Here is a 72,089-nt window from a genome sequence, read left to right on the forward strand (position 1 = left end):
TCTATTGACGTAGAGTGGTATCTCATTATTATTTTGATTTATTTTTCTCCAATATCTAGTGAGGCTAAGAATCTCTGTATATGGAATGTTTATGTTTTCCCTTCTGTGAATTGCCAATTTATACTCTCTATTTTTCTTTTGCATTTCTTGCCTTTTCCTTTGCCTTTGTAGGAGTTCCTTGTATAGTCTGGATACTAATCTCTTGTTCCAGATATTTGCAAATGTTTTCTATTAATCTATAATTTACTAATCATTCACATATTAAAACTTTGTATGTAGTGTCTTTTGTTGAACTGAAAAACATAATTACAATGAATTTGATAAATATCTTTTTTTCAACTTAGAGTTTATGTTTTTGGAGTCTTATTTAAGAAGTTGTTTCACATACGAAGTTTACAAAGATATTCATTTTTTTAAGCTTTATAGATTCATCTTTCACACTTAAGTATTTAATCTACCTTGAATTCATATTTGCAATATGATGTAATGTTAAAATCCAGCTTCTCTTTAGTTTCAAAAAGCAAGATAATTTCCTGACCCTTCAACTGTGCAATCTATTTTCCTCACTGATTTAAAGTATAATTTTTAATATATGGTGTCCATAAATATATGAGCCTATTGGTGAGTATTCTATTCTGTTCTACTGATCTGATCTGTTTATCTATTCCTCTACAGATATCTTATTGTTTTTATTGTTACAGCTTTCTAATGTATCTTAACATCTCACAGGTTGATTTCTCCCTATTTGCTATTCTTGCTCAAGTTGACTCAGCCCTTCTTGGGTAGTTATTCTTACATAAATATTAGTATATATGTCAGGTTCTTCAAAATATTCATCTCAACTTTTGATCGGTATTATGAAGAATTTTTAGATTAATTTGGGGGCAAAGTCATTATCTTTATTGGTTCAAGTCATGCCACCCATGAATATAGTTATTTTTTCTTCATTTATTGAGGCCTTTTTCTATGTCCTAAAATTGAACTGTAAAAATTCTCCATGAAATTCTTGTGCATTCTTTTTAGATTCATTCTTAAATCCTTTCTGTTTGCCCTTGTTACCATTTTGTGTCAGCTTGATCAATTTGGAACTATGATTTATTTAACAGTAGAGAAATCAAATAATTTGTATCTTTCAAGGAATTTGTCCATTTTCTTTAAACTGCCAGACCAGTGGGCATAATTTTGCTTGTAATAATCTGGAGATAGGGAGATTATCCTGGATTATACCTGTGAACCTAATACAATCACAAGGGTCTTTATAAAGGACACAGAGGCAGGAGCGTCCAGAGAAGAGATGTGACTACAGGAACAGAGGTTGAAGGAATGCTGGCTTTAAAGATGGAAGAGAACCATGAGTAGAGGAATGTGGGCAGTCCCTAGAAGCTGGAAAAGACAAAGAATTGATTCTTCTCTAGAGCCTACAGTAGGAATAAAGTCCTGCCAACACCTTAATTTTTGCTCTGTTAGAATTCTGACCTCCAGAACTGTCAGATAATAAATGTGCATTTATGTCTGTGATTTATGATATTATCTAACTTTGTGGTAATTTTTTACAGCAGCACTATGAAACTAATACATATGGGTGATGTGATTGGTTTTTTAGCAAGTTGTAATATTTATTGTCTCTTTCTGAATTACCAAAAACATCTATTTTATAATATAGTCTTGGGAATTAAGGGAAGTAATGAATAGAAAAGAACACAATCCAACTCCTGCTACAAAGTAAATGTTCTGTAAATATTGATCCTCTTTGCTCTTTTCATATATTAGGAAGTACAACATCATTATGGAGTTCTAACCAGGTTGAATGATGTAACTGGGCAATTCTTTACAAAGATAAGCCTCGTAGCTACCACAGAGGATAAGCAACCAGATGCTTCTACAATGATCTGGGAAGCAGATCTAGTTCACTCCTGAACTAGAGTGATGACAATGGGAATATAAAGGAGAAGTCCAAGAGATATTTCAGAGAAGTCAGTGAAATATTGAATGTGGAAGACAAAAGAGAGACAACAGCAAAAGGTAACCCTTAGCAAATATGTCTGTGCCAGGGTTAAATTCAAAAGCACCCTTCAAACCTTTAGGATCTAGGAAGATTAGCATCAGCATTAGTAAAGCCCATTGTCACTGGCCCATTGTCATGTTCAAGTCTGATTCTGAGCTAATGTGCAAAGTCTCTGTTGCTGGTGCTCTTAACAATCCTCCTCTAAGTTGCTCCATTCTTTTCTGATAAACTCTTGACTGTGTCAATGCATATTGGATACGGTCTAGGAGAGTATTTTCCAAGCTGTAGTTCATGACCCATTAGATATCATGAAATCAAGTCGGTGATATGAAAGCAGTATTTTAAAGATGTAATAGAACTGAATAGAAGAATGGAAAAAATATGTATGTGTAGGTCATGTGTAGTAATGGTAAGAAATATTTTCTTGTCTGTGTGTGTTTGTTTATGTGTGTGTGTAAGTGGATTGCAATGTAAAATTAATTTTTTGTGGATCACTGTCAGAAATGTTTGAAAAATCTGGTATAAGAGGCATTAACCTATCCATACCCTTTTTACACCAGGGAGGTCAGACTCCATGGCAATGTGGAGATCAAAATTCCTTTCATCCTTCACTGCCAGAGATTGATCTCAGGCTAAAAGAAGAGTAATAACCACTTAAATTTTCTATTATTTGACTTTTATAACACATATCCACTAAGACTACACGTTTATGAGGTATGCCCTCAGATAACCTCTCATTCACTTTGTAAATAACAACCATTTATTTAATACCCATTGGAGACATGCACACTATCATGGATAAAATCATTGTTCATCTTTGATGGTGTCCTAAACCTTTTCATGTACATCTTTAAATTACTCTAATTCCCATATGATCTAGTTCTATCACCATCCAAACTTCAGACACAGTTTAATGATGGGTATTCTAAACTTCATTTATAATGAGCTTTAATAAAGGCTCCAGTAGCCAAAAAAGTCACATGAATTTTGATAAGGCTTTTAATTCATCAAGGATAGAAAATGTCTTTATGTTATTAGGAATTAACCACAAATAGGCATTTGAAGGTATAAAATATACTAAACTTCAGAGTGCCTAAAACCTTTTCATGAATCTTTGGTTCCTCCCTATAAAAAGATGGAAAGATATTTGAAATCAACAACTTATGATTCTAATTACAATCACTTGAGGAATTAATGACAGTATAAAGATTTCTTTTATAAATTGAGACAAAATAATACAGTAAAATTAAAGTGAAGTGAATACCTGATAAAATACTATTTGAATAAGAATTGGAACACTTTAGGGACTCTCACAAACCAAATGATTGATGAAGTGTTAAATTCAGTTTTTAAAGCAGCAAGATAAATCTTAATGAGATAAAATAAGACTAATTTAAAAATTAGTCACTACTTATTCAAACAAACTGTAAACAATCTTGACAGTAAAACAATGCTAGGTAATCCCTGATCAACTTTTATTTATTTTACATTTATATTCCCCAATATGATGTAGGAGATAATTTGTTGCTTTATAAATTATGTTTTCCTTATACCTAGGGAGAATTTTCCTATGAAAGACATTGGATTCTAGGTCATACACGTTGTGGTATTTTCTCATTTCATAAGATTTAGTGTTACTAGTCTCTAACTTTTCAGTTTGTAACGGATTTCAAAACAAATCAACAGACACATTGGGACATTGGTTATTTTGGGCTAGTGTCGAGTAAGTGAATATTCTAGGAGATTCTGGTGCTGTGCCAATGTCATTAAGGCTAAGTTACAGAGTCAGGTTTTTCAAGAAACTTTGATATTTGGCAAGAGGTCCTTTTTTCATATTGTTACCGTTACTACATTCAAAGGACTTGTCTACAGATAGGTTGATAGAGGGCAGTCAAGTCTTTTGTACTGCATAAATTATATCATTAAGTGTCTGAATATGGATTGACTTGTTCTCAAGACCTAAAAACTAAACACAGCTGAGAGCTAAATCCCATGACAAATGAAAGCTCTGTGCAAAGATCACAGACCGCATATAGCAAATGGAATTTCTAAAAACCACATTATCCTCTAATATACACCTGATAAATGATCATCTACAACTGCAGTTTGAGAGAAAAAAAGAATTTAATGTTGCTGCTTCAGGATAGCAAGAATCAAAGAAAAAATGTAGCATATACATTAGAAACAGAAAAGATTAATGCATTCAATTTAGTGTTCAATGTAAAAAATTTGGGGGGAGGGTAATAAATGATAAAGCTAGATTAAAGTTAATGCATTAGGCTGTTCCTCCTGAGATTCCTGTTGAAAAAAACTTTTGTATTATATGAAGTAGCATATTTAATGCTACTTTCAAGGTTAAACCAAACAGCTATGGGTTAAATATGGAAAAATTCAACTGTAGTACTCTTAGTTTTTTTGCCCCCCCAAAAATTTCTTACAATTGTATTTTAAAAGTAACTTATGATTATTTTGAATAATAATATATATTTATTGAACAATAATAATTTGTATTATATAAATAGTATATTATATAAGATTTATATTTTTGTGTAGTAATTTAAATTAGCCATGCTGGTCAAATTTTAAAGAATCATCATTATAACTAATTTCTAAAAAACTGATATCAAATCAATTAACTAGCTGAAGTGGTATTATTACTAAGCAGTCCATTAATCCATAGTCCATTTGATTCTATTTCTTTCTCAGATTTTTTATTGTTTAGTCATGGCTGCTATTTCTGATAGAGAAAACATATAATTAATTTGGAATAATAATATAAAGTGATTGAACTGAGATAAAAGGCCAAATGGGCACCCAGAATTTGAATTGTATTTCATACCATCAAATGAGATTCAATCTATATGTGTGCAACTTAGTGCTTTTTTATGCTTTCTCATTTTATATTTACATTGATTGATTTGTGCAATAGATATTTACTAATCATTACTGTGTGTCAGACTTCGTACAACCCACTACAGATACAATAAAGAACAAAGTACAAAGAGGTTTCTTCTCTCTTCCTCTTTTCATCTATTTTTTTTTTTTTTTCTTTTCATCTATTTTTGACATTGTCTTATCTTCCCTTCTGGGGTACAAGCTCCATAAGAAACACTATGAATCTTTTTTTTAGAATCTTTCCATACTGCTTAGTACAGGATATGCAATAGTAGATGCTCAATAAAATGTAAGTAAAAGAAAAATTACAATTAGAAGTAGCTTTGAAGTCATATAGTCTAATGGCTTATTTCTACAGATGACAAAGCAGTTAGCCAACTTACTACTCAAGATCCATAGTTAGTGCCACAGGCAAGATTGGAATCTAGGTCTCAACTTCAGACCCCAGGCTTTTTACAGTGTCATGCTCTTCCACTTCTGAGAAGATGATTATCATAGGATATTCAAAGATAAAATGAAACTAGTGTGTTACATCATAAATAATTTTTAAACAGATTAAAATATATACATTCCATATAATTAATTAGAAAAGAATATAGTGAGCAGACTATAGTGGTGGTGAGTCAGGAGGAGTAGGATGATATTGAAGATAATGAACAAGTCTGATTTTGCATAAAATATCTTCAAAGATGTAGGCAATTTTATTATAAATCTTATAGAGAAGCAATGAAAAATCTAGTACAGAAATTTGAGAAAATCATAGAGAAATAAGAGATGGATAATGTATGCATTATATGCCTCAGATAGAAATGGAGTAGTTGAGAAGGGAGAGGGTTTGGAAATAGACTTTCTCAATTCTATATTTACATTATAGGATTTGAAGTAGAAGTTTAAGTATATTGTAAATTTTTGTTATAAACAGAAATCTTCAGTATATCTAAGTCTATAGAATTTTGATCACTATATGATAAATGTAATTGAGTTTTATTAGAGTAATATTACTTCAAAAGGTGCATATTAATTTTATTTGGGAATAGATTGAATTAGGCTAGGATAAACTATAATATTGAAAATGAAGGAAAAAAGAGAGTTATTCTAAACTTATAAATGTGGGAAGTCAGTATGACAACAATTTGAACTTCTAGTCTCCATAACATTTTCCTCAATTTTATTTGATGGTTTTAATCTTCATATCAGCTTAATGAATGCTAAGGAATGAACTGTGTACCCCCCAGATTCATATGTTGAGGTCCTAACCCACTTGTGACTGTATATTGAGATAGGGCTTTTAGGAGGTAATTAAGATTGAATGAGGTCATAAGGGTGGGGTCCTAACCCATTAGGATTGGTGGTCTTATAAGAAGAGGATGAGAAATTTCTCTGTCTCTTTCTATCCCCAATGTGCACACAAAGAAGGAGTCCCATGAGCACACAGCAGGAAAGCAGCAGACTACAAGCCAAGAGGAGAGGCCTCAGAAGAAAACCTACCTTGCTGACATTTTGAACTTCCCAGTCTCCAGAACAATGAGAAATAAATTCTGTTGTCGAAGCCACCCAGCCTATAGCACTTTGTTATGGCAGCCCTAGCAGACAATGAATAAAGTAAGAATGAATAAAGAATAAGACAATGAATAAAGTAAGAATTTTGCTAATAGCTACACCTGGCAGATAATATACCTGATATGAGGAGTGACGTTTTTGAACTAAGCTTATGTGGTTGCAGGTTTGGGACATAAAACCAGGTTGCTTTAAGTCCATTGTTCATTTTCTTGGTTCATCCATAATTAAGAGTCATTTTGAACTAACCTTACTTAGATACTTTATTCAGTATTTTGTCATAGATTAATCAGTAATGCAGACATCAGTTTAAGTTCTGCCAGCAGTAATCAACATATTATAGAGAATTAGTTGCTGAGGAATGCCGTACCATTGGGGAGTGATTTGAAGATTGCCTAAAACCACACAGAACCTTACATTTGCAATCTGCTGAAGCCAATTGTCAAAGGGACAATAATGGCTTTACCTCCTTTCAGCCTGTCACACTCCATGAAAATACCTTTTGTTGGCAGGTCTGCACTGCAATCCTGCTGGCAAGGGGGTCTGGAAGATGCGCTTCTTGGTTCCAGTTCCAGGAATACACAAGACAGAGGGCAATAGGGAAAGCATGCTTTTTACCCCTGAAGAAAATAAATCCATCTCAGTTAAGAAGCATGCTAATTGTCTTCTCTATGCCTATTTGTCACTGTCGTGGACTGAGGAAAATTCGAAGACAACTAAATCAGAGTCAATGACAATGACCTCAGGTCCTCACAATCCAGATGACACACAAGAATAACAACTGCTGATAAATGCTATAATGCTATACTGTAATTCTTTACCAGTTATATCATTTATATTATGTAATATCACGTCCTCAGGAGAAGACCCATTCAAAAAAAGTCTTCTCAAGAAGAAAAATGACTGTAATTTATTAATATCTTTTGAATTCCACTCTGACTAGATTTTCTTTTTCAATTATTATGTTAACTATCTTCAGGAACATCTTTTATGAAAGTGTCTTCAATATTAGTGTAAGCATTATGAATACATTTAAACATAGTCATAACATTTTATTATCTAAAATAGCTGTAGTATAACTCAATAAAAATTAGTCTAGGGGCTTCCCTGGTGGCACAGTGGTTGAGAATCTGCCTGCCAGATGCAGGGGACATGGGTTCGAGCCCTGGTGCAGGAAGATCCCACATGCCGCGGAGCAACTAAGCCCATGCGCCACAACTACTGAGCCTGCGCTCTAGAGCCCACGTGCCACAACTACTGAAGCTCGCGTGCCTACAGCCCGTGCTCCACAACAAAAGAGGCCACTGCAATGAGAAGCCCGCACACCGCAATGAAGAGTAGCCCCCAGTCACTGCAACTAGAGAAAGCCCGCATGCAGCAATGAAGACCCAACAGCAGCCAAAAATAAATAAAACAAAATTAAATTAAAAAAAAAATTAGTCTAGATCAAAGACTAAAATTATAGCTCACTTTAATCTTCAGACATTATCACTGAATTTATATATGACTTGGTTCCGATTTACATTTGGTAGAACAACTACAGTTTTCAAAATTCTCTTTTGACAACATCACAGGATTTATAAAAATGCCTAACTACTTTTTTACCCTGCAGAAATCTTTACAATAATATCTCATATCTATGAGTTATATTTTAATATAATTATCCCATTATTATAATAAATCAAATTAAAAAAAATACCTTTTACAACTTCCCACGAAGTGTGATTTTCTCATCTTTCTTTCATTAGAAAAAAAAACATGAAAAGAAGCATATCATTAAGTTATATTATTTATGCAACTTAATATTATCACTTCGTTGTACAAAATGAAAACTAAAGTTTTCTAGTTGCAACTATTGCTAAAATTAATTTTAAGATCACACATGCCTTTCCTTAGAATCTTATCTAACACTAACTGTTCTCTTCAATATGTGTATATATTTTGGAGATTCTTAAATGATTCTATCTCAAGAATAATAAACTGAGGATTATATTTCACAATGCAGAGCTCAGTAGATCCCCCTTCCCCAATGTAGATCAAGGTCTTTGACGATAATTTTAAATTGAGGGTCTTGCAAATGTTATCTCTTTCTCTTTTCCACTAATACATTGTCTGTCAACATATAGCTTATAAATGCCTTAAGAATAAGCTCTCTGTATTCAAAATTATTGTATTAATTAAATTAATTCTAGGCCTTAAATAGACCTAGAAGTTTCCCAAGGATAGTAGGTACTCTACATGTTTATTGCTGCTGCTAATAAAAACATCAAAGTGGTTTTCTGCAACTTGCTTCAGTGTCATATTGCTCTGATACACTCTTAGGAAAATGATCAAACCTGCTCTACATATACTTTTAAAAATACCTTTGATTACATCATCAACAATGACAAAGAATTCGTAATAATGGTAATAAAAGTAATATACAAACATTTACTGAGTGCATACTATAATTCTAGTAATGTGCTTAGGTTCTTTACATCTCTTATTTCAAATGAACCACAATCTTGCTAGGGCGGTATTGTGAACGTTAGTTTACAAACTAAAACTACTATTTGAAAAAAGAAAATGTTATAGAATGTAAAATTACATTTCATAGAAATACAATTCTCACATTTTAAGGACACTCATAGTGTCAATTACAGAACTAATATCTCCTAAAATCTTATTTTCCAGCAAAACAATAAAATCCAGAAAGGATCTTTTGTTTTCCTTCAGTTCTTTGTTTCAGAAAGAGTGACAGGGAGAAATGGCCAGAGGACTGTCGCTGATCTCTTTTCCAATTTTCTTCTTTCTCAAAATGAAATCTTTTGTAGCCCGCCCAAGTTATTAGGCAACCACTTCCACCACTGTCACTGTAGGCTTTCCTGAATATTCCTTCCAGACGTTCCTCAGTTAAATTGCATCAATGACCTTCACTTTATTCTGAGAAAATATCAACAGGTGCAGCTGAACTCTGATGCTTAAAATTATGAATTATGAAATAAACCCAGAGCAGAACTAGAAAATTAATAGTGGTTTGGCCATGATGACATAATGGTGACAGAAGGGCTCAACTTGAGCACTTTAGAAGGATCATTTTCCTAGAAATTTGAAAAACAAAATACTTTCCTCTAATTTTTAAGCTGGGAAATAATTTCCAGCTAATTTATCAGAGCCACTCATCATCCAATTAACCACCAAGTTAATTCTGTTCTCCTTACAGAAACAATTATTTCAGAAAGATTAAAGATAATTCTTATTATTTAAATTAAAAAACACAAATTATGATCTTTCCCCAAACCTCTATCCTATGACTCTAGTGAATGACACCATGGTCCCTCCAAGTTGCGCAAACAAGAAAAGTTGTCATTGTGTATGACATGTTCCTCTCCTTCACCACCTCTGCCCTGTATCCACTCATCAGCAAATCCTATGGATCTTATCTCTGAAACTTTTACCAAATCCATGTAGTTTTTTCCATTTCCCCTCAACCCTAGTCTAAAGCTACCATTGTTTCTCATCTGGACTACTTCTAGAAACTTCTCAGGGACTTATCTATACTTACTGTTATATCATACTCAAATCACCACTGCTCTAGAAGTGATCTTTACAATGTAAAAGACACAGTCACATGTACTCATTTCTCACCAGTTGGTTTCCCATAGCTCTAAAATATTGATTCTTGACAGGGCCCTTCATAGAATATTTTGGAAATATAGATGGAAATGTTTTATTTCTAGTCCATGGCAGACTACATTTTCAAACAATGACACTATCCTTAATTCCATATACTTTTCCTACAACATGACTTTGGCACTTATCCCATCAAGAAGTGCAAAAAGTTTCCCTCTCTTTCAATCTAAGTGGCTTGGTGACCACAGAGTAAGTGATATTATGAGACTTCAAAAGTTAATTCATGAAAGGTGATACAGCATCCACTTAGCTCTCTTTCAATGCTCTTGGTACCTAGCTACCATGTTTTGAGGAAGCCACAACCACATAGAGAGGTCACTTGTCCATGTTCTGCTCAATAGTTCCAGCTGAAGTCTCACCTTTCAGTCAAAATCAAGCACTACATGTGTGTAAATGAACTTTCAGATTATTCAAGTCCCCAGCTATTGAGTCACTCTTAGCTCTCAAGTCTTTCTAATTGAGACCTCAGATATTGTGGCTCTGAGATATGCTGTCACTGTTTTGCTCTTTCTGAATTCTTAATACCCAGAATTTGTGAGTGTAATAAAGTGGTTATTTTACACTCCCAAATTTGGGGTTGTTTGTTATGCAGCAGTAGTAACTGGGACACTGCTTGAATTTATATGTTGAATTCCACATAATTTTATTATAAATTGTTTTTCTTTTATTTACTTTTCTTTTATATTACTGTAAGGGCATTATTGATTTTTTAAGAATTATATGTCTAGGTAGCTGTATTAGTCAGGGTTCTCCAGAGAAACAGAACCAATAGGATGTATTTATATCAATATCTGTATCTTTCTGTCTAGATTTATTTTAAGGAATTGGCTTATGTCACCGTGGGAGTTGGAAGACCACAATCTGCAGGGCAGACCCAGGGAAGAGTTGATGTTTAGTCTTGAGTCCAATGGCAGTTTAGAGGCAGAAATCCTTCCTCTTCTGGGGACCTCACTTTTTTGTCTTAAGGCTTTCAGCTGACTGGATGAGACCACCCACACTATGGAGGGTGATCTGCTTTACTCAGAATCTACTGATTTAAATGTTAATCACATCTAAAAAGGAATAAAAACCCTGCAAGCTGGAGAGTGTCAGGAGAATCTCCACTTTTCTCTCTTTTTCTCTCTTGGTCCTGCCCTGAGGCCAGCCCCAGGTGTGGAACTGTACAGTCATGGCAGCTGTGGCAGCAGGCATGTGAATCCCCAATGGAAAATCCTTCTCTGGATAAAAGAAACTGAGAAAAAAAGTCCCTATTCTGATTCTAAAATTTACATGGAAAGGGAAAAGAGCTAGAATTGCCAAAACCATTTTGAAAAACAAGAAAAAAATGAGAGAACTCAGAATTCTTGATTTTAAAATGTACTGTTAATCAACAGTAAGCAAGGCAGTGTGGTATTTGTGAAAGGATACATATTTTTACTGTGTGTAAGCTAAAAATAAATGGTAAAAAAGACAAAATGGTTATATGACAGCAATTTTATATGATGCAATCTAATATACCAAATATTGATTTAGCCAAATATTGTGACATCACTAGATTGGAAGACTAGCAGGAGGAGATATGTCTGTGTTGTAGGTGGTGAAGCTAAAGAGTTAAATCCTGACATTGAATTGTAGATAGTCAATAGATAATTTCCCATATTAAAATATTAGGAAACATCATTTTAAAGTATGTTATTTGGAAATACTGAGACATACAACAGAAGAAATAGTGGAGAATTGAAAGTGGTTGTTTCTGTGCAGTGGGATTCTGGGCTAGGGAGACAGGCAAGAATCGTTGTTTGATAATATATTACATGTATGATTTAGGGCGTAGTTTTATGTAATTGTTCTCTACTATACCATATAAAATAAGTAGGATTTAAAAGGGTAGAAACCATTCTGGACTAGGGAAAGATTGAGTGCAAAGACCAGCTCTATCTAAACAGGAGTTCTTCACTTGGAGGTAATGGTGGGTCTAGTGGGTTCAGGAGAAAGTAAAGGAAATGAGCTGTTTCCAGCAGGAGACTGTGTTAGGAACAGTAGGACAAGTAGTTGGGTCGACCCTGAATGCCAGGCTGAGAGCTTTGGACTTAGAAGTCTGGAGGTTTTGAGTCCAGATGAGAAGTAATTGCCTCAACCTGTGTGACCTGGGACAAATTGTTTATCTTCCTGGATCTCAGTTTCATCACTGTAAAAATTAAATTATCTTTCAGGGTCACTTCAGATTCTATGATAAAACTAAGGTTCCAGGATGGTTAATTTGTGACAATGAGAAAGGGGGAGACACAAGCAGGCAGTCCAAATTGGAGGCATTACAGTTACTTGTTTTAGAGACCCAGGAGAAAAAACAAGGTATTTATTTTGTGAAAGAAATGAAAGATAGCAGTAATGTATAAGACAAAGTTTCTCAAACTCTTTGATCTCAGGACTGTTAAAAAATTTTTTTTTTGAATTATTAAAGATCTCAAAGAACTTTTGTTTATTTGAGTTATATTGATCAATATTTACTGTATTAGAATAAAGCACAAATATGTACACTCCCACACAATTTTGCATGCCATTTCAGAAGGCCCCAGGTCTCCCTTGTGGGCCATCCATAGATTACAGGTTGAAAACCTCTAGTATATGAGTTTGAGGTTAGAATAAATGTGCAAGGCAAATCTGATTTTGCCAGAAATTTTTGGATTGGTTCTAGAAAACAAACTACCCAACATTGGTTTTATGTTGCTGAGCCAAAATAGTCTTTGGTGTAAATCATGTTGCTGGACTAGTTGACCTTTAAAATCTCTTCAAACCTAAGATTATATTATTCTGTGATTCATCCTTATTGGCTAGTTAGACTGTTCTGATTTCATTGCTTTGTTACACCACCCTTACTTCACTAGGGTTATATCCAACTGGCCTCATGTTTATTCCCCAGAAACTGTAGTCATAAATTTATCTTCCAATTTCCTTTGCTTAATTTGGAAAATGTCTAGTGAATTAAAAAGTCTATTTCCAGAGAATAAAAAGCAATGGCAAGTAGCTTATTTATTATACACATACATACTTCTAATGACAAGGAACAAGAGAGGAAGTGTTTTTTGGCCAAAGCATTGCATTTTTACAATTCAGAATCATTTTTAGCTAGTAAATTCCATTATTCTTTCCTACACCACTTTTCCAATAGAAGAAGAGTTCCATTAAAAATGAATAAAACATCTTTATCCAAGCGTGTATACCAAAGGAACAAGGTCTTCTCTGCTTGGGAAAGGCTACAGTACCATAAATCAGCATGCACAGATATTTTCAAAAATTCCAAGAGCAAATTGTGACCTTGAATATATCATGTATTTTCCAGGACTTCAGAAAAACATTGGAGGCAGAGAGCTCACCAAACTTCAAATTTGTGGTTAAGTAACTTGAAACAGCCAGCTGATCATTAGAAAATGCAGCCCTAAATAAGGATTCTCCAAATACAGAAATGTTTCCAGAGAAAAAGTGCAGACTTTATTTTAAAATTTCAAGTTTATTATAGAGACAGAATCCAAATCTCTGAAGAGGCTGAGAGGCAGAGTTTGTAGGCTTGCTGGGAAGAAAATTAAATTCATATAAATGAATAGCAAACCTGATTCTCTGCCTAAATTTTCTCAAAGTGAGATTTGGTTTAGCTTCAAGATTAAGTCAACTAATTGGTGTGTTATTGTTTCCAACTGCCTTTCTGCCTTGTCCTCCTTCCTACCTAGCTTGAAATTCCCGCCACGGGATAGTCCTGGTGAAACACCCCTTTGCCACCTAGACGGGAATGCTAGGCCTCTCCCATCAGGGCAGTGCAGGTCAGAGCTTTAGTGAGTGATTCCTTGTTTCTGAGGGTAACACACATACTCTAATGTTAGTAAGAAGAGAGAGTCGCTGGCCTATATCCCTGAATCTCCCCTTCCACACACACCCCACCCCCTTCCCACAAAAAGCAAGCCTGAATGCTCCCAGGGACAGGAACAGGTCTAGACGCATCCAGCACAGAGCCATCATCAATACCTGAGCAGTGGGGATGCCCAGGACAAATATCACCTGCCTTATATTTTTTCTATCACCACGGCAAGGGTGTAGGGGTGAGGGAACCCAAGAATTAGTCTTTTTCCGCAAGATAGGGAGCCCTGGGATGGTACATGAGAGAAGGAGATGTTTTCTCTCTGACCCGGTATCTGTGCTTTCTTCCGGAAGGGTGTTGCCAGGCCCCACTCCTAAGCAACGGCTGAATTGACAGGGTTGAATAAAGTATATTAAAAGCAAAAGAAGTGATGTACTCAAAAGTGCAAGCATGGTATCTAGGAGTACCTTTCTCAGCCTGATTAGCATTAATTAGCTCATCCTCTCAAATTAGGGACAACTCCTTCTCCCTCGCAAAATAAGTCTTCTGTGAAATCAAATATACCAAATGTTGAGAGAAGGTGGATCAAGGGGAACTCATGGATTGCTTGTAAAGTAGAATAATCGTTTTGGACAATTTGACCCTATCACGTGAGATGAAACATGCAAACAACCAGCAAGTCTATTCTAGAGGACGTGTAGCAGGAGTGCTCCAAGGGCCACGGGCAAGAATGTTCAGACACCTAAAAAACTGGAAACAACCCAAATGTCAGCAGGAATACATATAAACACGCTCTGGTCTAGTCATACAAAAACCTAATATATAGCAGGAAATGTCGACAATCTCTATTCCACAGAACCACATGGATGAACCTTAGAAACATACTGGTAACTGATAAAAAGGTAAGTTCCAGAACACTGTACAGTGGGCTTTGCCTATCTGCAGGTTTTGCATCCATAGATTCAACCAATCCTGGGTGGAAATTTTGGTTGAATCAGCAGATGCCAAACCTGCAGCTATGGAGGGCTGACTGTATACAGTATGATATCATTTTTATAAAACCCAGAAACTAAACACTATGTTGGTTAAGCATACAGACATATGTGAAAGAATTATTTTAAAAAGCAAGTAAATGGAAAACAGATAATGTTGGATACTGGTTGACTTGTGGGGGTCTTGGGGAGGCAGAAGTGTAAGACTAGGAAAAAGCATCAGAGTAGAGGCCAATTATCAGTAGTGTTGCAATACTTGGATTGCAGATGCTTTATAAATTAGAAGGAGATAAAGGAGAAAGAATTGAAGAGTTATCTTCTTTCATTTTTTCCTGCCCCTAATCAAGGAAAAATCAGTAAATAGCTGAGAGTCCCAGAGAGAGACTGATGGTTGGAGAAGTTGTGCTCGTGGCTCTCTTGAACCTCTTTCTGTCTTCAACACAATGGTTTCTTCACAGGAAGTGTCCACAGTAAAGCTCACTATCAACTCCAAAAATGAAGCTCTCATCCAACAGCACATGGGAGGCTTTTTGGCTGCCATAAGCTGCCCCCAGAGAATCCACTCATTCTGTGTGCTTGTCGACTGTGTCATAGCTCAGCTTGAGTCTCCACAAGATAAGCTCTTCAAGGCAGAACATTTCCAGCTGTTGTGGTCAGACAGCAGCAGGTTCTTATCTGAGGACAGCAGGGCCATGTGGCACACCGCAGCCGGGGCAGTGTCGGAGAAGCATGTGGTCTCTGTACACAGTAGCAAGGTCCAATAGACAGCAATTAGCACCAGAAGAATGAAGATGAACGGGACATATACATAACCTTCATAAAAATGTCACAGGGAAAAAGACTCACAAACCATATGGATCCATGCCGGGTCTCTCCCAGGGATGGCCTTTTATATCACACTAGTCCAAGTGATGGCTTTTAAAAAGAGATGATTTTTCACTCCCATGTCTTTCTGACCAGCCCTACCAAAAGAAGTAAAGAAATAGGCTGTCTATGTGATGTTGGATGAAACAATCTTGACATTTTGTGGCTTTCTCCACTCCGAGTTTCTGGACCAGCATTCTCATCTGCATATGTTGGTAGTTAATTAAGTGGACAGCCTCCTCTGGTACTATTTTCCCTTTTATTTTTAGTGATGTTGTTCTGAACCTGTGGGTATTTCAGATATGTCCTCATCCATTTTCAGAAGGCCAATACTTAAAAGTTCGTTGTTCTTAGCAAAGAAACAAGCCCTCACCAGCTGATTTAAGCAGAAAAAAATTTATTCAAAAGGATTTTGTGTCACCTGCAAGATCACAGAGATGGCTGCAGAATCAGTCCCAAGAAACAGGCAGGCACTAACAAGAAGACTGAGCAAAACTGTAGCCAAAATTCAGGCACAGTGATGGTCCAGAGGTCAGTACTGACACTGCTGGTGACCACAATATCATGGGGTGCTGGACACACTGGCTTTACTGTTGCTGCTGCCCTACATGCCCCATCCTGGGAAAGTGAGTGTGGGGCGGCTGACATTACAACTAGGAAGAAAAGTCATTTTGATTTTATCTATTTGAGACATCAACTTCTGATTCAAAATCTGGAGTACCTAAAATGCGCCTCATGCCACTCGGGATGTTCGGGATATATCACTGAAAGAACAAACAAATGCCTCCATCCTCTTAGAAATTATATTCAAGCAGGGGAGAGTGGGGTATCTTGAGCCAGACCATAAACAATAAAGTAAAGGATCATGTAAATTGATGTTAGATGATAAAGTGCTTTAGGAAAACAAGTGGAGAGTAAGGGGGATAAAGAGGGTGGGCTGGGTGGGTGCTTGTAGGTGACAATTTTAAATGGAGTGTTTTGGGAGCCCTCATAAAAGAGTGATATTCCAGCGAAGATTGCAGGAGCAGAGGGTTGAGAGATCTTGTGGCCACTATAGAAAATACAGTCTGGCATGTGGACCATGAATTTCAGAGGGCACAGTGAAATGATCTGTGGGACTGGAGAGGTGGGAGAGGGAGACAGTACAGAGGGTTACAGGGAATAAAAGCAGAAGAAAAAACGTTAACCGTGAGCCCAGGTGAGAGATAAAAACAGGAATAAAGGGTTAAATGAGAGTATTTCCTGGGTGAATTCAAGACAGAGAATGTGCATTAGGGGATTGGGAGCAGGGTGAGTACCTGCAGCTCCTTATCGATAGAGGTAAGGAAATTTGGGGTAGCTGGGTCATAGTCTCAGGTTGTAGGTCTTTTCAGCTCCTGAAAATGATGGTAGAAGATTTGGGTACAGAAGTGGTCACAGATTCAGTGCACTTATTGGAGGAGACAGAGCCTTATACTAGATGTTTGGACTTTGCCTTGATATCTGTTAATGGAATGCTATAAACTGAATGTTTGTGTCCATCCAATATTTGTATTTTGAATCCTAATGCCCAATGTGATGGTGTTTGGAGGTGAGGCTTTGGGGAGTGGTTAGGTCATGAGGGTGCAGCTCTCATGAATGGGATTAGTGCCCTTATAAAAGAGGCCTCAGAGAGATGGCCATCTATGAACCAGGAAGCAGGCTCTCATCAGACACCTAATATGCCGGCACCAAGATCTGGCACTTCCCAGCATCCAGAACTGTGAGAAATAAATTTTTGTTTTTTGTAATCCACCCAGTTTATATCATAACAGTAGTTTATAGTTTATAACAATAGTATTTTGTTATAGCAGCCTAAATGGACTGGGACAGGAGTAGAGATTTTTGGAGAAGCTGATGGTTACTCCCAGTGTGTGGGCCCTCTCTTGACTCTTGATGATGGGATAGAAAGTCTAGGTGATTTCTGTGGAGTTATCTGATTGACCACACTTAGGTTGGGTGCCTAGCCCTATCCACAAAGGAGCCTGGCAAATAAAATATCTGACCTATATGATGGGAGGAAAAGTGTCAGTTCCACCTTATAATATAAACCCAGTTAATAAATGTAGAAAGAAACAAGGGAATAAAAACTCACCATTTGGCAATCACCACAGTAATAATTGTTGCAGGAAGATGCACTGATTGACCACTGGAAAACTTGAGGAGAAACAGGATATTTACATAGACTCAAAGTGTCTCTCCCAAGATATTTATCAATTGAAAAAGGGAAAATAGTAACTACAGTGGAGAATCCCAGTAGACATCACTTAAGCAAGTGTTCAAAGGTTGATATCACCAGTAGTAGGACATATTAAAAACATATACCCCCTGTTTCCAAGATGCATTGAGGACAAAATATTATTTCTGAAGTATTCTTGCCCAAAACTGCATAAATTCAATCTAATGGTTGGAAACCATCGGACAAACCACAAAATAACTGACCAGTACTCATCAAAATTGTCAGGGCCATGAAAAAAACAGAAAGAATGAGGAACTGTCATAGATTGCAGGAGACTAAGGAGACATAACTAAATGCAATGTGATATCCAGAATAAGATCTTGAAACAAACAAAAAATGACATTAGAAGAAAAACTGATGAAATTAGAATAAAGTTTGTAGGTTAGTTTGGTAGTATTGTACCAATGTTCATTTCCTTGCATTGATAATAGTACTATAGTTATGTAAGTTGCTAACATAAGGAGAAGGTGAATTATCTGTACTATTCTTGCAACTTTTCTGTAAGTCTAAAGTTATTTATTTATTTATTTTTTTTTTCGGAAACCAATTGAACTTGTATTGACACCAACTACACGACTCTTCTTAGTAGCCTTACGGGAATGGATAAAGTGGCTTGACCCAAGACAACACTGATTAGACTTAGCAATGTTACTTTTAAATAAAACCAACCCTATTTTCCCCAAGGTGGCTTAGATTTCATAATGGGTCACAAACTAATACTACAAATAAAACATTTAAAATTTTGATCCAAGCCCCTTCTATCCTCCCACACTTGAAAGGGACCTGATGAACACCAATTTCCCAATCCTAGCATCCCTAGCTTACAAACCTTAGGGTTAAAAACTCCCTCCTCATTTACCCAATGTTCAATTTCCATCAGTTTCAATATACACTAGTGTAAATACCATGACTATTTTGCATGAAGTTAAGTATTCTACAGATCAGAGTCACGGGATTGAACCAGGAGCTCCCACATTTTATGTGAACTTCAGTGGTACCATCAAGGCCAAGGCAATTTAATTTAGGTTAACCAGGATTTGTTTCAATTTGTAAGAGAAACATCTTGCAACAGGTTTATTCAGTTCTCTTAAAAAATGGTGGCATTCCTTTACTTTCCGCCTTTTGGCAGCAGCAGTTACATATATGGAATAGCAGATTAAGTCTAAAAACGTGGGCCCTAGTCGACTTTATTTTTCGGCATTATGATCATGATAAAGGATCACGACATCCTTCACATTTCCAAGGAAAACCCAATTTAAAGTTTGTCCTCGCCAAACTCCATAAAACAGCCACTCTAGAGTAAACCAGCAGAGCATTGCATCACCCCAGTAAAGCTGTAGGTTTCATCACATGCACCAACGAATCTACACGGCTAGTTTCTGCACTCCTCTTTTACAGAATTTTACACCTATTGTTACCAGACGGCATTTTAAACACGGACATATCAACTGCCTAATAAAGCAAAAACAAAGACATTTCCCTTATTAGAAACAAGATACACCATCACTTAAAATCTTCAAACATTATTGCACTTTAACTTTCAGAATTTGACAATGCATTCAATGAAGCAATCTGCAGACAACTAGTTTTAACAGACAGATCTAAAAACACTTTTAAGCAGACGTGGATGTCCTAAACTGTTTATTAGGTAAGAATTTTTACAAACATTACTTATATTAGCGGTAGCGGTGGAGCTGCAGAGTATTGCGCCTTCTCCAGGCTGCGCGGCGAGAACCACCGATCGTGTGGTGGAACTTGTGGCCCTTGCCGGGGCCGCGGCTCTTCCTGCCTGCAGACGTCAGGCCCCGCATCTCCCTGTGCTTGTGGACTGGTTTGGTGATCCACCGGGTGTCAGGGTTTCTTCTGATAGCTTTATGGAAGGGATCGATGAGGATAACCTCAAAATCTTGTACGTAGAATCTTCACCCACCCAGTAAGAATTCAGGACCCTCAGGGCCCCACAGTGGCGTCCCGCTCGCTCCTCGGCAACAGACTGCAGGCTCCGGGCAAACTTGAGCTGGTTGACGCCATGGTGGACGGGCTTGCCGTAGGTGGCGCCCTTCGGGACCGGGCGTTTGCGGCCACCGCGGCGCGCGCGAACCCGGTATATCACATAACCTTGCTTGGCCTTGTAGCCCAGCCTGCGCGCCTTGTCGGGCCGGGTGGGGCGCGGGGCCCGGTGCAGCGCCGAGAGCTGGCGGTACTGCCAGCAGCGCAACCTGAGCAGAAAGCGCATCACGTCCGACTGCTTCTTCCTCCGCAGCTCCTGGATGTACTTGTAAGCGCCCATCCCGGCTCACCTGCTGGCTGCCGCCAAACGGAAAGGGTCTAAAGTTATTTACAAATAAAAAGTTGGAAAAAAGAAAATATGTAATTAAAGGACATGCCACAGTGTGAGAGAAAATAGTTCAACATATATAATGATCGAAAGACTCATCTCCAGAGTAAATTACGAGTCAATCACAAAAAAAATAAATAAAAAACAACAGACAACCCAATAGAAAAATAGGCAAGAGACTTCAACACATACTTTACAAAAGAGGATGTCAAAAATTCCAATGAACACGTAAAAAGGTGTTCAACTTCATGAATCACCAAAGCAATGTAAATTAATAACACAATGAATACGATATTAACCTACCAGAATTATATATATATATATACATATATATATATATATATATATATATATGTATATATATATATATATATATATATATATATATCTCCTTTGACCTAGCAATTTTACTTCTAGGTATATATCCATTAGAAATGAGACAATGTGTTCACCAAAAGATATGTCATAGCCTACAAGTAAAATCTATTCAAAAGTTCATCAACAGTAGAATGGATAAAGTATGGTAATCATACAATGAATATTATATAGCTGTGATAATGAATGAGAAGTGAAACAACATGAATGAATCTCACAAGCATAAAATTGAACAAGAGAACCCAGACTCACAAAACCATGTACTATGATGTCATTCATATGAAAGTCAAAACAAGTGAACCTAGTCTATGATTTTAAAACTTACAATAGTGATTTTATTTGGAGAGGAGAATGGGAGTAGTAAGTGGAATGTGCAGGATGGGGATTTCTGGGAATTTGATAAGGTTCTATTTCTTGATCTGGGTGGTCTCATGGGTATGTTCAATTGGTGATCAATAATCAAGCTGTACTCTTAGAATTTTTGCACTTTGATGTATGTATGGTAGATTTCAATTAAAAAAAAATTTTTTTTTACAGTAATTTTAAAACAATTTTATTAGTATCACCAGAAACTAAAAACAACACTAATGTCCCTGAACTGGAGAATAGATAAATTGTGGTACATCCATACAGTGAAATACCATTCAGCAACAAAAAGAATGAACTACTGATACATGTGAGAAATTGATGAATCTGAAATGTATTATGCTAAGAGAAAAAAAGCCTTTTTCCACAGGCTATATACTGTATAATTCCATATATATTACCCTCTAGAATAGACAAAGCGATAGGGATAGAGAATCAGTCAGTGATTGTCAGATATTAATGGTGGGGGAAGTGTTTGACTACAGAGTGTAGCATGAGATAATTTCTGATGGAGTGATAGAACTGTTCTGTATCTTGATTGTGGTGGTGTTTGTGCTACAGTGTGCATATGTCAAAATTCATAGAACTCTACACTAAAAAGGACAAATTTTCTGTATGTAAATTTTTTTAATTTAAAAATATTCCATGGATGTTGGAAAAGAATTTGTTTCCCTATTTGTTGAATGTAATGTTTTATATGCATCCTAATTTTGGATGTATGCCATCTATCGTTTTCTGGAAAAGTTATAATAAAATCTCCTATTACAATTGATAATTTGTCAATTTCAACCTTAATACTATTAATATTTGCTTTATGCATTTTTGAAGCATTATATGTTTTTCAATATATATACATTCAGGGTTGTTGTATCTAGAGAATTATGACATCCTTTCATCATAAGTCCTTTTTTGGTTCAAAGTTTATTTTGCCTTTTATTAATATAGCAAAAATGAATTTAGTTGGGTTCATCTTTGCCTGCATATGTTTTTCCATTTCAGTATTTTCTATATCATCATGTTTAGGTACTATTTATGAGAAGTATACCTAAAAAAAATTTTAAACCTTTTTTCTTTGATAGAAAAAATTGTGTTATTTAGAAATGGAGATATGGTTATTTGCAGATATCCTCTCCCCCTTTTCGTGCAGGATGGGATTATAAGCATTCTTTCCAATATCGATACACTTCTGTCTCTAATTTCTTATTTATGAGAAATTCTCTGTCTCTTTTATTTCCTTTCGTTTATTGTTTTCTTTCGTATGTCTCAGGTTGATACTAATGTGGAGCACAGGGTCTTTTCTTTGATTTCTTTCCAAAACACTCCCAGAAAGCCAATGTAGGTCATAGACTTTTACTTATTTTAGGGGGCAAATAAGGCAAGGCAGGAGGCTTATGCAGAAGATCATATGGTTTAAATATAAAGTTCTTAACCTTAAAAGTCATTGCCATTATCCTTATCTTTTCCTCCCCCTCCACAATCTCCTGCTGGAAAAGTTTAACTGCTTACGTCCTCTTCCTGGATTCCCATCCCCATCATGTTTCTTCTCTTCCCCAATCTAATGTTTGTTATTGGTGGTTTTTTTTTCCTTTCTATCTAGCTTATTGAAATCTCCCATATAATTTTCTTAAAAATCACTTTATTTCATGCATAGATTTTACTGGCAATATGCTGAAAGCTAATTTCCCATATCAAAGATGTCTCATCAGATTAGCCAAGCCAAAATAGTCCTCCCCACTAGGATACGAGTTTGTTACTATTCTCTAGGCAGAGTCCTGCTGCTGGTCCTTAAACTGATAATCATTCTTCACTTTTCTTGATCCCTACACTGTATTTATTCACACTTATTTTCCTAACCATGTAGGTCCCGGTGCACTGCCCACATTAATGCCATATCTTTTTTTTCATTGAGATATAATTGACATATAACTTTATATTAGCTTCAAGTGTTGTTGTACAACACTTTATCTTTTAATTTAAGAATAGAGACAGCACAGGGCCATACAGCAGCTCAAAACAACAGAACTGGTTTACTGCTCTTTTGTGTCATTTTTCTCTGAGGACTAATTTATTTCTGGAAGACCTTGTCATCCTCTTATAATTTATTGCCAAACCAATATTTTCATGCATATTCATTTATTTTTTACCTTGCTACACAACCATTACATTTGTAGTTGCTTGATGGACATTATTACTTGGAAGTCTGATTATTACAACAATTTTATTATATCTAAAACCCAATTAATATATTCTGTCTATCCATGGGCACTGGACCACAATATTGATTATGTCATGCTAACTGCAGAGGATGAACAGGTAGTGGCAAGTGCATTGAATGCCCATTAAGACTGATGAATGGCACAGGAGAGAGAATAAACTCTCAAAAGTTTTAGAGGGCCTATCATATTGATGAAGTTTTAATGGGTCCAATGATCTGGGCTATCCTGAAACAAGGACACATTGTTATTTACAACACGTTGTAAGGACACGTTGTTATTTATTCTAAGGACACGTTCTAAGGACACATTGTTATTTATTGCAGCCCTCTTCATTAAGAAAGAAGCTCAATCACTTTGCTGTACACCTGAAACTAGCACAATATTGTAAATCAACTATACTCCAATAAAATTAAAATTAAAACAAAAAAAAAAAGGAAGAAGCTCAATGCTTTGTGGGCCTTTGGATTCTAAAGCAATATATACTACTCTTGGGAATAATGCTCTGACTCACTTATTAGATGGCTCAGAAGGCTCCCAGTTTTGAGTGGTACCCAGAATAAGGGAAAACTTTACACCAGATCCATACTCAGTGAGAGATGCCTGGCGCTTGGGCCATTTGCCTGAAGAGCTTAGAGTGCTAGAGGTATCCATGGTGGTTAAGTATGCAAGGTAGAATCTCTATCAAGCTCTACCAGAAAAGTCACAATTCAGACTTCCAGAATTCTAGAGCAAAGTCATGGCTGCTTTAGCAGAGAACTAAGTATCTGCTATTATAAAATAGTTTCTCGTGTGCTCTTGTACTCTGTTTGACACTGAGAGTCTGACTTTGGAACTTCAGTGACTATGATCCAGGGAAGAGCTGGTTGAAACCCTAGATGTAGCACAATCCCTTGAGATACCAGATTTCTGGTAGTATATCTGCTACATCAGATCCCTTTCATTCTGGAGGAAGAAGTGAGGTACCCCAGTCAGAACTGACACTTATATTAGATATGGGTTTGCTGTATGTATAACCCGTGTCTCAGCTAGCACCACCATCTGAGGAATTCCAAAATACCAATCCATTGTTATGGTATCCCATATAACAGTGACTCAGATGAAGGTACACATTTTATGACATGAGACAAGTGGCTCCAGACTATAAACTTTATTGCTTAGAAGCAGCTCAGCTGATGCACCAGCAAGGTGGGTAGCCATAGTCTGGGATGTGGTATATTTGCTTATCCGATACGTGATATTTGGTGCTGAGTTGTCAGAAAAATTGGGTCCAGGAACCAAAGACAGGTTGTACAGAACCATCTCTCCATTAGTGACTGTCTTTTGGAATTTGAGTTTCCTATTCCTGCTCTGCCAGATCAAAAGTCTCAGTTCCCAATAAGGAAACATTTACACCAGAAGACATAGTAAAGATTCCTCTGAACTTATAGCTCCAACTACCACTTGGTCATTTAGGGTTTTTCATGTCAGCAAAGGAAGGAATAACTTAAAGTAACTGACTCTAATTTTCCTGAAGATCTAGGGTTGCTGCTACATGATGGGAACTTAGGGAAGTCTGTCTAGACTACAGGGTATTTGGGAATGTCTTTTGGTGATCCTGTGGTTAGTGATAATGGTAAATGGATACATAGCAACCACAGCTTGAAAAGGGAAATGCATTAAGAGCTCAGAGTCTTTGGGAAAGACAGTCTAGGTCACCACACTAGACAAGCAACCTAGACAAGCTGAGGCACAGGCAAAGGATGAAAGAATTCTAGAATGGGTAGGAGAGAAGTGAGATGGTAAGTATCGATTTCAGTCTCAGCACCAATTGTAGCAGCAGGGAACGCAACTTGTTGCACTAAACCTCTTAGTATTGAGTATTGAGTCTTTATAAATATTGCAAGTGGTCATGACCTAGAAAACTCTGATGAACTTGACTTAATGGTATTAGTTAATGGGGGACACAAGAAGATCTAAAAGGTACAAAGTTGCAAAGACTACATCAGACACTTCTTGAGTACTGCTTCATATCTTCTCTGCGGATTTCTACCAGCTTTGCTCAGGTGCTTCTTAACAACACTTGTGCCAAATAGCCCTCACTACCTGCCCCAGGACACCTCTGATACTGCAACATGGGATTGCATGACCCACTTGGCCTTCATGAATGCACAAACCAGGACTGCAAAGGAGTGAGCCCACCATTGACTAATGAGGTAAATGGAGGCAATTAATAAATATTTCTCTTGTTTTGTCCCCTGGTTTTTCAATCTGAGACATATTCCATGAAGTGCTTGAGAATTCTTGACAGGATGGCGCACTGGCCCCCATAGCAATATGTACCTTTGGATTAGCTTTCCCTTCCTCCTGGTCTCACTCCCCATGTCCTCCTTCTTTTTGCCCTGAGATCAACTATCTGCATGCAAGACTTTGTCTTAGAGTCTCATTTTTGAGAAATATAGGCCAAATAATTTAGAGAAGAGATCAAAGCTGATGAATGAAGTTGATCAAAATTTTATTTCACTTCACCACAAAGAGATTGTAAGTAAGAAATTTTGTAGGCTTGGCTATCATGCATTTCTTTTGTGAACCCCTAGATATGAAGCTAGAAACTTTCAGCTGCCAGAAAGAGATGGGGTCATTATTAGCCTCCAGTTTACTAAGAATACAGTGAAGTTCTAGTGGTCCACCTCAACCCAGTTTACTCCTCAGAGAACCCTCAAGAAATTGTTTTTGTAGTTGCATTACATAAGAAATTATATCTATAGCCAAAACTAAATTCTATGCTCACTTTATCAACATTATAAAACCATTTCTCCTGTGTTTGACAAGCATAATATCAATAAATCAATCTTAGTGTTTTAACATTAAAACCTTGTCTCTTTTTTTGTTGGGTCTGAAAGTGATAGCACATCATCTATAATGTACTCTGAACCAAGAATGCCCTCTTATAAAAGTCCTCAGTTTGTTTTTCCTCTGTAGAACAATATCCCTATAAACTGTAGAGAATCCATTGTTAAAACATGAAATCTGTCTTTGATAATTTTAGCTATACTAAGTAATAAAGTAACTTTGGTTCAAATGTAAGAAAAACCTCTCTACCCTCCTTTTATTTCTGTCTGTCTTGTTAAAGAAGGGTCTAAGAATTAACTTAGGAATTCATCAACTTTAAATAATGAAGGAGATGAGTGTTTAGGTACCAATAATTTCCAAATCTGTCTTGAATATGTCAGCATTTGATAAGAAGAAAGAATGATGAAGTTATTAATAATTCTGCTTTACTCTTACCCCAAATTGTTTTAAGCCAAGGCAATATATCTGGATTTAAATAATGTTGGTCTAAGAGAAAGATAGCGCCTCAAGAATAATTGGAAAATCCAGTGGAAAAATCTTTTTTTTTTTTTTTTTTTTGTCCAGTGGAAAAATCTTGACTCTATAATCTCTGTACACCACACCTGAGCCTGTCCTTCAAAAAAAAAAAAAAAACTATCAAAGATCTCTCCTCAAGTTCCCATTCTTTCCCCCAGCCCCATCTAGAAAAGATGTGAAGAAATTGCTTCACTTAAAAATTCAATCTAGCCTAAATGTGATGAAGTCTGTTGTTATTTTTGTTTAGTCACAAAAATGTAAATCAAATTTTCGCTTGGAAATGAAACTGATAATTTAAAATGGTAGACCAATTTGAATTAGTCTGAAAGATTTTTAGATGCAAAGGAAAGAACTTTTGACAGTATAGGAGGATGCGAAATAGAAAATTACATCATTTATATGAAAGAAAAATGGTTTCTCTCTTACACGATTAATGTAAAAATTAGATATGAAATTTGAATCCTAAGTCAACTGAGTAAGCCACCACATCTAGGCCAACTATATTTCTAGATAAAAAATCAAGATAATGATTTTTATATGAATTCTATGTGTGAGAGGTAGTCCAAAAGGGATTGGTATTCCTAGAATATATTGATAGTTTACAGAGATTATAAACAGCAATTTATATCTAAACTATCCCCAATAAATCTACACCATATGGTCAATGCATTTAAAAAAGAAAATTTAGACACCACTTGTAAATTTTTAAAACACACAAAAACCAGAAATTAAAATAATGAGCGTATAAAACTAAATATTTGTTAACATTTTGCCATATTTAATAGATTTGTGAACATTATTCCCACACATATGCTGTGCTTTTACTGCACACTTAGTCATAAACAATACATATTTTTTAATTTTAAAATATTATGCAACTGACATCATATTGTCTGTATTCTTTCTATAACTTCTTTCCTTTCAGTATTATGTTCTGTAGATTTTTTCATATTGAACGCTAATTTTAATGGCTGAGAAGTTTCCATTGCATGTCGTTTTTAGTTTAGTTTAGCTTGTTTGTTTTTTATTTTAACAATCAGTGTTGCAATGAACATCCCAGTACATGTGTCTTTATGCACGTGTGCTAGAACAGCTGGGTTACAGGGTATACAACTTTAATTTTATTAGCTGTAGAGAGGCAGCGCATCATACGGTAGGTAGGTTGTTTGTGTGAGTTCAAGTCTTGACTCTGTCGTTTACTCTGTGTGTACCCTTACCATATTTGACTCTGTTTCTTGATCTCTAAAATCATGATAGTAGTAGTAACTGCCTATGACAGACTGCCTGTTGTACTCCAATATCCATTATCCTCTTTGTCCATAGAAGAGTTTCAGGTGCCCAGATAAAGGCTACATTTCTTAGCATTCTTCCAGCTAGATGTGGACACGCGACTACATTCTGGTTAATGGGATGTGAGTGAAAGTGATGTACACTCCTGCGTGTGTTTGTCTGCCTTTCCCCACTTCCTGCTATCTAGAAATGGTGAGAGAGAGAGAATGGTATGTGTGTGTGTGTGTGTGTGTGTGTGTGAGAGAGAGAAAGAGAGAGAGAGAGAAGCCTTATTCCTAGAGATGGAATCTCCATCTTGAAATCTTGAACTGGCAGAGTTGCCCTGTTAGCCATCTACTGCTGGACTGTTATAAGGAGGATAAATGGATGTCTTATTTAACCACTGGGTTTTTATTAGTCTCTTTTTTACAGCAGTCCAGTTCAGACTCTAAAAATACATAATTTATGGCATTGTCATAGTAAATACAACAGTGCTTAGAACAGTGCTCAATGAGTATATCAATTATTTTGTTGTCATTCCAACAATTGCCGAATTGCTCTCTAAGGTGTTTCACTAATTGATAAACTTACCAGCAGTGCATAAGTCTTCACACTTCATTGCATTTTTTATATGTCTGCAATTTGATGGATGTAAATTACTTTTTATTAATTCATATTTTCTTATTAAGATTTTTAAAAATGAAGAACAACAAACATTTAGAAAAGTGCACAAATCATCAGTATACAGCTTAATGAGCATTTATAAAGTAAGAATACATGTATTATCAGAATCAAGAATATCAGACCTCCTCTTTCCTCCTCCCAGTTACTACCACCATCCTCCTCAAAGGTAAACACTATCCTAAATTTTAATCACATAAATGTTATGGGCAAAATTGTACACCCCCTCCCAACTCATTTGCTGAAGTTCTAACCCCCAGTACCTCAAATGTGACTATATTTGGAAATAGAGTCTTTAAAGAGTAATTAGGTTAAAAAGAGGTCATCGGGGTAGGCCCTAATCCAACATGACTGATGTTCTTATAAGGAGAGGAGATTAGGACACAGATGGATACAAAGGGAAAACAATGTGAAAATACAAGGAGAAGATGTTCTTCTACAAACCAAAAGAGAAAGGTCTCAAAAGAAACCAACCCTGCCAATCTTGAATTTCTAGCCTCCAGTGCTGTGAGAAAATAAATGTCTTGTTTTAGACATCCAGTTTGCAGTGCTTCGTCATGGAAGCCCCCCCCCCCCCAACAACTAGTACAGTAGATTAGTTTCATTCAGAATGATTTAGTATCAGAATCACTATCGGATTCAGAATCTTTTGTGTTAGATCTGTTCACTAAAGATATTTTCTTGAGATTTACTGCATTGTTGAACATGGTGGTGGTTTGTCCATCTTGTTGGTCTATGGCATTCCATTATGTGTATGTAAAAATTTATTTCTCCATTTATGTTGATAAGCATTTGAGTCATTTCCAGTGTTTGGCTGCTATAAAGAGTGTTGCTTTGAAGATTCTTGTACAACTTGTTCATATTGGTGAGCACATGTTCATTTTCTAGGAATGGAATTGTTGCATCATGGTAAGTGCATTTGTTCAATTCTAGTTGTTTCAGCCAAAAACTTTTCTAAAGTAGTTTCACCAATCTCCACTCTCAACAGCAGTACATTCCAGTTGTTCCACATTCTTTTGGCACGAGGTATTTTCTGTATTTTTTATTTTGGTTACTCTGATGTGTAATAATTTCATTGTGAATTTAATATGTATTTCCTTAACTACTAATGAGATTGAGCACTTGCTTTATGGACTAGCATATGGCCAACTTTATACTTGAAAAGAATGTGTATTCCATGTTTTTGCAGTGTCCTCTATTATTTCAAGTCAGTTGAACTGGTTACTCATGCTGCTGAAATCTTCCATATCCCCATCAATCTTTGTAATAAAATGTCCCAATGACGGTGGATTTGTCAATTTCTTCTCTACATTCTGTCAATTATTGATTTATGTATTTTGAGCCTTTATGAATTGTTATATACGCCTAGTAGATTGGATCTTTTATCATTTTGAAATTTTCCTCTTTATCTCTAATAGTGATTTTTGCAGTAAAGCCTACTTCTTCTAATATTAGTACAGTTATATAAATTTTATTTTGGCTAATATTTGCATATGTATCTTTTTTCATTCTTTTTAGAAAAAATTTACTTTCAACATTTCTACAGTCTTACATTTAAGATGCATCTTTTGTGTGTCATAAATGACTGACTTTAAAAAACATCCAATTCGACAAACTTTGTCTTTTAATCACAGTATTCAGACTACTTACATTTAATTAAATAGCTGTTATATTTGGGTTTAAATCTACCATCTTATTATTTATTTTCTATATGTTTTTCTTTTGCCCTTTCTTGTTTTCTTTTAGATTAATCAAGTATTTTTTATTATTCCATACTTACCCTCTATTACTTTGTTATTCATTATTATACTATTCTTTAGCTGATTAGCCTAAAGACTAATACATGAGTCCTTGATTTGTTACATTTTAATACAAACTGTTACTTTACCACTTCCCCAGTAATGCATATATTCTTTTCCCATCTTTTGTTGTTATGTATTTTACATCTTCAAATATTTAAACCACACAATGTATTAGACAATATTTTAGACATTCATTCAGATGTATTCAAATAATTATCCTTTTTTTGTTCTTTACTTTTTCCTGCTTTTCTATGCAGGTTTTCTACCAAAAGAACTTAATAAAATTTTTAGTATATATATTTTTTTATTGTGGGTCTGCAGGTGACTAACCCTCAGTTTTTGTATATCTGAATATATACTTATTTTACCTTAAATTTTGATGGATATTTTTGCTGTGTATACAATTCTAGATTAGCAGGTAGTTTCTTCCAGTATTTAAAAACTATTACTTTCTTCTAGTTTCTAATGTTTGCGTTGCATATTTAGCCATTAGTCTGTTTCTTGATTTTTCGAGGGTAACATTTTCTCTCTGGATGCATCTGATATTTTCTCTGTATTTGTATTTGTATGTTTGAATCTTTGGTGTGTCAGTAGTTTTACTGTGATGTGTATCTGTGTGGACTTGCTTTGTATTTATCTCTTTTGTGGTTCATAAAATTTATTGAGTCTGTAGCTTGATATTTTCTACACATTTATGGAAATTCTTAGTCATATTCTTCAAATATTGTTTTGTCCCACTTTATCTCTTCTCTCCTTTTACACATATTATATATTTATTACATGCTAGACTTTTCATCATGTCCAGTATGTTTCTTGTAGTATATTCTATACTTTTCCTCTTTTTTTGTCACAGTGTTTCATTCAAGCTATTACCTGCCAACCTATCTTCCAGCGCACTAATTCTCTCGTTAACAGTGCCCAGCCTTCTGTTAAACCAATCCACTGAGTTCTTAATTTGGGTTTTTATATTTTTCCATGCTAGAATTTTTATTTGATTCTTTTCTCTGGACTCTAGTTCTCTGCTGAAAGTCTCTATCTTGTCCTGTACTTTTTTTTTTGTGATCATATTAACCATAATTATTTTTAATTCTGTGTCTGATAACTCTAATATTTGGATCTCCTATGGATCTGTTTTTATTTTACCAAATTTTTTCCTTTTTGTTCTAAGTAATTTGATTCTGTTTCTGGTGTGACTGGTTGTTTTAAATGGATGTTGTCATTGTATATGAAAACGTTTAAAGATAATTTGACACTCATGATAATATTACTTTCCTACAGAGAGTACTAAATTTTGCTTCTGGTAGACAGACAATTAGAATAGAAGGAGGTCATCCTAATCTATTTTGGGTTGAACTAATTCCAGATATTTTTCACTAGTAGTCTATTTCCAGTTTCCTTAGTCCAAAGCGTAGCCTTTCTGGAGTTTCAGCTGAATGTCTGGGGCATTTTACCATGATTTTCTATGGTAAGCCCTGTATTTCAGTTTTTGCCTCCCCAGCCTTTGTGACTGTTGGAAATTCTGAAGTTTCTTAATCTCTTAGGCACCAGTTTTTGTTTGGCTTTTGGCATCTTGGCTGAAAGTTACAGATTGGCAAATATTGACAAATATTTCAATGGGGCAGGCAACAACGAATATTGAGCTTACTTCTCTGTTATTCCTTTCTCTTTGGAATTTTGGCTCCTCAAGTCCTAACTATTTTGATTGCTCTCTGAAGTCCTAAAACAGATTTTAAAAATTTTCCAGACTTTTTTTGTTGTTTTATATTAAAAGATTTAGTCTTATGCAAGTTAGGCAGCTATAGCCAGATGCACACACCCTCTGACTGTTATTTTAATTTGCATATCCATTTATTATAGTGGGGTTGGGGAGGTCTTTATATATATACTGATCACTGTGTTTTCTTCTCTGTGAATCCTTTGTCCACTTTTTATTAGGTTGTTTTTTGGTTGCTAACACATGAAGAACTCCAGATACTATTTGGGGGAAAGGAGGCTATAATATGTCTGCAAATATCTTCCTCTAGTCTGTGACATGTCTCAATTTTTTTATGTTACCTTTTGTCACACAGAAATTTTCAATGTTAATAGATAAATTTCAAACATGTTTTCCTTTATAGTTTGTGGGTTTTGTGTCTGGTTTAATAAATTTTTCTGAGTCCTGATGTTATAAAGATATCCTCTTAAGACTTCTCCTAAAAGTTTTTCAGTTTTATTTTCATATTGAGGCCTTTAATTTACCAGGCATTTACTTTTTCTGTGTTGTATTATGTAGGAATAGCCACATGTTCTAGCACCATGTATCAAATGCCAACCACTTCCCAACTGTCTGGTAATGTCACTGTCAGTGTTTTTTGTAAGATTAATTTTAGTATTTTTAATGTATTAATGTCATTAGTTTCTTTTTTATGTTCACATAACTACTTAAGGACAGTAATCACATCTTATGGCTCTTTGACTGTCCCAAACTTTTTAACTTTTATAAAAATTAAGTACAATGAAACATTGTTAATAGATATATTGATCTAAACTGATTCATGCTATATGTTGATAAACAACATAGCACTTTCTACCTAGCACAAAATGTACACCCATGATTTCTGTTGGATATTGCAACATGTACAACAAAATATTTACTTGTGGTGACTCTAAAATAGAGCTCTAGAAAAATATTATTAGTACTAGCTGAAATTTATTGGTTACTGATTATGTGCTTGGAAATGTTCTAAAAACTATGTTAACTCTGTATGTGTTAACTTTATATATTTAACTCATTTCTAAGAAAACTGTGACTTAGGAACTACTATTATCAGCATTTTTCAGATGAGAAAACTGAAGCACACTGTAGCGAATTTTTACTCAAGTTTATAAAGATAGGCAATGCAGAATCATTTTATTTAATCCACTTCATTTTAACTTGAAAAATAAATGAAGTCTTGCTATTGTATAACTTTCAGGTAAACGATAAATTGTGACGATATTTCTAAATAAATATATACATTTTTCTGTGATATATGTCCACATTTATATTTCATTTTATGAATACAGTTATCATAATCATCAATAATAATTTATTGGAAAAGTACCAATTTGTGGCATTGTACAAGGTGTTAAAATTAACTGTAATTTTCTTGAATCTACATAAAATGTTTGGTATGTTTGGCTTTCACTGCTCTTTACTTGATAGTGGCTGCATTTCAAGGGATAATGCACTTTATGTGCTGCTCTGGTGGTTAAAAACACATTTCACATAAATGGAATAAAGAACATTTAACGAACTAAGCTCTATGCATGTAAAAGCCAACAGCAATATTAGAAATGGTGTTTATTTTATAGCCCAGAAACTGTATTTTAAATGCTAGTATATGTTTATATGACAGTTCTATTAAATATAAAAGAGTCCCATTACAAGGGAAGTCCTTTACATAGACTTTTTATGTGGTCTAAATAACATACCCAGCCCTGCAACTCCTCATGTGAGACATTTTTAGAACCTTATTTATGTTAAAACCATAACAAACTAGCAACTAGAAAACTATAATGGGCACAAACGGCTAATAAAAAGAGATTGTTGAAAATACTTCTTAATAGCAACTTAGGAAGAATCCTGATGAAACAAAGTCAAGGCTCAGTGTCTCTGGAAGCCTGCCACCCCAGTAATCACAGACCACAGGTACTCCCCCTTTTCCATCTTCATTGCTTTCTTGGCTGGAAATTAAACAGCAAATGAACTTTAAGACTGGTATTTGCCCTACTTTTCATCCGAGTGCCTACTGAGCCAGAGGTGTTCTGGAAAAAATCCTAGGATCATTCTTCCTCCCTGTGCTGATTATTTACTAGATGATTCCTCTGAGAAGTAGGGCAGATACTCCAAAACTGGTCAAAGGGGGAAGAATGCCAGCCTGTGTGCACACGTGAATCTGTATGTGTGTGCAAATGTGTGCATGTGTTTTATATATGTAAGGCCCAGACACTTGAAATCTGGATCACTTCTCAGCTGAACTGCTGTGTTTAGACAAGCTAGCTAAAATGAACAGGTCAAACCCTTTATTTATAGAGTAAAAACTATTTGATCTGGGGTAGATATCAGCTCTACAGTCAAACATGTGGGCCAAAGTCATTTTTATTGCTACTTTGTGCAAAATTCTGAAATGGTTCCTGTGGTCATCCATGTGAGCAAAGGAAAAGTTCCCACAGAAAAGTGGGCCAATCAAGTGTGAAATGCTGCTTGGATCACTAAAAAGCCAGTATGTGTTTATATAATTGAAAGTGTAAAGCAATGGAAGGAGAATGACTTTAATTTCTGAACTGCAGGAATCTCCTCATGAATTTTGCTCATCCAGGCCCTGGAGGTACACTGCTAGGGCAGTAGCTGAGGTAGGCACCAAAGCAACGCTCTCTCTATGAAATATAGAGAGATGCTGTACTCTGGAATATAGTTTGAAAACTACTCACCTACTGTAGTTATCTACGCCATAGGATGAATTGTTCAAAAACCATCAATTTTTGGAGCTGGCTGCCTCCTTCAAGGTCAGTGACATTTGTCTCTCACCCAGTGAGGAAATTTGCTCCCCAACACCCCTGATGGAGGGCCTCCAGTCTGTTTCTGAACTCACAGTGTTGGGAAGCTCAAGACCTCAAAATCTTTCCAGATTTACTTGTAAGGAAATTTTTTTACAAGACATTTCCCAACCCATGCGTACTTAATTTATGTAATCATGTCACTTAAATGAAAATGGCTACCCAAGAACAGCTGGCTTATCTTAGAAGTTTCCCACTGCCATTCTTGGAGTTTCCCTTTGTGATAGGGAAAAATTATACATATATACATACATATATATATATTGAATATATATATAGCTCTATATATCTCACATATATAAAAATGTGTTTTTAGCCTGTGTCATCCTGCTCAGCTTCTGAGCCTTTGTTGTGCTGAGTGGAGGAACGTGCCTTAAAGAGAATATCTTGAAGTTATTCTAGGGCCCTAAATAAAGTATGTTTGGACTTGGAATATGAGTCAAGTTAAAGAAATTAAAGTGCTTTCTGATTTTCTTATTCTCCACTCACATTTTCATTCTCTTTTAATCAAGTTGATTCTTCCTATTTGCAGACTGTTCTCCTTGATAGGGCTCTTCTAATAATACAGCTTCTGGATATGATATAACAAGATATTGATATATGAATAACATCAATTTGTATGTGTCCAGTTTTTCTTAATTTTATTTCTGATTAAGTGTACTAGCACCATAACTTTGGAGGGAAATATTAGGACTTTTGAAGGTTTTAAGATATCTGATTCTACTGGAATATTTAAAACAACTTTAAAAACAAAAAATAAAGTTAGAGGGAGGACTAACACTATATGTTATTAAGACTTATTATAAAGTTATAGAAATTAAAACAGTGTGGCATTGGTAATAAGACAGAGAAATAAAAGAGTAAAATAAAATAGTTTACAAAATGACCTACACATAATAGACAACTGATTTTCAATACAAGTTCAAAGGTAATTCAATGGTGAAAAAATAGTGTTTTCAACAAAAGTGCTTAGACAATTGGATATCCATATGGAAAAAAATGGATGAATAAACAAAAATTTGATTCATACATCACATTATATGCACAGGTTAACTCAAAATAGGTTACAAACCAAATGTAAGATGTAAGACTATACATCTTCTAGAAGAAAACATAGGAGAAAACCTTTATGATCTTGGGTTAGGTAAAGATTTCTTAGATGCAACACCAAAAGCATAATTCATAAGAGAACAAATTAATAAATGAACTTAATAAAAATTGTTGTTCTTTGAAAACCCAAGACTAGGAGAAAATCTTTGCCAAGTACCACTCTGATAGAAAACTAGTATCTCACACATGTAAAAAAACTCTCATAACTCAACAATATGAAAACAAATAATCCATTTTTTTAAAAAGTGGGCAACAGTTTTGAACAGACACTTCATCTAAGAAGATATAAGAATGGCAAGTAAGCACAAGAAAAGATGTTCAATATTATTAGAGAAATGCAAATTAAAGCTACAATGAAATAGGGCAGAGGTTCTTTGCAGAAAGTCACTGTGGCTTCCTGTTTCAGTATTCCTTCTATGGAACCTAGCTGGCCTGCCACTTAGGGCCAGCCCTCTGACACCTCCTCACAGATCCCACAGACCACCTCCAGGAGCCCACTGCCTGCCGTGGTGGCCAGTTCCCCCTTGCAGGTTTACCAGAATGACTGCCAGGACTCAGAGGTCACCATCAACTGCCAAATCAAGCAGGAGCATCTCCTACATCTCCTATATCTACCTGTCCATGCACCTCTTACTACTTTGACTGTGATGATGTGGCTGCAAAGAACTTTGCCAAATGTTTTCTTCACCAATCTCATAAGGAGAGAGAACATGCTGGAAACTGATGAAGCTACAAGAACCAAGTAGATACCCAAAACTTCCATCAGGATATCAAGAAACCAAACTGAGACCACTGGGAGAGTGAGTTGAATGCAATGGAGTGTATGTTACATTTGAAAAAAAAGTGTGACTCAGTCAGTACTGGAACTGCACAGACTGGCATTGACAAAAACAGACCTACTTGGGTGATTTCATTGAGACATATGACCTGAATGAGCAGGTGAAATCCATTAAAGAACTGGGTGACCACTGTAATCAACTTGCATAAGATGGGGGCCCTGGAACCTGGCACTACAGAACCTGTCTTTGACAAGCACACTCTGGAAGACAGTGACCCTGATGGCTAAGCCTTAAGTTGGCTTTTCCATAGCCATGAGAGTGACTTCTTTGGTCACCAAGGCAGTGCATGCATTTGGGTTTACCTTTACCTTTTCTATAAGTTGCACCAAAGCACCAACTTAAGTTCTTCCATTTGTAGCATTCTTTCAAATAAAATAATTAGGTACAGCACCCCCCCAAAAAAACTACAACAAAATAACACTGCATTGCATACTTATTAAATGGCTAAAATTTTAAAAGCTGACCATGCTAAGTGTTGATGAGGAAGTGGAACTCTTAATGGTAGAGATGTAAAATGGTGAAAGAGCTTTGGAAAACCAGCAATTTCTTAAAATGTTAAACATACACCTATCTTCTGGCCCAGCACTTCCACTAGATCCTACCTAAGAGAAATGAAAGCACAGGTCCATATAGAGACTTGTACACAAATGCTCATAGGAGCTTTATTTATAATAGCCAAAAAGTGAAAACAATTCAAATTTCCATTAATAGGTATGCATAAACTAAGTGATGTGGTTCACCCATTCAATGGAATGCTACTCAATAATAAAAATGGATGAAATACTCATCCATGTTACAGCAGAAAAGAGTTTCAGAATAATTATGCTGAGTGAAGAAGGCAGAAAAAAGGTCCTGTATGATTCCATTTTTATAAACTTCTGAAAAATGCAAACTAATGTATTCTGACAACAAACAGATCAGAGGTTGCGGGGAGAAAGAAGGTTAGGAGGTCCTGAAGGAAGGCATTATGAAGAAGTGCAAGGAAACTTCTGAGAGTGGTAAATATGTTCATTACGTTGCAGGGGTAGTTCAAATTTTATACTTTAAATATGTGCAGTTTATGTACATCAACTATGCCTCAATAAAGCTGTTCAAAAAATCTCTGAATGGCATAAACTTAGCACAGGTTTATCTTTAAATAAATCTTTTATTATTTTTCTTTTTTTATCTGTTTTCTTTTTATTAAATTAATTTTTATTGGCGTACAGTTGATTTACAATGTTGTGTTAGTTTCTGCTGTACAGCAAAATGAATCCGTTATACTTATACATATATCCACTCTTCTTAAGATTCTTTTCCCATATAGGTCATTACAGAGTATTGAGTAGAGTTCCTAGCTATACAGTAAGTTCTTTTTTTTTTTTTTAACTTTTTATGTTCTATTGGAGTATAGCTGATTAACAATGTTGTGTTAATTTCAGGTGTACTGCAAAGTGATTCAGTTACATATATATATATACGTATCTATTCTTTTCCAAATTTTTTTCCCATTTAGGCTGTTACATAATATTGAGCAGCGTTCCCATGCTATACAGTAGATCCTTGTTGGTTATTAGTTGACATATAAATACATCTTTTAAATGAGGCTTTAAAATGTTAGCCTAGCACAGGGTGAGGACACTGTAAGTAGCAGTGACTGCTTCCCTTGTTTTCCTGGGCTCTTGCCCTCATCCCTTTGGGCATCTTGCTGCTCTCTAGCTCCTAGGTCCAAGGTCATGCAGGGTTGCTACTGCTATTGGCTTGCTCTTTCACTGCTCATCTTTTTCTCTCTAACATATATTTCTCAGACTTAGATTCTCATAAGATCCTTTAAGAAAAGATACGTGTAAAACTGGTAAACACCCTTCTTTCATTTCCTCCTTTAAAAAAAACCACATCAGCTCCTAAAGTAAATAACATTGTTTTTTGTCTTTTGGTTATGTTTTGGGTTTTTTTTGGGGGGGGGCGGTGGGAATAAAAGTATTAACTTTAGCTTTCCGTTTGACATTTTAGAAGTGAGAGAATTAGTTTCTAATGAAAATTGGTGCAAGCAGATAGATTTTATTAATTTAGTCAAGAAGATTGGAAAGTGAGAGCTGGCCCATGGAGCCCATCTGGTTCTTGACTAAATTTCAGCCCACACTCAAACAGCCCCAAGTGACAAGGGTGCTTGCTGCACTAACTTCATGGGTTTGAAGGACCCAAAATGCAAAGTCCACAAGATGAAGGTACTTCTCTGTGGAAATTGGCCCTGCTTCTCTGTTTCTGTGTTAATGACTGTACATCTCTTCCTTCATAGGGCCCCTTTCTTTATCTCTTTCTGTGTGACTGTGTGTGGTCTCCTTTTGTGTCTATTTCTCTTCCCTCTTCTTTGACTCTATTAACTATATCATGAAGTTAAACTTTGTTTTTATTATTTTATTTATTGAATGGAATGTTTGAATCTTCTTCCTTAAAAGCAGATGGATGGCATATTTTTACTCCTCTCCAAAAACCACTCCAATTACAATGCAACTAATAAAATCTAGTTGTTTTTGCTTTTTAGTTATATGTACTTCAATTTGCTTTTTTCTGTGCTAGTGGCTCTGCTCTCCCCCGTCTTTCCTTGACAGCAATAATGCTGTTGTAAGGTCATAATTTGGTGAATTATTGTAGTTTATAGCCTTATTTGTAGGTGGTGTCAAGTGCATTACAATATAGTTGACAGTATATGTATTTGCTATTTTTCCCTTTAATTTGTTTTGCCTATTTTGATTGCTAAGAAATATTTTATCAGTAAAATAAAACTAATTAAGTATATGCATTTTTTAAAAACTTGCTTATTTAACAAAATTGTTATAATCTTCAAAAATGACTTGACAAAATAAATTTTGATTATGAAATCAGTAGGGGTCAATAAGAAACATCAGTTTTCTTATATTGCTTTGGCCAGTTTTCTCATCTTTGTTTTTTCATTTTTATTTATTTATTCATTTATTTAATTTTTGGCTGCATTAGGTCTTTGCTGCTGCACGCCAGTTTTCTATAGTTGCTGAGAGCAGGGGCTACTCTTTGTTGTGGTGCACGGGCTTCTCATTGCGGTGGCTTCTTGTTGCGGAGCACGGGTTCTAGAGTGCAGGCTTCAGTAGTTGTGGCGCACGGGCTTAGTTGCTCCGTGGCATGTGGGATCTTCCCGGACCAGGGCTTGAACCCGTGTCCCCTGCATTGGCAGGCGGATTCTTAACCACTGAGCCACCAGGGAAGCCCCGAGTTTTCTCATCTTTGGATGAGCGGGTGATTGTGACCACACCATTTGCGCTGAGAGGGCACCAAAGACTAGTTTTAGATATTCAGTTTCACACAATAGAAGACCCCTGAACTTCTAAGAAAGTTTACTTCATAAACTATGGCTAATCATCTATGAGTCTGGTATTATACCAAATAAAACATGAAGCCATGGATAATGGACCTTATCAACAATTAAAGTGCAGTGTGAAATACAGAGTGAGGCAAATGAGAGAAAGATTACAAAAGAGTTTTGAAAACATTAAGCAAAAATATTCTAAATTGACTTAGTCAATGCTGTAAGGAGATTAGAAAAAAAAGACTGCTTGAAATCCTGAGCCTCTGATTCTATATTATTTTAATCGTAGAAAATAAACAGTACAAGACAGGGGAATTTCCTTTGAAATACAAGTTGGAGAGAACTTCTTTTGCAGTTCCTTTATTGTATCATCATCTCTTTCCAATTCTGCTCTTACTTTGTGACTTCCTGATAAAGAGCAGTTATAAAATTTCCAGAATTACGCCCACCTGCAGCAGCAAGATTTTAAAATGTGAGTATTTCCAGAAGGAGAGTTCAGCCACATTCACACTGACCTCTGGGGATATAAAACAGCCTCTAGTAACAAAGAGAGGCAAGGCTTCTTCAACAATAGACAACCGTTAGAGGGAGCTCTCACCTGTATCCCTCTCTAACCCATGGGTTTCCTGTCCCTGTGAAAAAACAAGGCTGTTTGAGCAATGAATACTCCTCTATGAATAGACCAAGTGGCTGATAGAGTTTACACCAGATTTGGAAGAAGAAATGGCCACCAGTGGTACAAGGAGGAATCACCAGAGCAGCTCAAGTTAGAGCAGATGTTGGCCTTGGTTGTTTCCATATTGCAGTGAACACACACTGTGCAGTGAGGAGTAGCCAGCAGGCAAGGCACACTTTACCTGCAGTAGCTGTACAATCTCCCAGTGAAACTCTAATTCCTCACACTTGCCTGGGAAGAGGACCTAGAGCCTGGAGCCTTCCCTAGGATTCTTAAAATACAACCTCTAGGCAGCAAGTGTGCATCTTCTCTTTTGCTGCCAAAAGTCAGCACTAGGCCGAGAAGGCCAGGGCAGAGGCATTCAGGCCTTGGACTCTGAGTAGAGACTCAGCCAGAATTCTTTACTGTGTAGTCTCGTTTGCCTTTATAAGGTCAAGCAAACAGCCTCCCCTCCTGCTACTGCCATCTAAGCTGCCCCCTTGATGCTAGTGGAGTCACAATGTAAATAAAACCAGAGTGGAATTTTTTTAGGTAGCAATATGGATCAGTCAGGTTTTGGTAAAAGAGCAAGAAATCAGTGTAGGCAGTTCAAAATGTGGGGTTTAATACAAAGAATTTGGTGTTTATAAATTAGTGGAAAAGGCAAGAGGGACAGAAGTCGGGGTTGCAACTGGACATCTGCATTCAAGGTCACACCACTGCAGCTGCAATTTATAGGTTAGGAGACAGCTGTCACTCCACTCCACACCCAGAAATCTGGGGATGAACAGGCTAATCTGGCTTCCTCACACCCCGGTCTATCAGAGCTCATGGTTGGCCAGTAAGGCCACAGAAAGATGGCCTGTCCCACCCCTACACCTTCCAAATCTCATGGGGGCACTTCACATTGGTAGAAACTACATCACATCCAGGATGCAAAATCAGCAAGTTGGTTGCAAGAGAGTTTCAGAAATGTGGAGGTAGGGATGGATGTGGAGGGTCTGTAGACACTGTCTAGTATTATCTGTTGCTGTTATACTAAAACCAAATAAAATGTGACTGTAAGTGTTATTCTCCATGAGCATAGTACTCCTGGCAAAGTTAGTACATTATCTATAAATAAAAGAATTCAACAGCCAAAAACTATAGTCAACACTTAGCAAACTAACAATGTTAGATAAAAATATATTACTTTTTTTCTGGTGAATTCAAGTCGGCTCTTCATAAGAAATGGTATGATTTCATCATTTAAAATTCTCACCTCTATGATGCTTATGGATAAAATATTTATGCATGTCTTCGCATATAAGTAACTTGAAAGTTTTAAGCAAAATGGACCACTAATTGAAGTAAATAATTTCAATTTCCATGAACAAACAGTCTTAGACTTAGTTTTATAATCAGTTTAATATAGGTCATGTGGATTAATCATGCTCATGGTGATTTTTGTTTTTTATGACTAAAATGTACAATTGCCAATAAAGCTGATAAGTTGAGAGAATTAAATTTTCTTGTGGTTCAATTTTCTTTTCCTTCTTCTGTGACTAGACTTGGTATCTAATATACACCAGAATGTTATTTTCTAATATAAAGCACAAAAAAGTCTAGAGTGTTGAATACTATTATTCAAATAATGTTTAAAAAATTGCTGTGGCTTCCATCTTTCCCAGGAAACAGACTCTAAGACAGAAATTTGTGTGCGAGTGATTAATTGATGAGCGCTCTTGGGAGAAACATCTGTGAGTGTTGAGAGACACTGGGAAGAGGGGAGGAGTTGAACCATGATTCTGTTGTTAATGGAGGCCTCAGCAGATCCTCTGGAGTGGAGATGACCCTTCAGAGTTGTCCTGAATCAGGTTGGACACCTATCTTGATTACCTTGGATGTGGGTTACCCCCAGGGAACAGGTGTTACCTTGGGTGAGGCAACTTCCTTGTACAAAGGGCAGTGTCCACTAGAGATTATCATATTGAGTGAAGTAAGTCAGACAGAGAAAGACAAATATCATATGATATCACTTATATGTGGAATCTAAAAAATGATACAAATGAACTTATTTACAAAACAGAAACAGACTTACAGACTTCAAAAACAAATTCTTGGTTACCAAAGGGGAAAGGTGAGGGGGTAGGGATAAATTAGGAGGTTGGGATTAACATACACACACTATTATATATAAAATAGATAATCAACAAGGACCTATTGTATAGCACAGGGAACTCTACTCAAAACTCTGTAATAACCTATATGGGAAAAGAATCTGAAAAAGAATCTATATATGTATATGTATAACTGAACCACTTTGCTGTACATCTGAAACTAGTGCAGCATTGTAAATCAATTATACTCCAATATAAAATAAAAAATTAAAAAACAAAATAGATAAACGAGGATCTACTGTATATTCAATATCTTATAATAACCTCTAGAAGGTTCTTTTCAGATTTGCTGTACACCTGAAACTAACACCACATTGTAAACATTTAATACTTCAATTTAAAAAATAGTTTAAGAAAGGTGAATTAATAAAAAAGTTATCATAAAAAAGGGCAATGTTCAGAGAGGAACTCACTAAGAACCTTCAGCAGTCAACACCCCAGCATCTGGAAGGATGAGTGCCTCAGCCCTTGAGGGGGATCTGGACTGACAGACCATAACATTCACTATACCTCTCACAGACACCATGTTGAAGACACCCTAAGACAGATCTAGATCCCAGCCTCACCTTATTTAAGGAAAACATTTGTTTGGACACACTGATATATTCTATATCAAACCACAGTATATTATCTTGTTGAGTCTTAAATACTGGAAAACTTTCTGGTTAGATTGTACCTATAGTGAAAACATAAGTATTTTGGAGTATACATGTGATACAGTGTTTTTCTATGTCAGAAGGCAGTTTTAGTTTATTTTTCTATCTTACAACTATCTTTTGGAAGTTTAATTTTGATTCTGTGTTGTATGAATTACAATTATTGTGAACATTCTCTTATTATTCTAGCATTGTACATAGTAGCCTATTTTCCAGGCAACTTGAGATATCTTGTGTGAGAAAAGATTTTATTTTCAATCTGAAGTGTCACATTGTTATAAAAAAATGAGTATTGAATCTTTGAAGAGCAGTCTAGTTTTATTTGTATTATTACTTCAACACGTCAGAACCTTCAGTGAATATTTCAATTTTTGTGAAATTAAATTACAATACTGTCTGAAAAGTTAAAATTAAAGGAAAGGATATGTCATTTTGAATGATATTTGTTTAAGATAACTTATATTAGAAGTCAATTAGTATATAAAGCAGTGCAAACAAGAAGATCAGCATAAAACAGAGGCATAATGTTGATTTTGCGGAACATCAAACAGAAATCGTGAAGCACGATCATTAAAAGAAGTTACGTCAGAATGATAATATATGTGACCTATACAATTATAGAAACAAGTGCACTTAAAAGTTACTATATTTGGTGCAGGATCCAGGTGATGAACATAAATCAATCTGTGTTACAGAAAAAGAAAATTTTACTATTAATTAACAGCAATCAGTGAAAAATAAAGCCAAAGGGAGTTTTGAATACATATAGACAAGTAAGGAGAACATTTCAGGTGAAGAAATTAGCAGTAGAACCTGGGAAATAGAATCCATCTAGAAAAGTCAGTCATGACTGAAGATAAATTATGATTAATATATTCACCACCATAGGAATATTAATATATTAGTGTTTTCTGGTGTTCACTAGACGTTGCTTTTTTTGCCAACTTTATTTTCTTAAAATATATCTTTTTTTTTCTCCAGAGAGATTGCTATTACTGATCCTTGAAAAAACTCATGGGAAGTGGTTTTCTCCTTTCTTAGGGTTGCATTTAAATCATCCTGAGATTTTTCTAATTGGACGCACGTTTTGCTGCTGAACAAAGAACAGGATAACCCATCACCTGAGGCTATAACAATGATTCATTTGCACTAAGATGAGTAAGGAATGCTTATATTTTAGCTAAAAGTCAAGAATCCAATGTTGAATATCAATGATTTTTCATGGATCTGGAAGATACTTTACCCACAATTTTCCCCATCAACAACAAGTAAAGGTTTGGAACACTGGAATTGCCTTGCAAAATTAGTTTTGGGGGTTGGGAGAATATCCATGAGAGAGATCAAATGTATGCATCATGGGCTTTTTATTGACTGTCAGTGTTCTTTCAGTGACCCAATGAGACTCACTGCATAAAATCAGGCTATACAAGAGATAACAATGAAGAAAGAGCATCATCACTAAAGCAACTTACCTCCCAAAAGCCCTTACCCACAATTTCTCTAGGCTGAACTTCAGTCCAGGTGAACTGATACACCCAGGGTTTCCCAGCACATCTGGTTTCCCACATCAGCATCCCCATGACTGACTTCTGATTTTAGCCACATCTGCACTGCACAGTTCCAGGTGACCTCAGGCTCACCTCAGCTAACACTGTCCTATCCAGGGTACATGCTCTCTACTTATGGGCTTCCTGCACTCAAGTGCAACATAGGGGTTGGAGGGGTAGTTTTAATGCCCAGAGGCAATCTTCAACTGAGGAGGGATAGGAACTGTTGGGTAAATGCCCCATCTTCCTCCAGTTCTTCACAGGGGACAATTCTGGGAGGCATTCTGTGCATTTCTCAGGCAGTCCCTGAGGAACTAAGCCCATTGCCCAAAGCAGCAACCTTAATCATACACATTTAGGTCGAATATTCCTCCTTTCCTGCCTCATTTCCCTCTTTTTCACTTCTCCCAGGGACCAGATTCCAAATAAACTAACAGAAGCCAAGTTCTTGTCTCTGCTTTCCTTTTGGGGGAACCCTGATTAATATACTCCTGATTATTATTATTGTCACCATTATGTTATTTATCTCATCTCAAAAATGAGTCATCTCAAAATCCTTCCTGCTTAAATTTGACAAATATTAAGTTTTTATGTGTACTTTTGTCTATTTTGTTCTACTGACGAATTTATATATTGTTTGGAATTGTGTTTGTTTTATAATACATTAATATATATTAAAGCATATTTTCCTTCCATTTTTCCTCCTTGTAGAGATATTTGTGGCTTTTAGTAATTTATTTTTCATAAGAATTCTAAATTAATTTTATCCAATTCCAAGATAAATCACATTGTGATTGCAGTAAATGATTTCAGAATTTGCATTAAATTTACATATTAATTTGGAAAGAATTGCATTTTAAATATTATGTTGTTTCATTCAGAAATAAAATATATTTTCTCAAGAGTCTCAGTTCATTTGGGATGCTATAACAAAATACTACAGACTGGGTGGCAACAGAAATTCATTTCTCACTGTTCTAGAGTTTGGGAAGTCCAAGATCAAGACACCAGCAGATTCAGTGTCTAGTGAGGGCCCTCTTCCTGGTTCATGGACCATCTTCTCTCTGTAACTTCACATGGTTACTGGTGGGTCAAAAGGCTAGGAAGTTCTCTGGGGTCTCTTTTAGAAGGACACTAATCCCATTCATGAGGACTCTACCCTCATGACCTAATCACCTCCCAAAAGTCTCCCCTACTAATACCATCATACTGCAGGTTAGGTTTCAACACATGAATTTTGGGGGAACACAAATATTCAGTCTATAGCACCAAGTGTTCAGGTATCACTATTATATAATTTTCTTTAAATTCCTTACTTTTCTTATATAATATATTCCTAGGTATTATTTTTTCATTTGGGTTGCTATTATTAATTGATATTTGTTTTTCAATTTGGATTTTTAACTGGTTGCTAATATAGAGAAAGTCTGTTTTGTAAATTTTTTCTTCTTTTACCTGGCTACTTTACTAAATTCCTTATACAGTCTTCTATGTACTCCGAGCATATAACCCTATCATATGTATGTACAGGTAACTTCGCCTTCTCTTCTTTAATATTGATTATTTCTATTTATTTTCTCATTGCATTTGTTAGAACCTCTCAAATGATATTGAATTATAGTAGTAATAGCAGGTGTCACTTACATAGCTTTTATTTTTAGTAGAAATTATCTCAGTATTTAATTATTTTCTACATTGGAGTTTTGGTAGCAAGCTTTTTATTATATTTAAGTAGTTATCTTCTATTTCCATTTTATGTAGAGTTTTTATTATGAGGTTTAACAAAATTCCAGGAATTGAGGGAGTGAGGTGGGGAGAATTCCTCATGCTTGTACACAGAGGGGAAGGAGGCAGTAAAATGGGGGAGTTTGATGGAAATAAAATTACTTAGCAAGGTTGCAGATGGGAAGTGTTATATATGATGTTTACATGTGGAAAGAGACTGGCCTGAGGAAGAGGTAGAATCTCTCTCTGGCCAAGCTGAAAGGAGGGAAGGCAAGGTGCCTGAAGACCCAGAGAATCTCTGACTTGAAGAAAGAAGATGTTTTCTTTCCTTGTAAACTACCTTGTCTCCTTTTAAGAAAAATTTGGGTATAAACTAACATGGGCAGACAAATAGGGCTTATTTTAGGTTTGAGACTGGTGGGTATGAATGACGCTGTATGACTCAGAACAGTGATCACAGACTGGCAGACTGGGAAGCTCGAAGGAATAAAGCAAAAAGGCAGATTAGCGAGAGGGCTTACAAGGGGGCTGATGGGAGTAAAGATGCTATGGTGAGAGAGGGTGATGTCAAGATGCTACATGAAGCTGGGTGTCAATGATTTAGCAGGGTGATGGTGAGTGAAATTAAAATCAGAGGACTCCAAGGCAAGGGTTTTTAAAGAGCTGTTAACATGGAGGTTGAAGTAAATCTAAGTTGAGGGTAGAGACTTCAAAAAGAAAGAACAAAGATAAACCAGGTGCTGAGTCACTGAGGAAACTAAGATGACAGAGATGAGTGTGGGCACAGGTAGTAATACTAGATGATAAACTTAAGTAAATATCAAGCACAGGTAGTAATACTAGATGATAAACTTACGTAAATATCAATAGTGGTCTTCGCTAAGGCAGTGGGGAGCTACTGGGGGGTTAGAATGAGAATCCAACAGGCTAATAAATGCACAGGTAGATAGTAGGGAATTGCAGAGCAAGAGAGGAACAAGCGTTCAGGAGGAGCCTGCAGGTGGGCAAGGCAAGTGAGGATAAGAAAAAAAGGAAGGAGACAATTTCGAGTTAGTTTGGAGTCACACGTTAATTGTATCAGAGAGTTTAATGATTATGCTGTATGTTACCCTCCAGTCCCAAAGATTTAAATAAAACTTTGTCGTGTGTGGCTTCTAAAACTTTGTTTTACAGTAGGCATAGGGGTTTAAAGATTATTTTACTGGCTCAGTGGTTAAGAATCCGCCTGCCAATGTAGGGGACACGGGTTCGAGCCCTGGTCTGGGAAGATCCCACATGCCGCAGAGCAACTAAGCCCGTGCACCACAACGACTAAGCCTGCGCTCTAGAGCCCGTGAGCCACAACTACTGAGCCCACGTGCCACAACTACTGAAGCCCGTGCTCTGCAACAAGAGAAGCCACTGCAATGAGCACTCCCACCGCAACTAGTCTCCGTTCACCGCAACTAGAGAAAGTCCGCGCGCAGCAACAAAGACCCAACGTAGCCAAAAAAATAAATTAATTAATTAAATTAAAAATAAAAAGAAATTTAAAGATTCTTTTACTGGTCTTGTGTGTGTGTGTATGTGTGTGCATATGTCTAGGTGTGTTAGGGTTGCCAGATTTAGCAAATTAAATACAGACTATGCAGCTAAATTTAAATTTCAGAAAACAAAGAATAATTTTTTAGTATATGTATGTCCCATGCAATTGAGCATATTTCACAGGCCATATTTGTACTAATTTTTTGTTATTTATCTGAAATTCAAATGTAACTGCTGTGTGTCTGTGTGCATATGTAGGCAGGTATTGGGGATATGAGCTGAGATATCCTTTCAAATTTAATATCTTAAAAGAACAGCTCAGAATAAGTCATGAGAAATCTTATTGCTGTATGTTTGCCTACTCATTATAAATTTAACAGGCAATGGAATGTACATACATGGAATTTGTTTCCGATTTTTTAAAAAAGGTTTCCAAGGTTCAAGCATAAACAGAGGAATTTGTTCTTTAATAATAGCTTCTATAGTTAAACTTTTCATGTACTTCCTCACACCAACCCCTCTCGAAGACCAACCTAAAAAGAATTTTTTTTCAAAGGAAAATGTCATATTAGGATTTTGAGAAATTTATGACTTTTTAATATTTAGAAACTCACATTGGAATTCTTGCAATTTTCAATGACTATATTGTTGTTATCAACCTATAAAATTCAAATATAATTGAAGAACTACACACATGATTTCCTCATGTGAATGGAAAGGTTATACTTGCAATTCAACCCATTCATTAAAATCATAGGCAAATTTTTGTGAGATTAAAAAAATTCTGTAAATATAATGGAATTATTTACTTAGATTCTACTTTTTAAAAAATTGAAGGCGCCAAAAATTATGTGAGTTGGGACAAAACAGAAGCCTGGAGTTTGTTTTCTAACCATGGCTTGTGGTCCCTTCACATGATACTCAGCATCTCTACTCAGAGAAGAATGTGGTTCTGATGGGCACATGGACTGCGGTATCATCTGGGGCTAGTTTTTAGCACTCCAAACATGTGAGTGGCTGAAGTTAAATCCAGAAGTCCTTAGAATTGTGTTTTGTGTGTTTACAAAGCAGTTCTCAGTGACATCCATCTTCCTTACACCGGATGGTCCAACCCACTGAAGTAGCATCTCTGTGACATTAGATTTAATAGTTTTTACTGGAGATTGTCTCTGTTTCAAGGTCCTGCCTGGTGTCTGCAGCCCTCTTTGCCTCGCAGATGAGCCACTTGGTATCTATATGCCATCACCTCCACTCCTCCTCTTTACTCCCCCTTCCCTGTGGGTTGAGAGCTGTGTCCTGACTCCAGATGGCAGGCAGGGGAACTGCAGGCAGTCGAGCTTGGTACTCTGTGATTTGGAAACAAAGCACCTTGCAGCTTATGTATCTTCAACGTCTACCATGTGAATCCATGGTTCTTTATGGTTTCACATCCATTGTGAAATGACACAAAACCTCCCACGGTAAATTATATTATTCACAGATTACAGATAAGGGGACTGAGATCAAAATGGAAAAGACAAAGAAACTAACATTTGCTGAGCATTTGCTTTGTGCCTAGCACTGTGTCAAGCATTTTACAAACATCGTCTCATTTAATTCTCACCACAAACCCAAGAATTATGTGTTGTAAGAGGCAGGAGTTACAACATATATTTTACAGATGAAGAAAGGTGCTCAGAAGAGTTAAGAAACCTGTCCAAGAACATATAGCTAACAAGTGGTGGAAGAAGAATTCAAATGAAGCCTTGTAATTCTAAAGCTCATGCTTGTCCCATTTCACAATGGTTCTCCATGGAAGTCAGTTAGCTTGTCTAAGTTTACTCACCTAGGAAATGGGGGATATAGGATTCAAACTTAGGTAGGTCTGACTCCAAAGCCCATAAAAAATAGCATTTAAAACAAACTTGTGGTTACCAAAGGGGAAAGGGGGGGAGGGAGGAATAAATTAGAAATTTGGATTAACAGATACACATATATACATAGAACTGAATCTCTTTGCAGTACACCTGAAACATTGTAAATCAAGTATACTTCAATAAATAAATAAATAGCGTTTAATGGGGCTGATTAGACCATTCAAAAATTGTTGCTGTCTGTAGTAGATCCAAAAAAGAGCACTACAGCTCTTGTCATTAGTAAGTTCTAAAAATTGTGTGTGTGTGTGTGTGTGTGTGTGTGTGTGTGTGTGTGGTTTTGGGAATACACTGAGCACGTTGCCTTAAAAAAGATGCTAAGAGGTCTTGAACTATGGTCTACCACTAACTTGCTCCTTCCCCAAGCATTAGTGCTTAAAGTCCATTGAGTGAACACTGGTGTTTGAATATAACTACTTCATTCACACAGCAATGGGGTTAGGCTGATGCCATCCCTCTAATGAGTCATGCAGCTCAAGCACAGGCTTAAGATCCTAATGGATTTCTTAAGCAGCAGAACTCAGTGTCCAGAGATAACACCAGATATGCTTCTTAAAGGATGGAGTATGGGGTAGGTGGGAGTCATTTCATGGGAGTAAAAGATTGGAACTTGGCTTCTAGTTTTAGCTTTGAGACTAATATACTGTGGGATCTTGGGCAGACTGCTTAACCTGTCTGGGCCTTTAGTTTCTTTATGTAGATGGGGGCTGGGTGGGCCATGTTTTATGTTCACCTATCTTTAGCATTCATGATATTATGACTTAGTGATATTTTCTGCATTTTGCTTTTACTTGGTAAGAAGCAAAATCATCTGCAGTGGCTCTACAGCTATGATGGGATTTCTTTAGAAAGCAGAGTCAGGGAATTCATGGGGAAAATGGTATGGCAGACAGAATTGACCTTTGAGTCAATCCCCTATCTTTTCCTGGCCTCAAGTACCCAGCAACAGCAGATGTCTTGCCTGCTTTTAGCATATCCCCCAGATCTGCTTCTTTGCAGGCAGCTTTCCATTCACAGACTTTCCTAGTGGGCCCTTGCTTGCTTCTTATACTCCCTCCAAACCAGTCTGTTCTGGGCCTCATCCTGGGTCTCACACAGAGGTAATATTCATAGTGATTCTAGCCCTAGGGGAAAACTATTTGGGTTTTAATCTTGGCCTGATCATCTCTCAGCTGTGTGGCATCTGGAAGATTACGTCACATTTCTGTGCTCCAGTTTTCTTACCTGTAAAACAGGGGAGATGATGGTGCTTACCTCACTAGCATGTCATGTGCATTAAATGTGTTGAAAAATGTAGAAAAATTCAGCAGAATGCCTGACATATAGTAAATGAAAAATATATATTATATAACAAATAAGATTAGAAGCTTCTGGGTGACTGATATAACATGTTAACTAGAACTAATGTAATCATGGATGGCTATGACTATACATTTTTCCTATCCCTGAAGATGAATGTGCATTTTCCCATTTTTGTATATTAATGAAATGAATGGCTTCATGGGGATTCCTGGCATTATGGCGTACTATTAAGGCAGACATATTGGGTAAATACCCTTTCAGCAATCCTCAGATCACACCCCATAAGCTCCCTTTGAATCATGGAGCTGGCTCTGAGTGTATAGTTGACAGTACTGGGCAGAAGGCTGCCCACACTTGCCAGCACTCCTGACAAGAGTGATCAAGAGTTACTACAAGAACCACCAGAGATACATTTCTTACCGCTCCTTTGAAAAGTTGTTAGAGTAGCACTAGATGTGTTTACACACACACACATACACACACACTAAATATTAGAGTCCTCTCTAGGGCACTGTCTAAAAGAACTATGAAAGCATCATAGGGCATTAAGACTCCCTCTTGCGAGAGATCCAGAATCACAACTAACTGATGAACAATCATCAACAGGAAGACACTGGAACTCACCAAAAAAGATACCCCACATCCAAAGACAAAGGAGAAGCCACAATGAGATGGTAGGAGGGGCGCAATCACAATAAAATCAAATCTCATAAATACTGGGTGGCTGACTCACAAACTGGAGAACAATTATATCACAGAAGTCCACCCACTGGAGTGAAGGATCTGAGCCCCACGTCAGGCTTCCCAATCTGGGGGTCCAGCAACGGGAGGAGGAATTCCCAAAGAATCAGACTTTGAAGGTTGGTGGGATTTGATTGCAGGACTTTGACAGGACTGGGGGAAGCAGAGACTTCACTCTTGGAGGGCACACACAAAGTGGTGTGGGCATAAGGACCCAGGGGGAAGAAGGAGTGACCCCATAGGAGACTGAACCAGATGTACCTGCTAGTGTTGGAGGGTCTTCTGCAGAGGTGGGGGGTGGCTGTGGCTCACCAATGGGACAAGGACACTGGCAGCAGAAGTTCTGGGAAGTACTCCTTGGCATGAGTCCTCCCGGAGTCCGCCATTAGCCCCACCAAAGAGCCTGTAGCCCCCAGTGCTGGATCACCTCAGGCCAAACAACCAACAGGGAGAGAACTCAGCCCCACTCATCAATAGACAAGCAGATTAAAGTTTGACTGAGCTCTGCCCACCAGAGCAACACCCAGCTCTACCCACCACCAGTCCCTCCCATCAGGAAGCATGCACAAGCCACTTAGATAGCCTCATCCACCAGAGGGCAGACAGCAGAAGCAAGAACTACAATCCTGCAGCCTGTGGAATGAAAACCACATTCACAGAAAGGTAGACAAAATAAAAAGGCAGAGGACAATGTACCAGATGAAGGAACAAGATAAAACCCCAGAAAAACAACTAAATGAAGTAAGGATAGGCAACCTTCCAGAAAAATAATTCAGAATAATGATAGTGAAGATGATCCGGGACCTCAGAAAAAGAATGGAGGCAAAGATCGAGAAGATGCAAGAAATGTTTAACAAAGATCTAGAAGAAATAAAGAACAAACAAACAGAGATGAACAATACAATAACTGAAATGAAAAATACACTAGAAGGAATCAATAGACGAATAACTGAGGCAGAAGAATGAATAAGTGACCTGGAAGACAGAATGGTGGAATTCACTGCAGTGGAACAGAATAAAAAAAAAAAAAAAGAATGAAAAGAAAAGAAGACAGGTTAAGAGAACTCTAGGAAAACATTAAATGCACCAACATTTGCATTATAGGGGTCCCAGAAGGAGAAGAGAGAGAGAAGCAACCTGAGAAAATAGTTGAAGAGATTATAGTTGAAAACTTCCCTAACATGGGAAAGGAAAGAGCCACCCAAATCCAGGAAGTGCAGAGAGTCCCAGGCAGGACAAACCCAAGGAGGAACACTCTGAGACACATAGTAATCAACCTAACAAAAATTAAAGACAAAGAAAAATTATTAAAAGGAACAAGGGAAAAATGACAAATAATATACAAGGGAACTCCCATAAGATTAAGAGCTGATTTCTCAGCAGAAACTCTATAAGCCAGAAGGGAGTGGCACGATATATTGAAAATAATGAAAGGGAAAAACCTACAACAAAGATTACTCTACCTGGCAAGGATATCATTCAGGTTCAATGGAGAAATCAAAAGCTTTACAGACAAGCAAAAGCTAAGAGAATGCAGCACCACCAAACCAGCTCTACAACAAATGCTAAAGGAACTTCTCTAAGTGAGAAACACAAGAAAAGGACCTACAAAAACACACCCAGAACAATTAAGAAAATGGTAATAGGAACATACATATTGATAATTACCTTAAATGTGAATGGATTAAATGCTCCAACCAAAAGACACAGGCTTGCTGAATGCATACAAAAACAAGACCCATATATATGCTGTCTACAAGAGACACACATCAGACCTAGGGACACATTCAGACTGAAAGTGAAGGGATGGAAAAAGATATTCCATGCAAATGGAAATCAAAAGAAAGCTGGAGTAGTAATACTCATATCAGATAAAATAGACTTTAAAATAAAGAATGTTACAAGAGACAAGGAAGGACACTACATAATGATCAAGGGATCAATCCAAGAAGATATAACAATTATAAATAAATATGCACCCAAAATACGAGCACCTCAATACATAAAGCAACTGCTAACAGCTATAAAAGAGGAAATCAACAGTAACACAAAAATAGTGGGGGACTTTAACACCTCACTTACACCAATGGACAGATCATCCAGACAGAAAATTAATAAGGAAACACAAGCTTTAAATGGCACAATAGACCAGATAGATTTAATTGGTATTTATAGGACATTCCATCCAAAACCAGCAGATTACACTTTCTTTTCAAGTGCACGCAGAACATTCTTCAGGACACATCACATCTTGGGTCACAAATCAAGCCTCAGTAAATTTAAGAAAGTTGAAATCATATCAGGCATCTTTTCTGACCACGCTATGAGATTAGAAATAAATTACAGGGAAAAAATTGTAAAAAACACAAACACATGGAGGATAATCAATACACAATGAAATAACCAAGAAATCACTGAAGAAATCAGAGAAGGAAATCAAAAAATACCTAGAGACAAATGACAATGAAAACATGACAATCCAAAACCTAGGGGATGCAGCAAAAGCAGTTCTAAGAGGGAAGTTTACAGCAATACAATCCTACCTCAAGAAACAAGAAAAATCTCAAATAAACAATCTAACCTTACAAAAGAACTAGAGAAAGAAGAACAAACAAAACCCAAAGTCAGTAGAAGGAAAGAAATCATAAAGATCAGAGCAGAAATAAATGAAATAGAAACAAAGAAAACAATAGCAAAGGTCAATAAAACTAAAAGCTGGTTCTTTGAGAGGATAAACAAAATTGATAAACCATTAGCCAGACTCATCAAGAAGAAGACAGAGAGGACTCAAATCAATACAATTAGAAAGGAAAAAGGAGAAGTTACAACGGACACTGCAGAAATACAAAGCATCACACGACACTACTACAAGCAACTCTATGCCAATAAAGTGGACAACCTGGAAGAAATGGACAGATTTTTAGAAAGGTATAACCTTCCAAGAAGGAACCAGGAAGAAAGAGAAAATATGAACAGACAAATCACAAGTAATGAAATTGAAACTGTGATTAAAAATCTTCCAACAAACAGAATTCCAGGATCAGATGGCTTCACAGGTGAATTCTATCAAACATTTAGAGAAGAGCTAACACCTATCCTTCTCAAACTCTTCCAAAAATTGCAGAGGAAGGAACACTTCCAAACTCATTCTATGAGGCCACCATCACCCTGATACCAAAACCAGACAAAAATGCTACAAAAAAGAAAATTACAAACCAATATCACTGATGAATGCAAAAAACCTCAACAAAATGCTAGCAAACAGAATCCAACAACATATTAAGAGGATCATACACCATGATCAAGTGGGATTTATCCCAGGGATGCAAGAACTATTCAGTATATGCAAATCAATCAATGTGATACACCATATTAACAAATTAAAGGATAAAAACCATGTGCTCATCTCAGTAGATGCAAAAAAAGCTTTTGAGAAAATTCAGCACCCGTTTATGATAAAAACTCTCCAGAAAGTGGGCATAGAGGGAACTTACCTCAACATAATAAAGGCCATATAGGACAAACCCACAGCAAACATCATTCTCAATGGTGAAAAACTGAAAGCATTTCCTCTAAGATCAGGAACAAGACAACAATGTCCACTCTCACCACTATTATTCAACATAGTTTTGGAAGTCCTAGACATGGCAAACAGAGAAGAAAAATAAATAAAAGGAATACAAATTGGAAAAGAAGAAGTAAAACTGTCACTCTTTGCAGATGACATGATATTATACATAGAAAATCCTAAAGATGCCACCAGAAAATTACTAGCGGTAATCAATGAATTTGGTAAAGTAACAGGATACAAAATTAATGCACAGAAATCTCTTGCATTCCTATTCAGTAACAATGAAAGATCAGAAAGAGAAATTAAGGAAACAATCCCAGTCATCATTACAACAAAAAGAATAAATACTTAGGAATAAACCTACCTAAGGAAGTAAAAGACCTGTACTCAGAAAACTATGACACTAATGAAAGAAATTAAAGATGATACAAACAGATGGAGAGATATCCCATGTTCTTGGATTGGAGGAATCAATATTGTGAAAATGACTATTCTACCCAAAGCAATCTAAAAATTCAATGCAATCTCTTTCAAACTACCAATGGCATTTTTCACAGAACTAGAACAAAAAAAATCTTAAAACTTGTATGGAGACACAAAAGACCCCGAATAGCCAAAGCAGTCTTGAGGGACAAAAATGGAACTGGAGGAATCAGACTCCCTGACTTCAGACTATACTATAAAGCTACAGTAATCAAGACAATATGGTACTGGCACAAAAACAGAAATATAGATCAATGGAACAGTATAGAAAGCCCAGAGATAAACCCACACACCTATGGTCAACTAATCTATGACAAAGGAGGCAAGGATATACAATGGAGAAAAGACAGTCTCTTCAATAAGTGGTGCTGGGATAATTGGTCAGCTACATGTAAAAGAATGAAATTAGAACACTCCCTAACATCATACATAAAAATAAACTCAAAGTGGATTAAAGACCTAAATGTAAAACCAGACAATATAAAACTCTTAGCGGATAAATAGGAAGAACACTCTTTGACATAAATCACAGCAAGATCTTTTTTGACCCACCTCCTAGAGTAATGGAAATAAAAACAAAAATAAACAAATGGGACCTAATGAAACTTAAAAGCTTTTGCACAGCAAAGGAAACTATAAACAAGACAAAAAGACAACCCTCAGAATGGGGGGAAATATTTGCAAATGAATCAACGGGCAAAGGATTAATCTCCAAAATATATAAACAGCTCATGCAGCTCAATATTAAAAAACAAACAACCCAATCAAAAAATGGGCAGAAGACCTAAATAGACCTTTCTCCAAAGAAGACATGCAAATGGCCAAGAGGCACATGAAAACCTGCTCAACATCACTAATTATTAGAGAAATGCAAATCAAAACTACAATGAGTTATCACCTCACACCGGTTAGAATGGGCATCATCAGAAGATCTACAGACAACAAATGCTGGAGAGGGTGTGGAGAAAAGGGAACCCTCTTGCACTGTTGGTGGGAATGTAAATTGATACAGGCACTATGGAGAACAATATGGAGGTTCCTTAAAAAACTAAAAATAGAATTACCATATGACCCAGCAATTCCACTACTGGGCATATACCCAGAGAAAAACATAATTCAAAAAGACACATGCACCCCAATGTTCATTGCAGCACTATTTACAATAGCCAGGCCATGGAAGCAACCTGAATGCCCATCGACAGACCAATGGACAAAGAAGATGTGGTACATATACACAATGGAATATTACTCAGCCATAAAAAAGGAATGAAATTGGGTCATTTGTAGAGACATGGATGGACCTAGATACTGTCATACAAAGTAAAGTAAGTCAGAAAGAGAAAAACAAATAATGTATACGTATTAATGCATATATGTGGAATCTAGAAAAATGGTACTGATTAACCAGTTTGCAAGGCAGAAATAGAGACACAGATGTAGAGATCAAATGTATGGACACCAAGGGGGGAAAGTGGGGGTTGGTGGTGGTGGTGGTGGGATGAATTGGGTGATTGGGATTGACATGTATACACTAATATGTATAAAATAGATAACTAATAAGAATCTGCTGTATAAAAAAAAATGAAATTAAAAAAAAAAGAAAGCATCATAGGGCATTTATAATGCAAGTATTGCCTTCTACATCAATCTTCAATATTTCTGTTAAACACTGCACTGCATTTTATGCTTCTATTGACTTGACATTGAGGGTAAAAGAGTGAATTGGTGTAATTTTTTGTTTTGTAATAATATTGTGCCTATCAGAAGTTTATTATGTAACTGTTGAAAGGAACCACTATCCAAATGTGAGCAGAAAAACCTGGATTTTTTTCAACTGTCATACATTTCCTTATTAATGAAATTTTAGGACAGTGTTTTTTCTGGTTATGGTCAGAAAACCACAAAGAATGCAAAGAGGGAAAGAAACTAAACAGAAAAACAAATCAAATGGAATTAACTTTTTACCAACGTCCTGCTTTGCTCCCTCTATTGGGTTTGATATTTGGAAATTTGTAAAAGGTTTGGCATTATGTGTATGAGTATTTTTCCACATGACACAGACATTTTTACTGAGTCCATTTGGCATCTTTAAACATCACCATGCAGTGAGTGCCAAGTGCCAGTATGATTAAACACAGGAATCTGAATTGTTTGGTTGAATAGCTATTGGGGCTTTTCATTATAAAACCTGGCCTTGTCAAGGATTGGTTTCAAAAGAAACCATGTACTTTACTGATTAGGATTTTTTTTAAATAAAAAGTTACAGTAAATATTTTGGAAAGCAAAATAGGAAGAAGGCATTTGAGACATTTCTGTATGGACCAGAATAAGATTGAGCCCTTAGAGCAGAGTTTAAAGACAAATATCCAACTGAAGTTACCAAGAGTAGCTGCAATGTGTAGTGGATTTGGACTAATAATGAGAGATACTTTGTATTGCTTTCCTTATAAAATCTGTATTTTTTTGTATTCTACTCTTACCAAAGGCCAAGTGTCCTGGCTGATACTGTTTTGTGAATTGAATGAATGACTAGAATAACGTTTATGAACCTCCAGTGAGCTACTAACCATGCACATAGCCACATCTCTTCTTCTATAGGAAAAATCTCACATTATTTACACATATATGCAAGGTATTTCTCCATTCTATTTTTGGAGCTTTTTTTTTTTTTGCATCCTTTATTTACTTACAATAATTTTCTCTTTCATTCAAGGAACATTTCAATAACTGCAGGAAAAAAAGCACAAGGTAAGATATCTGTATTTGAAATATCAACTTCAAAAAGCACCGGGGAGAAAACAGTATGTTTCCCATTTCTTTTCCAAAACAAAAGAAGTAAGAAATTCTTTCATGGTTTTTATTTGTTTTTCAAATCACATTGTCCTCAACTTTTAAAATAATAATCTTCCTTGACAGCCATTTAATAATTGTGAGTGATCTATGACTTTATTATAAAGTACTCATCTCATCTAATGATCTATTTCCTTTACCCCAGGGGCCAAGTACAAAGCTAAGGAATTATCTTGGTGATACTTTTAATAACTTCCTGTGGGATTGCAAACCTCAACTGCAGCCAGCTCTGAAAAGGAGTTAATCATGTAATTTCACAGATTAGACACCACAGGGTTACTAATGAGAAACTTCAGTTTAGTGATAAACTTTTTTTTTCCAGGAATATTTTGAGAGGCCTGTAACCTTTGGCTGACACCCAGCAAGGCTATTAGTTTAACCATGGGATGCACTACCAAATGCGCAAGAGTCAGCAGAACTTCTTTTCTGGAAAGCTGATTATAAGAATAGTTTTGTTAAGAGACTCCAGAAACAGATGGAATGGGCAAAAAAAAAAAAAAAAAAAAAAAAAAAAAAAAAAGGAGGAAGGAGAAAGACAAGCATAAAAAAACTTATCAACTTCTTTGGTTGGCATTAACTTCAGCTTCTAGTGTCTTTTCCACCATATGCTCAAGATGGAAACCACAGTTCACATTTAAATGTCATGCTGCCCTCTGTTCCATAAACATGTATCATCCGTCACTAAATATTTAGATCTGAATTGTTGGAGTTGAGTTCTGTGCCAGGGGTAGGGGGATTAATTCCTTTCAAGGTCCTCACATGATGGATTTTACACTGGAGTAAACATCCGAGAAGAGCTCACACTAAAACCATAAAATATATAAAGTTTAAAGTTTAATTAAGTCAGCATTATTTAAAGTGGTTGCCATATTTTATGGCAAACTTTTCATGTTTATTTTGTATGACTCCTAATAAATAAGCCCCTCCTGATCAGACAAAAAAACACAGTTAGATTAAAGTCAAGGGCTCCAAACCTAGGACTGGAAAAAGAGTATTCCTAAATTGGGGATAATACAACCTTTTCCCATTATACTTTTATTTCAAAAACTAACCTCTTAGCTAAACATTGAGTCAGTATCCTGTATAGACAGAATATTTGAAAATCCTTTAAGGCTTTATCAACTGGACTGTGGGGGGACAATAAACTCACATAGAAAGGAGCACAGGCTAGCAAATAATGAAGAAGAACCCATGTAATGAAACAACTTTCATTCGATGTTTTCATCTTATAATAATATATAGACAGCATGAGAAGAAAAATAACTAATTCAAAGTAAGCTCATATTAGCTTGTTAACTTCTTAAAAATAATTTTTCTTAAAAGGTAAATCTTTGAAAGGAAACTAACCCCTCCTCCATAAATCAGTACTCTAGAGCACTAGATTTTCTCCCTTAGTATTAAATAAGGAAATTGATAATGATACACTCTTTCATGTTTGATGGATATGGTATTTAAGGATAAAGAGAAAGTGAAGGACAGAGACCAGCTAAAGCGAATTCCTTACTGCAAAGAGTTGAAGTACGGTTGCCACTCTGTACAGGCTTTCTCTTTTTAAAGTAAAAGCTCCCTCAGTACAACAGTGAGAGCCCTATTTCTTCCCGTAGGAAAAAAAAAAAAAAAAAAAATCTCTGTCCAAAGAAGTAGTTAAGCTTGTAAGGAGAATTTTAGAGTTGGAATAAACCTTTAGCACTTGTTCAAACCTGATGTTTTCTGAGAAGAAGACCAAAGCTGAGAGAAGTTAATCTTCCCAGTTCACATCGCTAACTGGTGGCAAAGTAGGTTTAGAATGTGTGTTTTCCATTGTCCATCTTACTGCTTTCCTATTCAGAATACTGATTTAATAATGTAGATATCTGCAGAGAAAGTGCAAGATAGGTATAACTGATGGTCCTTCAGAAGATGGAGATTGTAATAATAACTTCGATGGTTCTTCGGTTGCATATTTTCAGAAACTAGGTGATTTGATGTAACATACTAATCACTGTAAAAAGTAGCTACAGTGAAAGTAAGAGATACTATTTGTCGATTGTATCCTGCATTTACACAGTAAACACCCATCAATGGTATCAGATATCACTGGCTTCACGTCTGTATTTTAGAAGGTATATATTGAGGGCAAAGTGTCTTTCCAAAATACCAAATTACTGAGAAGGTTGAGGATAATTTTTCCCTAAACTGGGACTCACATTTTTGTTTTTTGACAAGTCCCTATATATATATATATATATATATATATATATATATATATATATGTATATGTGTGTGTGTATATATGTGTGTATATATATATATATATATATATATATATATATATATATATATATATATATGAACCTAGATAGATTTCTTTCCTGGGACAAAAATATATATCTATCAAATGAAAAAAATACATGCCATCAATATAGCTCGTTATCACTTGGACTAGAGTTTGAGGTTCCAGTGAACTGAAAAAGATTTTTTAACTTATTGAAATCTGACAAGAAAAACATAAAACTCATCTCATTCTTTTCTGCTGAGAAAATGTCTCTTTACATTGCAATGCTTAGCATATTTTCTAAAGTCCGTACATCATTCTTATTTGAATTTTTGGTTCTAGATCATTTTCTCTCCATATTTCTACATAGTTCTCTTTGTCATAAACAATGAAATGATTGTACTGATACACATGAATACATCATAGTTTGCTAAATGCCTCCTCTGGAGATTACATGTTTTATGAAATAAACATGTGATTAAAAAGAAAAGAAATGAAGATAAAAATTATACTTTTGCACTGAAAGAGAACTTCTGATTAAGATTGTGATTACAGAACACAAAAACATTATGCCAAATACAGTTGATTTTGTGGGAACTTGGATGCAAATAATAACTGTAATCAATTTGTTCACTGTTTCAACATCTAATAGATCTATTAAAAGATCTATTTAAAATTCACTAAATCAGAAAAGGTGAGGCATAACTCCCACTCACCTGCTGGATGCTATGGTGTTTATCTCATATAAAAATTATTTCACTGGATAATTTTGAAGTTTAAAGTTCTTTATTAAATTGCATATTTTAAAACCATGTTTAAATTTTTCTACTGACTTTGGGTAATACACAGGTACAAACTTACACCTACATATATCTAGACTGAGGAAATTATTACTATGTATTACTTTCCTAATTAAAGAAATCAACTCATATAAAGTAAATCTGTATATACTTAGTATTTTCAATACATAAATGAGTAAACTGTCTACAGAGATATTTTAATAACTATGAAAAAAATGCCATCCACAAAATTCTGCTTTCTTTTCCATTGCGTTGCTTGCCAAGAAACCTTTCCTTGATTCAACCTAACCTCATCCTACTAGACTTTCAGGAGTGTGGTTTCTGATGACCAGAAACTGGTGACCCAGCAGGCACACTGGAGTGTAAGTCAGTTTCATTAATGCACTCTCAGGGTAAGTACATGGGCAGCTAGCATTTCCAAACTATTTATTTTGTCTAAACATTTTCATCAGTAACTCCAAAAAATGAAATTTAAAAAAATCAGACTGTGGTCAGAGATATGAATAGGAGAAATAAAATTTCAAATGTTAGTAGCAAGTGTGACATTATAGTATGATTGGTTTGATTTAATTATAAAACCTCCAAATAAAGCTGTATTGGTCTTTGGGAGACACCCCCATTCCACTTCAGAATTGGCTGCCCACTAACAAGAAGAGAGGTAATGCCACTAGAACATCTAATCATTAAATACGTAAAATTCTCAAAGGCACATGAAAAATGAAGATAAACTGTGGAGTGTTTGTACACAGAATTTACTCCATAGTTATTTATTGAATTTTTAATTTTAATCAGCAATTTACCAGATGTAATCATCCTTATCCCAACACTAAGAACTATTAGATACCTACCAAAGCTTGGTGAACTAGGCACTTCTCTCTTGTTCTCCAACAACCCTGAGTGGGAGGTTTATTGTCTTTATTTCACAGAGGAGGAAAGAAATGCCCAGAGTGAGTAAGCAACTTTCTTATGGTCACACAGTATGAACCAAAGCTGTGATATGAACTCAGACTCATCTGATATATAGTCAAACTTGTTCCATCACATTATGCTGTAAACTCTAAAAATATAATATAAAATGTGGTTTAAAAAAATACTGGACTGGTTTCAATTGCATCTCCCTTTCCCCTTCTTTCAGAAACCAAACTAAGCTTTAGCTGACACTCTAAAACCAATCATCTGAACATAAACATTCAAAAAGGAGGTGAAATGGCGAAAGTATTGCTATGAGGATTTTAAAGGATGAGGTGTGGTAGATTGCAAAATGGCCACAGATTCTTCCCATCCTAGTACGCATGCCCCTTGCAAAGTGACGTTGCATCTATTTCCATCAGGAAGTCAAGACTATTTCTCCACCCCGTGAATCTGGTCTTGGACATGTGACTTGCTTTAGCCAATGGAGATAGGAAATGTGACACACGCAGAGTTTACTTCCACCAGAGCATGAGGAAATCCAGTCTAGCTGGCAGGAGAGGCCACATGGGGGAGGACCCAGGTGTCCTGACCAGCAGCCTGCTGACTTGTGGCCTATGAGTGAAGCCCACTGGCCCAGCCAGGTGCCAACGGACTGCAGTGAGCCCAGGTGAGATCAGCAGGGGAGCTACCCAGCTGCCGGCCCTCTTCCTGACCCACAGAATCCTGCGAGAGTAAATATTGGTTTTTACAAACCACAAAGGTTCATGGTCATTTAACATATCAAATGCTACAATAAGTTAATTTTTTAAAAAATACATGGAATTCCTAGTCATTTCCCCCAGAGGTGGCAATGAGCTTGCATTGAGCTATGTGATTTTTTTTCTCATGTCCAATCTTACTTTTTTTGTTCAAGTAATGCTTTTAGTAGATGGCTTGGTTGCTATGAAATATTTTTTTTCTTTGAAGAAAGTTAACTGAATTCTTTAGGCATGAAACCCAAGATCCCGGCTTCATTAGCATCCTGCTTCTGGAACTGACAGGCTTGGCTCAGATACTGTTTTCACAAGGGTCTCTACAGCTAACGGAATGGAGCACAGACACCAGGGCCACATTATGACGTTTGAGAGCCCTGGCCCCTTTGCCTTTGTGGGCTGCTTCCTCCAAAAGAAGGATTGATAATTATAGTTTATGACTGTATTGGTATAAAGATGAATATATTATATTACATCTTAAAATGTTTCCTTCAATTTAAAGGTTCATTTTTTTTTCTTCTGATTTTAACAGAAATTAGAATAGTTTCAAAGGCCCTTAAAAGTATTGTGGGCCCTGGGCACTGTCCTTATCATGCTTAATGTATGTCAGCCTAGACAGACATTATAAAGGATAAACTTATTAACTCTTTTCTAGTTCTTCAGAACTACTATTTTATAACCAGATTGAGAAGACATGTGTGCATGTGTTTATGTGTGTGAGTGTGTGTGTGTGTATGTGTGAGTGTGTGTGAACATTTGGGCTCCTTTTATGGCTAAAGTAGGTAAGTCACCTCTCCACCTTCTCCCCCAGCCACATGTCAAGCTAGGGGCTCCCTGCCCAGAGACAACTACATAGGGATTGCAGAGGACATAACCGTTCATATCCTACAATGACCAAAAAAAAAAAAAAGAAAAGAAAATCAACACTAGGGAATCTTTAATATAAACATTAATAGTTTCCCACATCTTTGTTTAGAGAATAGCCTGAGGATTTCTAAACTTTTAGATCTTGTTCATTCCAGAAGAACTGTTTCACTTATGGCTGCATAAATCTTTGGCCTTTAGAAGTTCCAGGATTAAGACTCTTTGGAAACTAGAGTCACAGAGAACTCACAGGTGATTGTATAGCGCAAATCTGATTCTGGCTATTCAGGAGACGTAATATTTGCTAAGATAATTTGAGTCCAGCTCTGACATCAGTTATAGAGAATAGAGATTTGAAATAGAATAGAATGAAATAGAATAGAATGAAACATGGAAAGGAGCATTTGGTAGTAATTCTAGTATTATTGTTTTTTAAATAGGTCGTATTTTTTTTCTGATTACAAAGGAAAGATAATTTCAATGTAGAAAATTCAAAGAATTTTTTTTTGAATTAAAAATGAACACCATGAAAAGTGGTATTCAGGACTACCAGGTTGGATGTGACTTGAGAGAATTTAGGGTTTTATATATTTTTTCTTGACCTCCAAACATATTTCACTGGTATTTCATTTTTTAAAAATTTATTTCATTTTGAATCTAGTAATGTAAAATGTTCCATCCACTAACATGTTCCAAAGTGAAAAAGTAACTCTTTTAAATAAAGTTAAAATGAGAGCTCCAGGAGCCCATAACTTAAATGTCCAGCCAAGGTTTAGATCTCCACATCCTCTCGTATTTACACAGCATTTCACATCACCTCGTCTTTGCTCAGTCCCAAGCCTCCTTGGGGCTGCATTAACGCAGCTCAATCTGCAAAGCTGAGAGGTTGGAAGTACGGCAGAGTGCAGGGCCCACTTCTGACCATTTTTCCTCCCTCCCTTCTGGAGTCCTGGGAAGAAGAACTCAGGAAAGTTCCATATAAATACAAGGACAGGACAGACCTAATTTTATACATTGTGCTATCGTCCCTAGAAGCTACAAAAATGTCCCAGAAATTAAAATATATTTATATCCAAATTTTATTCTCAAGGGTCTCCTTCCCACTTGGGAGTAACTCAAAACCCCAACTCTGGGTTTGGGATGTAGGACTGAACTTTGCTGCGCAGGTAGGCAGGCAGGCAGGCAGGCAGGCAGGCAGGCATGTGTTCTCCAGAAGGAGAGATTCTCCCGGCTGCTTTGGCAGTGCTTTCCAACTGCTGCAACATGGTAGACCCAAACTCACAGTAGGAAGAACAGCATCACCTCCATGTTCACAGTCCCTGCTCAGGAACTGCACTCATCACATGGTCTTCACATCTTCGGAGTTCTCATAAATAGGCCATCCCTCTCATCAAAGGCATCCTCATTGTTCCAGGCAGGTGCAGATGATCTGGCGATCAGACGAGGTGATGCAGCAGAGAAGGAGGGGCTTGTGACTGTGGTCCTCTTGTTCAGGATAATGCTGTGAACTTGCCTCTGAGCGCAGCGATGTATCTCAGTGGTGTTTTCCCCTGACTAACCCCCCTCAATCCGGTCAGTCCCTAACTCCCCGTCCCCTCAGCACTTTTCATTCCATTGGAACTGATTTACTGGACTTACTTGTTATGGGTTTATTTGTCATTTCCAGATCATTTCTACAAGTGCATTATAAACCCTAAGGCATTCTGTCTGATGACCTGCTCCGCCTCCACCACGTAACTTCCCCACATATACACTGGTCGTTCCGTATAGGTGTCTAAATTCATGTTGGTCATCAGCGCATGGATGCCCCATGGGAATCTCCAATTCAGCGTCCAGAGCAGAACTCACCATTTCTTCTACTCCTGAGGCCCTGCCTTTCCTCCTCTAGTTACCAACCTAGGGAACAGCATTCAATCCAGATTTCTGCCAGTCGTCTTGACTCCTCCTCACTACAGAATTCATTGAAATTCTTATTCCCTTAATAACTCGGGACTATTTACCCTTCTTGCTCCTCGTACTTACTGCTAGTATGGAGGAAATTACCCTTTTTGGTCTGGATTACTGCCACAGCCTCTCAACTACTTTCCCTGTCCCTAGTCTTGATTTACCCAACCATACTACACATTGCTGCTAGGTTATTTTTCTCAAACTGAAATCTGATTATGTAACAGTCTTGCTTAAAACAACTCAATGATTCTTTGTTTACCTATGGCCATAATTTACAAACAAGGAACTCCAGGAGGAGCATGAGTCATCTTCTTGATGATTAATTGATTCTCAGGTTAAAAATTCAAAGTATTTTAAAATTAATATATTTTAAAGGAGGTTATAAAATTCACATTTGTTTTTAAATATGGAAACGAGGAATTTTAACTTGAGCAACAACAAATTTAGGTAGGCTACATATCTCTGGAGGATAAATGCTTGCTTGCTTTTGCTGTTAGTTGTAATTTGCCAAGAAAGAGAGAGAGAGACAGAGAGAGAGTGAGTTAGTTTAGTGGATAAAATTTAAATTCCTTAGTATGGCCCAGAGAACTTATTATGATCTGGCCCTCTTTATTTCTTCAGCCTTACCATGTGCCTCTTTTGACCACATCTAAGCACCCTGCCTAACTCCTACTCATTTTTATATCTCAGGCACGGCTCCATCAGGAAATCTTCCTTTTTCTCTCCCTTCCCAGTCTGGGTTTATACTCCCTTGCTCTCTGATCTCCCAGCATCCTATGTGTACTTCTATCATAGCTTCTACCACACTGCTTTTCCTTTGCAGTTTTTTCATGTGTGTCCTCAATCTGACCGTAAGCACCCTAAGGGTAGGGGTCATATAACTCTGAAAGTCCTGTGCCTAACAGAAACCTGAGCACATAGCAGTTGCTCAGTGAACACTTGAGATTAGTTGAATAATTATTGTCCGCAATGCAAAGCACAAGAAATCAATAAGTATTTAATTTAACGAATGATAACTAGGAAATAGACATTTCTCAATTATTTTCCTTTTCCTTTGAACATTCATAATTTCTACCTTTGAGTTCATAAACTCCTATCCTATCTTCTAATCACAATCTCCTACTTTCCTGTTTGGTGGACCAGGGAGGCTGCTGAGGGCAGTCAGCATGCAGATTTGTAACTAGAAATTGATCCTTCTCTGTCCCAGCTGGGACTTCTTTGTAACTTGGCAGCCTTTTAAATTTTTCTTTTCCCTCAGTGAATGTTCAAATATTGCCCACTGCTGTCAATTCCATTGTCATTTCAGTACCTGATCTCACTTCCTAATTCACAGACTAACCTTAAACTTCTGCCTTCCATTTAAAACACTGGAAAATTCATCTTTATCTTCTTTATCCTTTTCTCTTCTCTCCCTCTGTTAGAGAAAAAGTAACCCCTTCTCTTCAAGAGCCCCCCGTCCCAACCTGGGCTCTAGGTCCCAATAATTTAATAACAGTCAAATACCATAAATGTTTTTCATTATGTAGTCTATGTGGTCATCCTGTGACATTTGACATCATTTCTGATCTCTTTTAGTTGGAAACTCTTTTCCCTTAGTTTTGAGTGGTTGATTCCTTTCTACCTTCTATACTTGACCACTTTTCAGGCTCTTTCTCCTTCATGTACCTCCACTGTCAGTGTTTTCTAGGGTTCCTTCCTCTATTCTTCTCCCATTAAGCACATTCTATCAACAATCCTTCTGTTTTGGATGTAAGTGCCACCGACATATTCATCATGTTGGTCAGATCTGTACACTCTGAAGTACAGCTCCCAAGGCATCTTAACCTAGAAGTTTCATGGAGATTTCAAACTCAACAAGAAAGAACTTTCTATATATCTTCTCCCCTCCTCTAACCCTGTAAGTTGCTCTTCTCCCTATGTTCCCTGTCCAGGTTCATTGGTGGCACCATCAAGTTGCCCAAGTTAGAAACCTGGGGGTCAGCTCATGATGTCCCTCTCTTTAATGGCAACTGGTTGATGAATGGCTCTTGACAATTCTTCCTCCAAACTTTAACTCAGTTTATCCCATCCTTTCGAATCCAACTGTCAATGCTCTCATTTTGGTCTTCATCATCTCCCACTTGGTGTGTTACAACAGGCTCTAACAGCTCCCCTCTTGGGCCTCACCTTCTCTCAACCCACACTTCTCATGGCTGCCAGAGTTGGTTCTCTGAGCCAGCCCAGACATTACTTCCTGGAGAACCACTGACACCCTCACCTCCTCCCCAGGTGAAGAAGGCTGCCTTCTTGTGTGTGCACCTAAGGCCTTGCACAGCATCAAGTCCTGCTATAGTTCTTGTACTCTATTGCATTCATTCATCTTCTGTTTCCCTCCCTTTTTCTCTCTTCCACCAAATTTTGAGTTCTTTGATCACAGGAGCTCTGTCTTCTTCAATAGCTCAATAAATACTGTCTTTCCAGTTCAATAAATATTTATGGGGTAAAATGTTTATTGAATAAATTCTTCTAATTCCTTACCCTTTTCCACTTCATATTATTGTTATTGGTTTTTGTTGAGAGGTAGTACAGTACAGCGTTTAACAGTGCAGGTTTGGAACTGAGATTTCCTGAATTCAAATCCCAGCTTTACCACCAAGAAACTGCACTAACTGTGCAAGCAATTTCACTTTTCTGTGCCCAGATTCCTGATCTAAAAATGGAGATAATAATTTCCAGGATAGTATGAGGACTAAATGAATTAATACGTGAGAGACTAGATTCTAGACTATTGCCTGACACACATTGAGCTCTTAATAGATGTTAGTCTTACTATTGTCATATTTTTCTTTCTCTTTTCTTTTCCTTCCTTTACTCCCTCCCTCCCTTTCTTTCTTTCTTTCTTCCTTCCTTCCTTCCATTTTTATTCCTTTTGTTTATTTGGGATCCAATTTTCTCATTTTCTCCTCTATTCGTTTCATATTTACTAACAACTCATAATGTTCCAGACACAGAGAGGGCCTTGCTCTGGGGAGTCACACAAACAAATACCTCCTCTCAAAGGTCATGTTGATGTGACATTTTGAGATGGAGTAAACAGTTGCATTGTGGCAGTGATCGTGCGCTGGAATTTGGCTGCAACACAGCCCTCTATAGCATGGAACGCAGAATAAAGATCTCTAGAATCCCATCCAAGGTGGGTAGAGCTTTTCTAGGATATCTTATGTTATGACTCTGAACATGGCACTACTGTGGGCTTCAGGATAGTTTCTTCATGGTCAGTATCATCTGACAGAGAGACCCATTTCAGAACCTTCTCTGAGCTAGTCTTTTCTGCTGGAGAAAAGGGGACTCCAGACTGGATTTTGGTAGCATATGATTTTAACCCTCAAAGTTAGATTTCTCTGGAAATTTGACTGCTACCCCCCTTCCAATATTTCAAAAAGGATAAAAATGAGAACCACTGGCTCTTAAGCAAATGTTTGATTGCTTATGGCCAATGTTATAATACAGGTATTCAAAATGGTCTGTCAGTGTGTGTCTGAGTTCACTCTCGCTCATGAATTTCTAAGGAAAAGTGCAGGTAAGAGTGTGTGTTTGTGTGTGTGTGTGTGTTTGCTGTAGAGAGAAACCACAAGGGTGATTTGAAAATCTGCTTAGCTTTCTAACTCGAATTTAGAGAAGGAGAAAAATCAAATGTTTATCTGCAAGCAAACACTTAAGTAAATGTGGCAAAGGATTTTATTTTCTGTTTTTGTTATTGATTTTTGCCACAGGCTGACAATTGGATTTGGTCATGAAGAGGCCCTGACACATTGAATAATGTAGCATAATTCCTTGCACACAGTTATGTACTTGGTAACTATTTGAGGGATGATTAAACGAGGAAATAAATTCATGAATATGAATGAAGTGTGATGTAATATAGAATTGCTTAGATACATTTTTCTGGAGGAATATATTTGTGAGTGCATCAGGCAAGAGAGTTAGAATAAGAGAAAGTAAAAAAGATAAAAGACTATGATAAAAAAAACTTTGAAGAAAAAAGCAAAGAGTGGTTATAAATATAGAAATTTTAGTTCTGTTACTATTGGCCTAGTGACACTTGAAAACCACTACTCTCTGGTGGTGATGGAGACAAGGAATAACTTACAAATGGAAGCATGTTAGGAACTTAACATAATTCTAAACTTGAAATACATACTTATTCGTACTTGAGGACATATGGACAGATCCTGATTTCAGGGCAGAAGTAGAAGCTTTCAGGTAATTTACACAGAGCTAGAGCTAGAAATTTGAAGCGCTGAGCTCATCCTTTTGTCCTCCCACTTTGGCCAGTGTATTTGGGAACAACACGCCAATCCCAACTGTACTCCTTAGTTTGACTACAGTGCTCTAAGATATCAAATACATGATCACCCATAACCTTACCTTCTACTGGTATTTGAGTAGGAGTATCCAATGGCAATTTTTTGTGTATCTCAATTGCCACACCAAGTCACGGACTACCAGGGCCCTTTTTTACCAGTGGAAATAGAATTATTAATGCTTTTAAATCTAATCACGTTATAGAATCACTTCAAGAAAACCTAGAACCAACCCAGAAAACTCATCCTTGAGATTCTGGTCCTCTAGAATCACTTCTCATACCAAAATTTGTATCAGTCATATTTCAACCAGAGACACAGAACTACACGGTCATTATACTATACCATTATCACATCACACTACACCATTACCTCCTGACACATGTGACTCCATTATCACATCACATCATCATCACACCAAACCATCATCAAACTACACCCTAATCACACTAACCCATCCTCAAAGCAAACTGTATTCACACCACAGCGTCATCTCCCCACATCAGCATCACAGTACATCAACTTTACCAGCCCAGCGTCATCATCATCATGATCACTTTTGCTACTAAATTAAATTAATGTGAAAGAACATTAGATCATGTGCTTACCTAAAACAGTAAAATTCTGGATGAAAGATCAAAATCAATTTATATTTATCTCTATGATCACCATTCCCACACTACTCTTTTCATTCGAATTAGTCCTACCATCATGAACTGAACTACTACAGCCTCTCAAGTTCTCATACATATATTATCTAATTTAATCCTTGCAACAAT

The 72,089-nt window shown here is 36.5% G+C and overlaps 2 pseudogenes across 2 annotated transcripts; one reads left to right on the top strand and one right to left on the bottom strand.

Annotated features, from left to right (window-relative positions):
* Nucleotides 1-19,130: 19,130 nt before the first annotated feature.
* On the bottom strand, nt 19,131-20,416 carry LOC309666869 (large ribosomal subunit protein eL15 pseudogene; annotated as a pseudogene). The gene has a single exon. The product of its transcript is annotated as a large ribosomal subunit protein eL15 pseudogene (transcript).
* A 5,061-nt stretch (nt 20,417-25,477) lies between these two features.
* Nucleotides 25,478-53,583, top strand: LOC309666709 (ferritin heavy chain pseudogene; annotated as a pseudogene). Its single transcript has 2 exons — nt 25,478-25,558; nt 36,595-53,583. The product of its transcript is annotated as a ferritin heavy chain pseudogene (transcript).
* The last annotated feature ends 18,506 nt before the right edge of the window (nt 53,584-72,089 follow it).

Source organism: Balaenoptera physalus (genome assembly GCF_965194825.1).
Source record: "Balaenoptera physalus genome assembly, chromosome: 9".
Lineage (NCBI taxonomy): Eukaryota > Metazoa > Chordata > Mammalia > Artiodactyla > Balaenopteridae > Balaenoptera > Balaenoptera physalus.